Raw genomic sequence first — 66668 nt, 5'->3', positions numbered from 1 at the left:
TGGAGTCTGGAGATGGAGGGTCTCGTGTGAGGAAGAGCATGGGAGTCCTCATCCTCACCCGTCAAAATCATTTCCTCCGTCATTCAGAATGTTTGTAGCTATTCCAGCAAGCTTCTTACATCTACAAGTTGGATAAACAGGCCATTTGTTCCTTTATCCAAGTCATTGATAAAAAATCTTAAGCACTAGAGCAGGAGTTCTTAATCTTTTAAAAAATGTGTCCTAGACTATTTGACAGTTTGGTAAAGCCTATAGACTCCTTCTGAGAATAATGTTTTTAAATGCACAAAATAAAATGCATAGAATCACAAAGAAGTCAATTCTTTTACAATAGAATTATCAAAATATATTTTTAAAAAACCAAGTCCATGTACCCCCAGATAAGAACCCTAGCACCAGAGGAACAAACACAGACCCTTGCAGTGATCCCCTGGAGACCTCCTTCCAGGATGACACTGAATCGTTGATAGCCATACTTTGCATCTGACCATTCAACCAGTTCCAACTTCACTAAACTATATTATTGTCTAACCTATAGGTTTCCAACCTGTCCACAAGAATAACATGAGAAACTGTCAGATGCTCTTCTAAGTTCTTAAATTTAAGCTAAAACAAATTTAAGTAAAATGAAAAGGTAAACAATATCTATAGCATTCCACTGACCTAGTGTAGAGACGTCAAAAAGGAAACAAGTTGAATCTGAAATAACCTGTGCTTGCTACAATCAGGCTGACTTTTTGTGATCACTTTCTCTCTTTCTAGATGTTCTCTAACCATTCTTTAAATAATAGATTTGCGATTCAGTCCAGGTTTTGAAATCAAGCTCACTGCTCTATAATTTGCAGATTCCATTCACTTTCCTTTTTTGTAAATCAGGACAATTGCCTTTCTCCTGTCCTGTGGCAGCACTTTGAACACTGGCAAGTGTGGCTATTTAACTCCCAACCTATAGGTCCAGCCAGATGCCTCTAGGACCAATCTTGACTCTAAGCAGTGTGGATAGATGAAGTTCTATTGGACGGTATTGTTAGCCTTGTCTCTAATCTCACTCCAGCCTTGAAAAGTCCCTCACTCTCCAACAGCTATATGAGAACCTTGCAAAGCAGCTTCCCAGGGCCCCGATCTAGATCACCGGCTCTCCCTTAGTGATCCAGGCTCACTTCCTATTTCCTTTCTGTATCTAGTAGATCCTTCCAGCTTTGCTGGGCTTTCTCTAATCCTTATTTAAGTGATTTTAGACATCTGGTCATGACTTGCATACTTGGATTTTGTCCTTTCTGTGTATTTCTATTTAAATGAGCAAACTCTGTCCAACTACATAAGAATAGCTGGATAACCTGGTCCTGGTTATTACTGGTCTGGACCATCCCAATGGAGCCTGGATGCTAGGTCAGAGAGCACAACAGGAACCAATCCCATTGGGTTCTGCTGTATGGGGCATCGTGGTACCTGACAGTCACTTTCTTATCACCTAGGGTTGCTGTGGATACTCTAACAGTCATTATTTCTATAGTAGAGTGTTACAGGAATTGTCACGGGGCTGCGCCCTGCCTATTGGAGTCCTGGCTTCCTAAGCAGGAACCTGAGGGTCACAGTCTGTTGTGTGAAAGCAAGGAAGTCTTAACTGACCTCTCCTCTGTGGACACGTAGCAATCATGGCTGGTTCGGCTCTCTTCTGAATGGCTAAACGTTCCCATGCACATCCTGTGCACGTCCCTGACACGAGGCCTGCATGCAATGATGGGATCTACTGACTGGCTGACGGGCTCTGATCACGCGATCCCAAGGTGCCTTGAGGGCTATACAGGCCACACCCAGCTAACAATAAACAGGAGCTTCTGCCATCTTGTTGTCTCCCGCCTCATCCATGCATCTCCGGGTCACTGAGCACTGAGCTGGTCTCATGCTCACCACTGCAGCGGCCGCGACAGTAGAGATGGTGTTATAGAACTTGCTGCTCTTTGGGTTGTTGGCCATACCAACACCCTTCTAGGAAGGAGGCAGAGATGAGTCCCATCAGCAGTAAATGCTGGTCAAGAACCAAGATCTCACCGAGTCTGAATGCACGGACCAATCCTAGGGCTCAGAGCGTAAAGAATTACCTAGGCTTAAGGATGAGCAAGGTAGGAAAGGTGAAAATTCAGGCAGCTGATGAAAGTCAAGTCTTTCTTTGTATCCTCCAGGCTTAGACTAGTGTCTGACACATAATAAGTGCTACCTGAGTGACTCACCGTTAAGGGAGTGTAGGATGGTAGTGAGCATCCTAGTTGGCCAAGTATTCAAAGCTAGTTGTTGTTCAGTTATTTCAGTTGTGACTGACTCTTTGTGACCATATTTGGGTTTTTTTTTTTTTTTGGTAGATACTAGTTTGGTTTGCCATTTCCTTCTCCAGCTCATTTTACAGATGAGGATACTGAGGCAAACAGGGTTAAGTGACTTGCCCAGGGTCATACAACTAGTAAGTTTCTGATGCTGGATTTGAACTCAGATCTTCCTGACTCCAGGTCCTGCATTCCATCCACTGTGCCACTGAGCTGCCCCTATTTGAGGCCAGATTAGGAGGCAAATGAGAAAATAAAGGGTTTGATGGACTAGTATAGGTTCTTCACAGTGGGGACAAAGAGCAGGTTCAGTAGAGATGAGTTTTTTTTTGTTTGTTTAAATGGAAAATAACTTCAGAGTTTAAGATTATGGGTCAGTCAACAAACACTTATTGCCATGCACTGTCCTAGGTCCTGACGATACAAAGACAGAAACAAAACCTGACTATCAAGGAGCATATATTTGGGATGGAATGGGCATTGCAGAGGGAGCATAACGAGTCCACGTGATATTGTGGCACATTAAAAAAAAACATTGGAGGAGGGACGGCTAGGTGGTGCAGTGGATAGAGCACCGGCCTTGGAGTCAGGAGGACCTGAGTTCAAATCTGGCCTCAGACACATAACACTTACTAGCTGTGTGACCCTGGGCAAGTCACTTAACCCCGTTGCACAGCAAAACAAAACAAAAAACAAACAAAAAAAGCATTGGATTTGAAACCAGAGGTCCTAGGTTCAGATCCTAATTTGGCTACTTATTTACCTGTGTGATCTTGGGCAACTCACAAAATTGTGCCTCAGTTTCCTCATCTGTAAAATGGTGGGGGAGGGGGAAGCATTGGACTAGATGGCTTCCAAAGACTTTTCCAACTCTAGGTTTACGATGCTATAAGTATAAACAAAATAAATGCATGACTCCCACAATATGGCCATGTCTCCCCTGTCTCCAGTGCTTAGCACAGTGGGTGGCACATAGTAGGCACTAAATATTCATTGACTGTTAACTGAAGACCCAGAGGACTTCCCCATTAAACAATTGAAGCTAAAGTGTCCTATTATAAGGATGTAATTGAGAGAAGTGCATCCTGGGACCCCTAAGGACCTGATCCTCGACCACGCCTTTGATCTCACGTTCTGTCCCTTCCACTGTTGCTCTTCTCGCTGGTGAACAGTAGAGCAACATGTTAGAAGACCATACCTGAGAACGGCCTACTCTGTCCTGCTCTTGTATTCTGTGACAGTATGTGCCTCAGCCCAACTGCCCATAATTCAGTCCTTCATTTTGTTGTGCACTCCTGCCAGAAATAACAGTAAGTTGAAGCCCATTTGGCTGTAAGAGGAAACTCTGTGTTTCAGCCAATGCTTCTACAGTATACAGTGATATAGGGGGTGGAGATCTGCTCTCATTGACCTCAACATGAAATCTCTCCTAACCTCTTCTCCCTCCGATTGTTGGTTCTTTCTGAACATTGTCTCTATAGGTTGGACACAAGCTCCTTAAAACCAGGGATTGCTTCATGCCCTGCATGGTGCCTGGTGCATGACAGATGTTTGACAAATAGTCAAGGGCTTATTGATTGATTGATTCATAACCTCGACAGAAAAGTTCACTTGCTCATCTTGGGGTGTTCTTTCCTCTAGAATCTTTGGCTTAGTTCATTCTTTGCCAGACACAAGCCCTGGGTTCCTTTCCTCCTCCTCTACTCCTATTCTTAAGCCGTTGAACATCACTAGAGGAAGTCTTGCAACTCTTCCATCTGGGTCCACTACAAATTCTTTCAGTATTGAAACCAAGTGCGGAAATAAATGGAACCAGCCCTTTGAATTGCTGTATCAGAAAACTTTAAGCCAAGATTTTTAAAAAAAATGAAGCATATTCAACCACATTCCCCTCCCTAAAATTATTATTGATAAAATATAAATAACTGAAAACATAAATATTAATAACAAGATGGAAGAACAAGAAGTTTTACTTACTGTCAAGTAAAATTCTTTTAATAGTATTTATTCCATCTTTATCTCATTACTTCTCATTTTCTATTTTTGGTGTATGACTTTACAATATAGATTATATTTTATAGTGGTACTATCTTAGTACTCAAGGTGGGAGATTACAAAAGTTTGAAAACCACTGATGAAGAGAATAGTACAGTGACCTGAAACCTGTAGTCTCAGAGAATTGCCTAGAGCACTGAGAGGTTGGGTGTCTCACACCACAGGATGGATCAGAGCCAGGACAATTTTCCGACCCAGGTCTTCTTGGCTTCAAGGCCAGTTCTCTCTTCAATATTCCACATGGTGCTTCTCTTCTTGATTTGGTATAAATTTAGATACAGGAGTGTGCTGGTAAATATTTAACAACCAGCTCTTCAAAGCAGAACACACTTTTAAGTGTAGTCTGCATTATTAACATTTTCTCTATTGCTTTCTTAAGTCTAGATAATCAACAAAATAGTAAATCAAGCCTCGATTTGTAGCATTTGCTGCTTTCCAAAGTGTAAATGCTTATACCGAACAATCAGCTCTCTTGAGCCAGGAGGAGCTGGCCCAAGCACACTCCTGCTCACCTACCTAAATGTTGTCTCCACCAACAGAATATAAGCCCCTTGAGGACAGGGAGCATTCCATTTTTATCTTTCTAATCCTCAGCACCCAGCGCACAAATGGAGCTTAACAGATGCTTGCTGATTGATAATGGCAGAATAACGGGCAGGGAGCCTGGGGAAAGCAATTTTCTTACCAGGTCTCTGGGTACCCTGGAGGGACCAGTTCTGGTAAAAAAGAAATAAAAGCCTTGCCCTATTCTAACCAATTATTTAACCTTCTCTCCAGCCTGCAAAATGACAGGGCAACGATTTTTCCCTTTCAATTTAATTCTAAACACTTCCGCACGGAGGAAAGGCACAGCGAAGTGAAACGTGCAATAAATTTAAATACTTCATCTCCATGGAAACCCACATCCTCCTCCTCAGCCCAGTGTTCTTCCTGGTGAGTGTGTTACATCAAAAGAAGGCCCCAAACTGAGCCTCTGCCCCTGACTCTGGGCAGCAGCCACAGGACTGCTCAACCCTGGTCACCGTGGGAACCCCTTGGCAGCACGGAGGGAAACTGCCAACCCCTTTGGTAGAGGAATGTCATACGGGCACGTCCACAACCAGGGCAGGAATTTACTGCTGGGCCCCTAGAACTCTTAACTCCTGCAAACGACCAGTCTCTTTAAAATTCACAAATGGCAAATGTAAACAATCCTTAAATGCTCAAGTGTTGGCACAAGAACTTCTTAGAAATGCTCAACCCTCACAACAGCTCAAATATGAATTACGCGTTTTAAATACACCTTCTAGTAGGTGGATCAGCACTACAGCGACTTCTCTAATACATACCTGAGCAAACTGTAGAAGATAGGAAACATCATTTCTAATGTAAAACAGAAAGAAAATGATTTCCAGTAGCTGTCCAATTCACCTAATGGAAGCCCACGGCTGTTTGCAGGCATACAGTAGGCATACAACAAACAGTTGATCTCCGGGTGTGACCTGAGCCTTATTTTGGAATTTCCAGAGTCTACTCAGGAACTTCAAACCCATTTCTAAATTAGCTCACCTGAAGTGGGTGTGGAACATGAATTGCCATCATTCTCTAGGGTGTTGGTTTCCTTCATTCTTCTGACAAGGAAAAAATCCAAATGGTTCATAAACATAAAAGAGGAAAAAAGGGCAGACCAAGGGCAAATAGGGAAGACAGCTGTATTACTAAAACAAGAGACAAGAGACGAGAAAAAGTAACAACCAAATGTATTTAAAAACAGACCTCTCCACTTGACACTTTGAGTGAAACAGCTAACCACCACCCCATGTCCTGAACATGCTTTTCCGTTGCTTGGGAAGTTGCCGCCTGCCATCACTGTTTCAGTCTCCAGAACTCTGCAGAGAGCACCAGGCATTGGCTCCTCAAAAGGAGAGGTAAGGGTTAATCTTTTGGTCAATCAGTCTCCATACACCTTTTCTGATTGTAAAGGGACAAATTCAACCTTTCTCATTCACTCCGAGAAGGTCATTAGAAAACAAAATCTTGTATGTCTTTTACAAAAAGCACACCTGCAGATAATAAATATCTCTGATCCATGTATCATGTTAAACAAAGTCCAATTTTATCTACTCAATATCCTTGCAGTCCATTGTAGATCTTTTGCACTGATTCTTGCTCCAGCAACTGTTTGATACCTGAGAGCAAGAAAAAGGAATGATCTGATTAGTGCAAAATGTGCACTCTTGTGTGAGCTTGCACTCACTAGCCGGAGGGGTGACAAACAGGGATAGCTCAGTGCCATTTACGTGTCCCCATCACTTACTGGACCACCCCCAACACATTTCAAACCCTTGAAAAGAGAAAGGCCCAAGAACCATTCAGAATGGGCAGTGAGAGCACCCGGTTTAACAGAGCCAAGACAAGCCCAGCTCCCCTTCCCTGGGGAAGTGACACAGGGGCCGACAAGCGGCCGCTATGGGTAACACACCCGAGGGAGAAGGGAGGTGGAGAAAGAGAGACAGAGACAGGGGCCTGGTCACTTACTGCCATCCCTTCTCCTGCCCTCCACTGTTCTCCACTCTTCCCTTTGTCGCCTTTCCTTCTCATCTGAATAGTTTCTGTGCGATTGGCCACCAATGACCTTCCAAGGCACTGACCTCTTTAAAGTGACTCCTTGTCACACACAGGCACAAAGGATGGGTCATGAATTTTCCTCTCCCTGGCTCTGGCCCCTTCCCTAGCTCTACAGCTTTATTAATACGTAAGAAGTGGGGCTGTTGGTGGCAGAGTAGATAGAGCACCGGCCCTGGAGCCAGTAAGACTTGATTTCAAATTTGGCCTCAGACACTTAACTAGCTGTGTGACCCTGGGTAAGTCACTTAACCCTGAATGCGCCACCCCCCCCCCCAAAAAAAATGTAAGAAGAGCTCATCTTTCTACAGATCTTTAGGGTTCACGAAGCATTTCCCTCACAATATGCCCTGGTGTAAACACTATCCTTATTTTACAGAAGAACAGACCAACAGGGAAAGTGAATTCCTCACGAGAATGTGGCTGAATAGCAAACAAGCTGAGACCTAGCGCCACGAGGCCCCCATCTGAGGGCTCGTGCCCTCCTATGGGGTCAGTAGCTGCTGTTGGTCGACGTGGCCGAGATTTGTCTTTTCTGCTCAAGACACTGACTGAGTCTGGGGAGCACACACCTTCTCTCTGTCGCTCTGTAAACTGCTCCTTTGGAAATTCAACATCAAAGGTGATTATGAGAGAGCCCCTGATGTTGTTGTTGTCAAAGCTAGGCAGCCCTTCTCCTTTCTTCCACAGCTTAGCCCCTGGCCTGGTGATCTTGTCCCGGGCAACGTGAACCTAGGAAACAAGAAGGGCCGTGAGAAGTCAGAGCTATCGTCCGCGAAGACCCATCCTACAGCTGCCGGCAGACCCTGGCCAACTCCTTCTCAAGTCCCACATTCAGGACGAGGGAAAGTGAAAAAGCAGGAAAAATCACCACGTGGAGGGAAATCAAAAGGAGAATGTCTCCAAATTGAAGAGAAAAATCTAAGCTCTCAGCAGCTGCCACCTCTGACCATGCATTATATCAAGAAGCACCAGACAATGCCACCAGATGACGACTTTTCAACGGTTTGCTCTTTGTCAGTGGTGAATTCAGGCGTGTAAAGGCTAAGGGAGGAGGCAGACCCCAAAGCTGGTGGCGGCTGGCGGCCTTACCTTGTGGCCGTCCAGGTGCTGGATGTCCATCTCAAAGCCTATGAGCGACTCCACCAGGGAGATTGTCACATTTGTGTATAGATCATCCCCACGCCTCTCAAACACAGGATGTCTGCGGAGCAAAGGAGATCAGAGACGTGGTTTCTGAGACCCGTGGCTTCTGAGACCCGTGCAGCCTGTGGCCTGAGCCACAATCCCTGCCTCAGAACACCAAGACGGAGGCAGGAAGCTTCTCCCACTGAGGTGAGGAACGACTCCACTTCCAGAGGCCCTTCAACCCAGGCTTCTCTTTGCCTTGATTAGATCAGTTTTTCTGTGGAATCCCCTTCGCCTCAGTTAAATGTTGTACTGGGAACTTCCCAGTGGACACCAGCCACCTACATGTGCCGAGCTGGTGCCGCTCCCTCATTTCCAATGTGATCCTAGTTACCATGGCCTCCATTCTTTCAGCTCTGCTTTAACTCCATTTCCATCATTTCCTAAAGATATCTCCAGAGCTGTTCCTGTCTTCAGCTCCGCTAGTCTTCACTGCCTCACAGTATCCCATTATATTAATGTCTCCTATAGTGCTCTGCGCTGTCCCCCTTCTAATTTCTCATATACAGACTGTAATGTCTAAACTAGACTACACACACAAACACACACACACACACACGCACGCAAGCACGCACACACACACAAACACGTGCCCCCACTGCCAAGACCAAAGAACAGTGATTGATTTCTCTGGTTCATTCCTCATTTATTTACTAAATTCTGAAATGTTTGAACAAGGTACAGCATTTATAGGTTAAGCCCTACTTTAAGTATTAGCAATGAGGCTCGAGATGATAATGTCATGAAATTGGTGCACTGAGCTCTCAGGAAAGGCAGCGGGCAGGGCTTCCACGTCCTGAATCTGTTCTGGAGGAAAGAAAGCTTTAATCTGCTCTCTATTAAAGACATTTTGACATGACTGAGACCAGGCCACTTACTTGAGAACTTTGATCCGGAAACGCAAATCTCCCGGCTCCCCATCCACATGTGGCTCACCTAGGTCAGAAAGTTACAAATGAAAGTATGTCATAATCTAAGCAACTGCCACGTACTTAGCAGAAGACAGCTTCTATATAAGTGCTAATTAGCGTCTATGAAGTATAGCTGAGAAGCTAGCTGTATCCATCTGGGTACATCAAGCTCGAAACTTTTGAATGTGTATAACGGATGCTCCAAGCAAAGTACTGAATAAGTTTTTCAATTTTCCAAGGAATTTGAAAAGTAATTCGCTGACATGACAAAATATAAATGTTATCACAAACATTTAGGGTTTTTAATTTACCATCAACTCGACAAGCGTGATCCGAAAACACAGTTGTATCGATCTCAACTGTGGTTATGTGTCTTTTAAAAATACTCTAATTAGAATTCATGTTTTCCAAGCCCTAAATCTGAAAATTCTATGATGATACACAACTGTTCATCATACTAAAGGACAAACACCTAGACTATTGCTTAGACTGACTATGACTGTCTGGGTTGAAGTGAGTAAGGCGTTCTATAAGTACCACCATGCAGCCATTTGGATAAAGATCTGGAGAAACTGCCAATAATGAGAGAGAGGAGAGCCCCAAGAAAACAGGACATTAATGCGTTACCTTCTCCAATGAAGGGATACTCCATGCTATCTCTCACCCCTGGCTCTATTTCCACCTCCAGGGTACGTTCTTCATTCACCAACCTGAAATGGAAAAGAATGAAAAAGTTACAAAGATGAGTGCTCCAACAGGGAAGCACTGGGTAGTTCTTAAGCACACTAGCTAGAGCTTCTCTACTAGAGAAACACTATTTCTGACCCTTGCTCAGCAAACCTGGGCACACATGCCCTATAGACACATGCCTATGCACACATGCCCAGGGAGAGAGCTCCCCAATACACGCCACGATGCCAGCCTTCCAAGAAGCCACCCATCATCTTTATCTTCTTCTGTGATGACACCACCTTGACTCCCACTCTCTCAAAGAACTGCACCTAGTTGGCCCAAAACTGCTCCATGTCACCCATTCAAACCATTACAGAAATTAATTTTCCTGAAACCTCCACTGAGGCACAAATGGATACTATCCCTGAAACAGATTTTTCTACATTTCTAGAATAATCACTTTTGCTCACTGGTGCCAGTGGAGCCTCTCAATTCAAGCACACGCTTCAATCCCTAATCTGCCACCACACAAGGACATGGCAATTACCATTTATGTGCTGCTTTCAGATTTACAACGTGCTTTACAAACATTATCTCAGTTGTCTCATGACAACCCAAGAGAGGAAATGAGACTAAAGAAGATGATATCAGAAAGACGTGTTTAACCAGACCAAGTACCCACCAGGGAAATCTGTGCTAGAGAAGACACAATCTTAATAGCCCTATGGGGTCATTTTATAAGATGTCTTAGGGAGATGAAAACACAAAAAGAATGTAAAAAACCATCAGAACATTGTTACTCTGAAAAAGTGACAGAGGACCTCAATAAGTACCAATGCATATGCTTTTTTCCTCTTCACACTTTTTTATGAGAATGACCTAAACACCTCCAAGTTATCCTTGATAAAAATAGGAGAAGAAAAGAGATGGGCTTTTGTAAATGATTTCCTATAGCAGATTGCATCTCTGTAGTCACACAATAAATAATTATTGACTGACTGAAGGGAATGGATATTAAGATCCTAACTATCCTTCCTGATTGTTGATTACCAAAAGAAAGGGCATTTGAAAAGAGACAGTCTTGGGTGATTTCCTCTATCAAGGAGTCTTTCATGTGTGTATTAAAATCTCATGCTATTCCATAATGAATGCAACCACAGAGAAAACTGCTGAATGATACTCTAATTACTATGTCAAACACCCCATAACAAGGATATGTACGCTTGCCAAATGTGTTTGCCAATTTCATGGAGAATGTCCTCTGCTGAGTCTAATGGAAGAGGTGTCCTCAAAAGACAGGGAAGGCCTAGAGCATGTCCTGGTTACGGGTCACGTACTGACAGTATTGTTCATTTTTCAGTCATGTCTAACTCTTCATGATCCTTTTTTTCAGGCAAAGACACTGGAGTAGTTTGCCCTTTCCTTCTCCAACTCACAGATGAAGAAAGTGAGGCAAACAGGGTTAAGTGACTTGCCCAGGGTCACACAGTGAAGTGTCTTAGGCAAGATTTGAACTCACGAAGATGAATTTTCCACTTTTGAGAGTGGACAGGGTAAAAGGAGAGAGAGTAGGATAAATGGGGTGAACAGGATTGAGGGAAATAGTAATCATTACTATGGGAAAAAAATTTACAGCAAATTTCTCTGCTGAAGACTTCTTTTCTCAAATATATAGAAAACTGAGTCAAATTTATAGAAATAAGAGCCATTCCGCAATTGATAAATGGTCAAAAAATATGAACAGGCAGTTTTTAGACAAAGTAACCAAAACTATCTATAGTTACATGAAAAAATTCTCTAAATCATTGATTAGAGAAATGCAAATTAAAACAACCCTGAGCAATCATCACACACCTAATTGGCTAATATGACAGAAAATGAAAATGACAAACGTTGGAAGGGATGTGGGAAAATGAAAACATTAATGCATTGTTGGTGAAGTTGTATACTGATTCAACTATTCTGGAGAGTAATTTGGAACTATGCCCAAAGGGCTATAAAATCATGCATACCTTTTGACCAAGCAATACCACTATTAGATATCCCAAATAGATAAAAAACAAAAAGGAAAAGGACCTATATGTACAAAAATATTTACAGCAGTTCTTTGTGTCATGGCAAAGAATTGGAAATGGAGGGAATGTCCATCAATTGGGAAATGGCTGAACGAGTTGTATATGATTGTGATGTAAGAAATTGTGTTATAAGAAATGATGAGCAGGATGCTCTCAAAAAAAAAAAACCCAACTAGAAAGACTTATATGAACTGATGCAAAGTGAAATGAGCAGAACCAGGAAAACATAGTATACAGTTGCAGCAATATTGTATGATGATCAACCATGCATGACCTGGCTCTTCTCAGTGATATAATAATTCAAGACAATTCTGAAGAACTTACGATGAAAGGTGCTATCTCCAGAGAAATAAATGCTGGAGCCTGAATGCAGATCAAGGATAGTTTTTCTTTATTTTTCTTGTTTTTTTTCGGTCTGTTTTCTTTCACAGCATGACTTACATGGAAATGTGTTTTGCATGACTACACATATATAACCTATGTCAAATTACTTGCCTTCTCAATGGAGAAGGGGGAGGGAGGAAGGGAGAGAATTTAGAACTCAAAATTTGGAAAAAAAAAAAGAATATTGAAATTGTCTTTATATGTAATTGGGGGGGGGAATAATAAAATAAAAGAAAAAAACAAAGCTGAGTTGTCCTGCCTTCAGGTCTGGCACTCTATCTTCTGTGTCACCTAGCTGCCCTCATTGATACCATTAAGCCCAGAAAACTACAGGAACTCCTTAATGAGATACAGTATTACTCAGGAAGTCAGCTTAACAATCCATGCAGAGAAAACTAGCTGAATTTAAAACTGCCTATGGTATAGATGATCACATTCAACTAAATGACCAGTCCCAAAAATTAGCACACACAATGGAGACAGACTCACAAGATGGACACCATGAATTGTATCCAAAATTGAGCAAGAAGAGAGTGAGTTGGACTGCATTAGGGAAACCACACGCAGAGCTTTAAATGATCCCAAAGTGCTCCTCAGCACAAAGACCTACCTCTTAATACAAATGTTCTTCTTGTTATAGAGTTGCAAAAATTAGGCACTGCCACCTTTCTTTTTAAATCTGATGTTTTTATATCACCAGAACATATATCTCTCTTCCTTCCCCACATGGCCAAAACAAACCTTATGACCAAGATTAAAAAAAAAAAAATTACTAGCAGTCCCACAAAACCAAACCTAATATCACGTCAGACAGTATATGCACTAACCACACCCAGATTTTCCCCAACCTCTGTCAAGAGATGATGTATGTTATCTTCAGTCATATCTTGCACAACACTGGTTATTACCCAGCATTCCATTTCTTCTTTTCCTGTTTACATTACTGTCATTGTGGGTACTGGTTTCTAGGTTTTTATTTCATTCTTGCTCCAGTTCATAGACTGAAGACTTCTTGGGCTCCTTAAAATTTTTTACTCACTGTTTCTTTCAGGGCAATAATATGCCATGACATTCATATAAACCAATTTGTTTAGCCATTCCCCAGTAGAACGAGGAACACTAAGATGCAGTTAACCCAATGGGCTCAAGCAGGATGCTGTGAATTTTCAATGGTGAAGTTATGTAAGGAAATTTATGATAGGAAAAGAAACCGAGTTAGTCCCTTAAGAGGGGAAATAGATAACAGCCTGAATGCTGCATTGCTACCCACAAAATATAAGACTTAAGAGGAAATCCTCCAGTATGCATTGGGCAGATCCTCTGGGAAAGATCTATTGAAGAATATGGGCAAGAACCAAAGAGGATGAGAAGATCTATACTGATGGAAGCAATATTCACATGACTGAGATCAGAGAGCCACTTAAGTTTTTGGTGCAAGTAGTAATGGACAGACCAAACATTCTGTTTTCAAGAATTGTGATGGAGAGCTGAACTGATATAGGATTACCAGTCTAAATAACTGCTACTAAGTCAAACTGCAAACAAGATCAACAAGGTTCCTTCAAACACTAATGAAAGATAAAAAAATAGTCTATAACACAAAATTGAGCATTTCCAGTCCATACTTCTTGGTTAAAGCAAATTCGTGCTGTAAATGTAATCCAGCAAACCAAGCAGAAATTAAGTTACATTATCAAAATCCGTCACTTGACATTTCTGGGTTACAGACCCAACAAGCTGGAGGACCAGACACTTTCTCTGATCCTTATGACCTCTCAAACCTCTCCAAAATAGGAATTATGTTCAAGAGATAAAGCAATTTCAATTGTCTCTGTGCTCTAAGATACAAAGATTCAGAGCAAGGTAAAAATCTGATGAATTAACAGTTGAGGAGGCAAATCCCCAATGTGCTCATTCAGCATTCCCTCACTCCCAGCGAGCCACTCTGGCAGGGATGCACAAACTAACCCACATGCTTGCTCTGGCTAGGACGACAGTGCAGCAGCACTCTGGGCTGCAATCCTACTCAGAAAATTGAGGAGCAGAAGGAACCGGAGTGCATAGCAGCCTGAGGGAAAGGGGACTGGTATCCAGCTGGGGCCAGTTTTGTCTCCTCAAAAGTCACCTGGAACAGCAATCAAGGCCAGTGAAATGTAAATTGCACTGCAGGGAGTTGAGAGAGGTTTGAGGCCCAGCTCCCAAAGAAACCACCATCAAGGGGGAAGGAGTCAGAGAGGGAAGAGGGGAATGCAAGGAGAAAAAAGGCTGAATTTATTAAAGACCTCAAGTGGAAAAAAAAACTGTTCTTTAGCATAAAGCAACAAGGAAAGTATAACAGAAAGTGCTCTGACCCACAGATGTGCAAAACAAATCCAGACATCTCTGATTAAATATTGTAAGAGAAAGGAAAACGACTCAACCACTGAGGAGGCAGAGGACTCCGTGGATTCCCAAGAAAGGATGTTTTAAAAAAGAAAAAAGAATTGTGAAAGTAGAATCTACAGCCTGTATAGCAGAAATAATTGGCAGAATAGAAAATTTTGAATCTATGGTGGCAAGTTTCACTAAAGAAATAAAAGAGTGACTAAGTGATTGGGAATGCAAATACAGAGGTAAAGGACAATCTGGGAGAAGAGAAGGGAAAAAAAAGCAATAATGTTAGAAGACAACATGCTCTTCACACAAGCAAAACATATTAATCTTGAAGATAAGATGTGTAGAGATAACTTAAGAATTATAGGTCTCCTAGAGGAACATGAGAAGTCAAAAAAACCTCAACACCATAACATAATAAATAATACAAGAAAATTGCCCAGAACTTCTAAACACAGAAAACAAAAGTGCCAACTGAAAGAATTCATAGTTCTCTCCAGGGGGAAATCTATACTGCAAACTCCAAGACACACAGTGGTTAGATTTAACAATTCCAATTACAAACTAATTCTGAAAATGACCAGGAAAAAGACCTTCAAATATAAAGGAAAGGAAATTCTAATAACACAAGTCTATTCTATACCCCACCAGAAACTGCAGGAGGAAATGGAATGCATTCAGAAAGGCAAAGGAACTCAATACACAACTCATGGTGACATATCCTGCAAAACTAAGCCTGACCATAAATGATAAAAGACAGCTGTTTTCAATGAAAAAGAGGGGTTCAAAGCATTCCTACAAAGAAAACTGGCACTGAAAAACACTATCTGCTTTTCAAACAGAAATACAAGAAAGCTAAATAAATACAGCGACTAAGAACGATAGAGGGACCAATAAAAGATTTCTTTCTAAAATTACACAAAGAAACAGGTGAAAGCACAAGCGAAATACAAGAGATGGTGGAGGAACATACCTGAACAACATGGACTAAACTCACAATGCCACGCCTACAGGTGAAGCAATGCTTTTTGTGGGACAAAATTGCAGAATACAAGGGCAAGAGGATTTTAGAAGACAGAGGGAAATATGTAATGCACCTTGATCACTTCAAAAGTTAGCAATGAAGGGAAAAATGACTCCTGTAGTCTCTTGAGAAGAAGAGGACCTACAAGAGAATGGGTGAGGAAGCAAATGGAGGACTGAAATGAGAGGAAAATCTTGTTTCAGTGGTGGGAGGGCTTCCCACTGAAAAACGCCTCTATGAGGGAAAAGAAATATTCTGTAATGGCAGATGGGGATCGTAAAGTGCATATAATCTGCAGGGATTCAGAGCTTAGAGACCATTCCCACTGTCTCAGAAGAAGAGGAATCAGAGTTCCTGGGAGCAAATGGCAGCCAGAGGAGGAGGAGGGCACGGGCAGAGAGATTTCATGGCAAATGGGAAAAGAGAAGAACACGAAGAGGGCAAGGGCAAAGGGTAGGGATGAATAATACAATTATGAACACACTGGGCAACGCTGCCATCTTCTCCAGCACCTGCAGTAACTGGCTCTTCTAAGAGTGAAGCACAACAGAAAAAGGGGATCTGGGGCAAGACCTACAAGGCAAGAACAGAGAAACTCTGTATGACAGAACACAAAGCGAACATTCTATGAGGAGTACAGAGCTAAAAAAAGGAATAAATACGTATAAGGGCCATGAACCAAATAACAGAAGTCTAGAATAGGCAAGGAAGAGAAATACTGAAGACAATGAGGCAAAGAAATTCTTTTTAGAAAAAGGCACAGAAAATGAAATTTAAAATAAACAAAACAAGCTGAAGTAGCGGAGAGGAAAAGAGAGCTTATTTGACTGCTTAACTGAGAGGATATGAAAAGAGGGGAAGAACGAGATAACTAGATAAAAGGAAGAAAGAAAAAGGAACCAATAAGTGAAACAAAACTCCAAAACGAGGCAAAAGGGTAATAAGCAGAAGGGGGAAAGGGCTTGTAGATGAAAGGAAAAAAGCCACTGATAAGAGGGTTATCTTAAAGTAGATTAAGCTAAAGTAAGTGAACAAAGAACCGTCTTTACGGGAGGGGGGCAGGAAGAATGCGCAATATTAGAGACATATAGAGGAAAATATAAGCCTAACTCATAACTTTAAATGTAAACGGACTAAACAGTCCAATAATATGAAAAAGAGTTAACAGATTAGATAAGAAAACAAAATCTGACAATCTTTTGCTTACACTTAAAAAAGACATATACAGAACAAAAATGAGGATGTAGAACAAAACTTACTGTACAAGTGAATTTTTAAAAGTATGAGTTACAGTCATGTTATCAACAAAGCAAAACCAAAAATTCACCTTTGTCAACTGACCTCAGTTTGAATTCTGGCAGACTGTGTGTGTGTGTGTGTGTGTGTGTGTGTGTGTGTGTGCGCGCATCCTGGGTAACTTACCTATTCAGTACTCTCCTCTGATCCTTCAGTCCCCGTTACCTATAATCTTATAACCCTCTTCCTCTTCTTGGATAAATTCCTGGGGAAAGCTGTCTACAATCTATGCCTTTACATCCTTTCCTCTTGCTCCATTCTAAACTATGCAATCTGGCTTCCTGCCTCATCATTTACTGAAACTACCTCCCCAAGGTTACCAATGATCTTTTAATTGCCAAATCCAGTGGTCTTTTCTCAATCCTCACCCTTCTTAACCTCTAGGCAGCCTCTAACACTGTCAATCACCTTTTTTTCTCTCCTCTTTAGGTGTTCAGGACATTGCTGTCTCCTGGTTCTCCTACTTGACTGATGGCTTTTTCAACTTCTTTTATTGATTTTCCCCCTCCACTTCTTGCCCACTAACTGGGGTGTCACCCAAGGCTCTCTTCTTCCTTTACACTCTCTTTCTTGATGATCTCATCAGGTCCCAAGGGTTTTTAATCTATGCAGGTAATTCCTAAATCCATATTTCCAGCTCTCACCTCTTTCCTGACCTCCAGTCTCACACTAATTGACTAAACAGACATTTCAAACTAGATATCCTATAGGCATCTTAAACTTTACATGTTCAAAACAGAACTTGCTATCTTTCCCCCCAAAATCCTTCTTCTCCCCAACTTCCCTATTACTGATAAGGCACTTCCATCTTCCCAGTCACCAAAGTTTCACAGTCTAGGTCTCATCCCTTCATCCTCTCTTCCTCTCATTCCACAAATTCAATCTGTTGCCAAGCCCTGTCGCTCCCCACTTCACACTTCTTGTCTATGTTCCCTTTGTCCCTCTCTGGTGCAGGTTCTCCTCAACTCACGCCTTCTGCCTCAAGTCCCTCCCTCACCCCAGTCTATTATTGCACGCTCAGCTGTCAATGTGACCTTCCTAAAACACAAATCTGACCATGTCAATCCCTTATTCAGTAAATTCCAGCGGCTCCCCATTACCTATAGGATCAAAGACAGACACATCGGCTTGTCCTTCACAGCCTTTCACGACCTGGCCTCTTCCTACACACTTTACTACCCTTGATCTAGTCTATGATCCAACACCACTGACCTTCCTGCAGTCCTCTTACACGACATTCCAGCTCCAAACTCAATGCACTGCCACTGGTGCTCCCCTATTCCTGGAGTGTTCTCCCTCCTCACTTCTGCCTCGAGACTCAGCTCAAATCCTCTCTTCTGAGAAAGGCCTTTCCCAGTTTCCTCATCTCCCCCAAAGACAGTGCCTTCTATTTACAAGCTACATATCCTGCACGTAGATAGCTGTCTGCCCGGTACATCCACTTGAATGTGAACTCCTTAAGGACAGAGACTGTGGCTTTGCCTTTTGTGGGATTCCCAGCACTTAGCACAGTGCCTGGCACATAGTATGCACTTAACCAATGTTTGGCGATCGATAATGATCAAGTCTAGTCCCAAAGAAGAGATGTGAGAATACGCATCCCTCCCTTCTTTGGAGTCACTGGGGACTATTGGTGAAGAATACTGCCTTCACTGTCAGACTTGGGTGATAAATGTTGGTTGGCTGGTTCTGTTTTTAATCTGTTACAAGGAATGATTCTTAGTGAGCAGGGATTGATTCTGAGATGAAGATGGAGTAAAAACCAAAAGTCTCAATAACCGAAATTCAAAGTGAAATCAATGGCTAAGCCCCCGAGCTCTTACTTGACATTGGGACATTCGTCGCAGACCACTTCCTGGGTCATCTGGAAGCGCCCCGGGCCCAGCTGTGTTGTCCTCATTTCCTGGCGGCAATTGCATTTCCGTTTGCCAGGTGCCTGTCGGGCCACAGGTTTATTTCTAACCACCTACAAAAGGAAGACAAAGGAGGAGTCAGGCAGATCTTCAGACTCTTTGTTTCAGCCCACTGCTCCTGGGTTTCATGCACCAAATACAAGAATAGTTAGTGGCCTCAGCGATTTATCCAAGAAGGAAGGAAATAAACTTTTGTTAAACACCTACTATGTGCCAGGCCAAGGTTATCTCATTTGATCCTCACAATAACCCTGGAAGGGAGGTGCTTTGTTATTCCCATTTCACAGCTGAGGAACTGAGGCAAGCAAAGGTTACCTGACTTGCTCAAGGTCATACAGTTAGAAGTTAACTGTCTGAGGGTGGATTTGAACTTAGGTCTTTCTGACTCCAAGCCCAGCACTACATCCATTGTACCACCTAATCCTAACCCCAATTCCTACCATGATAGTCTTCTACAAAACACAAAGGCCTCAGAATTTTATCTATTATCTTGAATCGGAAATGAAACAAACAGAGACTCAAATATCACAACTTTAAGGAGGCACAAAGCAAAGGAAAGAGGCTCAGTTTGAAAGACAATTTGAAAAATGTTGTAACTGCACAAGTATCTATAATTGTAAGCTGCAGAGATAAATTCTCTGAGTTAATGTTAGCAAAGGAATTAGTGTGGGACAGTCAAAACAACATGGAGTAAAAGTCAGAAGTCTTGATTTCCAGGGGCACCTAGGCGGCACAGTGGAAAGAGCCTTGGCCCTGCATCCAAGAGGACTCGAGTTCAAATCTGGACTCAGACACATAACACTTACAAGCTGTGTGACCCTGGGCAAGTCACTTAACCCCACTGCTTACCAAAAAAAAAAGTCTTCACTTCCAGTGGTGGCTCTGCCCTGGCTAGATAAATAGCCTTAGTAAGTGGAACAATTTCTCAGAGCCTCAGTTTCCTCATCTATAAAACTGGGCTGCTTATCCAACAGGATTAGGAGGCCATAATTAGATAATGGATATGAAAGCCCTTTAAAATCTGTATTACTATGAAAAGACCTCAGCAAGAGGATATATAGGCTCCCATCTTGGACAGCACTAACAACAGTCACAAAGTTAACGCAGTCACAGTTGCGACCTAACCTTAAGGTTATTCTCATGAAATGACTTCCTTGTTTCAGACCTCTGGGCACGGAATTCTCTCCTCCTCACAGTCTCCAGACACAAACTTTTAATTTTTAAGAAGAAATAAAAGGTCCATTTCTTTGAAGAGGAAGTATAACCAAACATTCAAAACCTTTCACGGATGTGGTCACAAGTTCATATGAAGAACTTTGTTCTCATTAAGTTAAAAAAAATACTCAACTGAAAGGCAAAGGCTCAGGCAGAATAGTGACATAAATGCCTGGAGAAACTGACTGTTTGCAGGTAGCCCCAACATGTGAAAACCGAGGTTTATGAAAAAGTATAATTGTTCGGAGGGAATTATTATTTTTCCAAAATGACTGAGAATATGACCTCATTTAAGTCACACATGCCCCTGGAGTATTCAGAATAGGATTTGATTCCTCCATTTTGGCAAGGTCCCCCTAAGAGGTGTCATGGTGCCTTCTGTTTCTCAAGGCTGCCACAACAAGAGATTCTTGCCACCCAGTTAGTTACCTATGACACAGCTGTCCATCCTTATGACCAGAATGACAATCCTAACAACTCTCTCCCCTCACGGACACAACTGCTATACTCTGTGCCAATCAAGATTTTTCTTAACCCACCAAGCTTTTTTTCTTAAGAAAGATGCGAGGATGAGAAAATCCCATTAGCAAATTCTGAGGCCTGTATGGGTAGCCATTCTTTTCAACTCACTTCGACAAAATTTCCTGAATATACTTCTTCTAAAGTGACTTCCAGGTCCACAACAATGTCGTTTCCTCTTGGAATGTTCCTGTCCTGCTGCCGTGGGCTTCCTCCAAACATGAAGCCAAAATCTCCAAAGAAACTGTAAGGAATTATGGAATCATTAAGATGGAAGGAAAATCCAAGTCCAGACCAACTACAGTCAGTCAATAAGCACTTTTTATATGCCAGGTACCACACAATTGCTGGAGATACAAAGATAGGCAAAACACAGTTCCTGATCTGTTCACAGTCCAATGGGAGAGACAACATGCAAACAATTCTATATAAATAAAATCTATATGCAGGATAAACTGCAGATAATCTCAAAGACGAAGCAATGAAATTACGGAGGACTAGCAAAGGTTTCTTACAGACAAAGGTCAGATACGTAATTCCCGATAAGGACACAGTGTCTTTACGATGGTAACCACCTTTTTTATCCTTTATGCTGCTCACATGCTCTGAGGTGACTGAATTTTGTGAATGTCACATTTTCCCCTTCTGTGTTATTACATGAGCCAAAATCTAAAGATAATGTCTCCACTGAAATGGAAGCTTTTTTATAAGGCAAATCTATAAGCATAAGGAACATACATCCAACAAGGGCATCACATTGGATTAAACAGACGCACAAACACACGCACACCCCTTATAAATCTCAGTGTTATCTTTCAAAATTAAAGGCCCCAGAGGTAGCTGTGGTCGCTTTTGGGACCCAGAGTCACTGCAGTTTTTAAAAAGCTCTCAATCCGAGGGCAGCTAGGTAGCGCAGTAGATACAGCACCAGCCCTGGAATCATGAGGACTTGAGTTCAAGTCTGGCCTCAGACACGTAACACTCACTAGCTGTGTGACTATGGGCAAGTCACTTAACCCCAATTGCCTCACCAAACACCCCCCCCAAGAAAAACCTCTCAATCCGACAATTTGTCTCCCCCAGACAGGCAGGTCTGGAGCTCCACGTGAAGAAGCATCTCTCCAGCCTCACTAGGTGATGTTGGCATATATTGCAGTTTTCAGAGATTAAGAAGGTGACACTATTATCTTGTCACGGAATGTGACAGTTCTACTGCTCAACAGGAATGGTGTGTTGCTCAGCCCTTCACATACCCAGGACACTGAGAATGCAGTAAATGCTGGCATACAAGGGTCTCTACTTCCCCCTACTGGTCATAATCACTGCCCTCACACCTGTGACAGCAATGGCATGGGATTAGAGTAGGGGTGGAAGAAGGGATCGGTATATGTAGGCGGAATTTCCTTCTTTATTTTATATGACTGATTTTTTAGAGAGAGAGAAAACATATTCTAGAAACTAACAGTGAAAATAATTTCCCAGTGTCATGAATTAGCAAATAATTCCTACAGGCAGGATGGCTTGTAGACAGGTAAATTTCTTACTGTGAAAAGATATCCCCATGGGAGCTCTGGTGACCATCCTTCAATCCCTCTTCGCCATAAGCATCATACTGCTTTCGTTTTTCCTCATCTGATAGCACCTAAGGATAAAAGACACGTGACAAGGAGTTTGAAATAGCTGGCCTTAGTTATACCCACAGTGATATTTATCTGACCTGACACCGGTCTCAAGACTTCTGATGAAAAGTAACCTTCATCTAAGCTTTTTACATACATCCCAGGATAAATTCACTCATCTAACCTCTAGGGAGACCCCAGTTGGTTGCAGGGTTGACATATATTTTAAAAGACAGTAGAATGGGTTGTCTTGGGGCTCACTGTTTCTTTCTAGGTCCTGCCAGCAGTGGAGCACACATTTACTCAGCTCCCTTGGCAGTAAGGCTCCCACGAAGCCAGTTTCTTCTCAGAGTAAAGGTTAACAAAGCCAAATTTACTAGAAAATGGAGGGCTGGTGGAGAACTTCCACCTGCAAACAGAGGAAGGACTATTCTACAAATCGTTTTAAGTTTCTGCTGACAAGAGTAATGAGTTTAAATGGCAACAAGAATGGCAAATTTAGACAAAGGATCTAGCAACAGGATGGAGTGTCGAGAAAGCTGGACCAGAAGGCACCTTCCTTCTGTCTTGGGCATTTCAACTCACAAATCGCGTGGCTGTGGTCAAGTCAGTCTCCTCATAAGCCTCAGTTTCCTCATATATAAAATGATCGAGTTGGACTAAAAACCTCCAAGTTCGTGTCTACCTGTTTGGTTCTGTGACTTTTTGATTCTAAGTTCTGAGTTATACAAAGTCTCTGAGAACACGATTGTGAATGGAAACTGTGGTGTCTTTTTTATTCCCCTGACAATTTTAAAGAATGAGTAAGGAGTTATCTTTTCAGATGACTTTGAAGACTTTCTAATGATTAACAATGATTCATATTTTAAATAATGGTATGTTTCATCAGAAACAGATTAAGAACTGCTCAAATGCTGGGCCTTTCTCCTGCACTCCAATCTCTCATCAACTGCCAGTTGAACACCTCCGCCGAGATAGGCAGGCATGTCCCAAACCCAGCCCACTTCCTAACGTCCCTATTTCTGTCATGGGTACCAGCATCTTTGCAACTTCAAGGACAAGGAATCCTACTTTCCACTTCCTCCTTTACCATAAACTAAATAACCATCAAGTTTTATTGCCAGCTGGATGGCACAGTGGGTAGAGCCCTGGATCTGGAGTCTGGACGATCAGAGTTTAAATATGGCCTCAGACATTTCCTGCCTGTGTGAGTCACTTAACCTCTGTCTGTTTCATCTTCCTCATCTGTAAAATGGGGGGTAATATTTATAAAGTGCCTTGACAACCTTAAATACTTTATAAATGCTAGATACTATTGATTCTACCCCCAGAGTTTGATTCAGGGCCTTATCAACTCTCTCTTGGATGACTAATAGCCTTCTAATTAGTCTCTGCCTCTACCATTTCTCCTCTCCAATTTATCCTTCACCCAGCTGTCAAACTGATGTCCCTAAAGCATAATTCTGAACACATCATTCCCATCCTTATTGTTACCAGGATAAAATACAACCACCTTGGACATTTAAAGCCTTTCAAAATCTGCCTCCAGCTTAGATTTCTAGCCTGGTTTGTTTCACTTGGCCTCTCATGCACCATGTTCTTGCTAAAGTGGCATCCTCACAGCTCCCTGTCTACGCCTCTGCATCTCCCACCTATGTGCCTTTGCACAGGGTTTCCTGTTTGGAGAGCGCTTCATTCTCCTTACTGCTTCCTGGAACCCTAACTTCTCTCAAGGCTCAGCTCAAGTGCCCCCTCCCAAGTGAAGCGGCACCTTCCTGGTCCTCCTCCAGGTGTTCGTGTGCTCTCATTCTCCCACCAAAGTATTTTCATGTAGCATACTATCAGCTCCCTGGGGTCAGGGCCATTTTCTTTTTATATCTGTATGCTCAGCTCCTAGCACAGTGCCTGGAACACAGCGAACATTTAAGAAATGCTACCTGAATTGAACTGGGGGCCTTCAAACAAAAAGAGAACATCAGGATCTCAAGCTCTTCGAGTATAATAAAATAGAGCAGATGAATAAAAATCATCCCTCCAGCTATTTAGTGAGGTGCTTGTTGTTTGGACGGCAGTTTCAGACATGTCAGAGAAGACAGAAATCCAACAGAAAAAGATCAAGCTCCTAGAGACTAGAAAGAATGGCAAGAGTTGACAGCAAAAACTTCAACCAGAAGGGCAGAGGCTGAGAAAAGGGCCCTTTGAAGCAGGCAGGGGAAACGGCTGATATGTAATTCCTCCCAGACTCTCTCTGTTAATACTTGCAAAGCTAGCTCAAGCGAACTGAGGAACCCAAGACCCTTTTTGATTTCTATCCAACGTACACCGTTTAGATCCCAATCTGAAATGACCACACGCAATGGCCTACCCTGGACAGGACTTATGGGATACAGGAGATACTTCCAAAGAAGCAGAGAAAGCGTGGAATGACTTTAATCTTTGGAAATGTCTTTGAAAGAAAAAAAAGACCTTTCTCCCTTTGAATTCCTAGGTGGTGGCAATGAAAAGTTAATCTAAGATTTAAGAAAAATAATTTAGAGCAAATATGCTATATGGATATCAGTCATGTAACAAGAGTCTCCATCAAAATTAAAACTAGTATCACTCAAAGCATAATGGAGATGTGCATGGTGGGCTTAAGAAGGCTGCAATATAGAACAAATAAGGAACTAGGAAGAACTGGAGGAAGGTACATCATCAAAGAAATGTGTGATTGAAAAATAAAATGGGTTGGTCACATGATGAGACTGAAGCATAATTGATGGACAGCCCACGTGCTCTCCTATTACGATTACAATATCAGAAAAAAAGCCAGCAAGGCCTTTAGGCTTTAACATATTGAGTGAACTGCTGTGGTGAGCTTATGGGAGGCCACAGGAAAGAGATGCACAGGACGGACAGGCATGAATGGGGTGTAATTTGTGTTGCCGGAGGCAGTGTCCAGATCACTCAGATCATAGATATAATGACGTATTCTAAATATGACCAAAAAACAAGTCCAAAATTTGTAAGGAACTGTGATGATTCCCAGACCACAATGGACAAATGGTTGATGGCTATAAACAAGGAATTATCAAAACAGGAAACATAAATTATTAATAGTCACTCAAAAAATGCCAAACTCACTAATATTTAAAGAGATTTCAACGATAACTTTGAGGTACCACTTCCCACTCAAATTGGCAAAAGTATTTAATAACAACGAAACTCAATGTTGGCGAGGCTGTGGAGCCACGGTGGAATCACCGAGAGAATCTTGCTGGACAGCAGTTTGTGGGATGAAGCAGCAGTGTGTCAACAAGCATTTAGTAAATGCCAACACTGAGCAGGCACTGTGATAAGCTCTAGGGACGCAAAAAAAGGTGGGCAGTTCCAGGTCCCCAGGAAATCACAGTCTAATGGCGGAGATAATGTGCAAACAACGATATATGAAAAAGACATAGACAAAATAAATAGGAGATAAGAGAGGGAAGGCATTAGAACTACGGGGAATCAGGGGAAAGGCTTCTTGCTGAAGGTGAGATTTTAGCTGGGATTTGAATGAAAACAGATAAGTTAGGAGGCTGAAGTGAGGGGGAGAGAGTTCCAAATATGGGGGACAGCAAATGAAGTGTCTAGTGTGAGGAACAGCATCAGAGTCACTTGATTGCAGAATACATCGAGAGAAAGAAGACTGGAAAGGAAGGCAAGAAGAGGCAAGGTCGTGGAGGGCTTTGAAAACCAAAGAGAAGATTTTATATTTGAACCTGGGGATAAGAGGGAATCACTGGATTTCAATAAATGGAGGGAAGGGGAGTGACAAAGTCAGATCTGCATTTTGGGAAGATCAGTTTGCCAGTTTAACGGAAGATGGACTAGAATAAGGAGACACTTGAAGGCGGAAGGCCAACCAGCAGGCTACTGCAACAGTCCAGGCGTGAGGTGATGAAAGCCTGGGCCAGGTGGTGGTGGCGTCACAGAAAAGAAGGAGGCATACATCAAAAATGCTGGCAATTCAGAAATGTTGGGCCTTGACAAGTCATTGGATATGGGGAGAGTGAGGAGTAGAGGATGAAAGCTGCCTCAATAATTCAATTTTTGGGAATATCCTTGACAGTGTTTTGGTTTTTTTTACACCCATCTATTCAAAAATTTTCATAATAGCAGTACTATATGTAATTGCAAAAAAACCTAAAAGTAACTTAAATGATCAACAGTAGGGAAATGGTTAAACAAACTGAGAATTTTTTTTGGGGGTGAGGCAATTGGGGTTAAGTGACTTGCCCAGGGTCACACAGCTAGTAAGTGTCAAGTGTCTGGTCTGAGACTGGATTTGAACTCAGGTCCTCCTGATTCCAGGACCAGTGCTCTATAAACTATGCCACCTAGCTGCCCTGAGAAATATTAATGTAATGGAACAGAATAATCTAATTAAAATAGCCAAGTATGAGGACTACAAAGTGACAAACCTTTGTCAAAGAATGAGAAGTTTAAAAAAAGCAAAACCAGAAGAATGGAGCATACACTGCCTATGATCATATGAGGAAAAGTGAATCAGAATCAATGGTCAAAGAAGCCTGATGGAGAATTAGAGAGACAGAAAGTGTTAGATGGTACTTTTCCCCCCAACTGAATTCTTGAGCCAAAGAGTAAGGTTATTTTTGTGCCTCCCCCCCAAACCCTCCCATTTTCCTAATTACCCTATCACTGTGGAGGTCACCAGGGTTTACCACCCAGGTGTCATTCTCTACTCACTCCTTCACTCATCGGAGGTAGGCTCCTCGCTCCCCTTCTGGACATCACTGTGCTTTCTTGCTGGGATCCTGAGCCCAACTCTCTTTGCAGGTGCTCTCATCAGCGCGACTCTGCCCTCTACAGCCTGAACAATTGCTGCTCTCTCACTCTGGAGGATGGCACTCCAAGGCCCTCCAAAGACATTCCTCCTACAATGAGGTCTTCCCCTAATTCTTTTAGTACCAATGTGGCACCATCTACTTATATTTCCTTAAATGAGATAATGGACACGAAGCATCTTGAAACCTTGGAGTTTTACAAATGTTAGCTAGAATTAATCCCTTGATGGTTCCATAAACTCTTGAACATTTTTCCTATTCCTAACAAGTATTTGCTTTTTATTACAGATGTCTCTGAAAGTAATGTATTAAGTAATCTTCTCATTTTAATGTGATTCCCACTAAATAGCAGACTGAAGGGGAAAACTAGACCCAATCTTTTCTTTCAATGGCCCGAGAAGAAAGGGGGAAAGCTGCATCAGCAGAAGTGAAGGAAGATACAAACGGTGCCTTGTGTTGTGCATCTGAAAGAGGTGGTGCAAGATGGGAAAGAGAGGAACCATGGCAACAACTGTAAATACTGCACACGCATTCAGAGGGATAAACGAGGTCCATAAGTATGCTGAGAGAGGAAAAGCAGGCCTGCATCATAAGACAGATGCCAGCCCAAACCACCAGGAGCAAAAGGAAATCTGCTGGCAGCTGATCTTGGGAAAAGCGTAGCACTCAGCATTGTTTCTAATCATCAATCTGCTGGACAATCTCCACTAAAATCCTACTCCAATGCCTTACCACAGGGTGCAGGTAGTCGTTGGTTTTCAAAGGCGAAGGAGAAGAAAAAGAAACAAGTGGTCCTTACCATGCCAGAAGGCCCTGGAGTCGAGGCACAGAACAGCCATATTATTGTCTGCCATCCTAAGGTCAGAGAGGCTCATCACCACCAGGTGGGGGGGGGGCACCCACATAGTATTCTGGCCCCAGCAGCTAATGAAGGCACAGCCAGGCTGTGATCTGTAACTGCAGAGTCTATTCTGGCACGAGTAAAGTCCCAAACCCTCTGAGAACTGATACAACCTGCTTTTATTAACATTTTTGCCTTCAAGTCTACATTCTGTGGTCTTGTTTATGACAATGTAGTGAATTTGGTATCAGCGTCTCTCTTTCCACAGGTTGGCAGGGCCAGAACAATCACCCTCAGTTGATAGGGGAAGAGGTGAAGGGACCTGATTACTCAGTTTTATTATAGCTAGAACTGGACGAACACTACAACTTACTATTATTATCAGCAAATTATTATTGTTGTATTAGTGATGACAACTTGATGAAATAACAGGAAATAGACGACTCTACGCTTGCTTCTTCACTTTTTGCGGATTAACAGTAAGCTTTTTGGGGTCTGAACCTGTGATTTAAGAGGGAATAAGGAAATTCCAGAGCGGAAAGTATTTCTACCAATGTAGACTGCTAAGCAGTCTGCAACTTTCAATCCTAGAGTGGCCTGGGAGTACTGAGTTAGAAGTGAATTGGTCTATTAAGGGTCACACTGCCAGGATGAATCAGAGGCAGGACTTGAACCCAGGCCTTCCTGACTCTTTGGCCAGCTGACTATCTAAGTTTTCCTAATTCTAAGGTCATGCTACTTCTCAACAGTGAGTCTTACAAACTCTTTATTACTATTAATATGGAAAGGGTTTCTTCATAGAACCACAACCAAACCACAAATACTCAACTTAGTAAAATGTTATCACTGATTCCACCTCAATAAACAAAAGGAGTTTGTATTAAAGTACATTTTGGTTTTTGTCTTTCCTTTCGGTTCTGTAACAGAATCAAAGCATTTCTAAGCCGGGCCTAGACCTGGAGGGCAGGCTCTGCTGCCACCCTGCCACCTGGCTGGCGACACTTCCACCCCCAAGCCTTACTTTCCCTGTCTGTAAAATGAAGACCACCTCAGCTGTCATAGTCATCTTCCTATTCTGACTACTAGGGAATCTGTGCCTACAGACATTCATTTCCTTTCCTTTCCTTCTGGGGTTTTTTTTTTTTTATTCCTCTGTTATGATTCTAACTTGGGGGATGGGCTAGCCCATGCAGACATCGAAAGACATGCTGGTGACCTGGTAACCAATGTTTTCGTGTTACCTGCTCAAGCCCTAGGTGTCCCCAATTTCCCTTAACATATCCCTCAGAGTTTTGTGTCTGTTTTCCTGAATCCATCAAGACATTGTCTAAAATTAAGGGGCCTAAAGACATATGGAGAAAGGGTGAGATGTTTCCAACGTGTTAATCTTAGAGTCAAGAACACCTGGATTTCAATCCTACCACTGACACTTATTAGCTGTGTGATGCCAGGTCAGGTGCTACACCTCTCTGGGCTCAGTTTCCACATGCTAAAATGAGGGGATTTCACTCGAGGGGCTCTGAGGGCCATCTATCTCTAAAAACTCAGGACATAACAAAGCTGTAAGGAAAGTGCTTTGAAACTGTACACTACTAAAAAGAGAAGTATTTTTTAGGCTAAGTTCCTCACTTCACAAATGAATGAGTACACACCTGGCTTGTGAATACTAGAGGCAAATGAGTCACTAGGACAGCAATTGTTGTATCTCTGTACCATCAACAATAAAACTGAATAAAAGTGACCATTATGGACTTCCTTATCTAAAGTAACAGACATCTTCTTAAGGAAAAAACTACTATTGCTTGTGGTATTCTGAGGGTTGGTGGGGATGTGCTCAAGTGTCAAACACTCAATTACTTGGATTCTGTAATATTCCTGTCCTGTAAACTTTCTAAGAATGAATGAGAATCATGACTGAATAAAATCTAATAGAGAAAGAATAGACAAGTTTTTCTGTAGAATTTCAAAAACTAGATGCTACTAGTGCAAGATGGTGTATCTAGTCCAGAAGATTCTAGTTAAAGAATACGGGTATTCACTTTGGGAGCAGACGGTTTAAGGATCAAGAAGGTCTTGAAGAGAAAAAATGTCTAACAGTTTTAATGAGTAGAGAGTCAAACATGTGGGCCCTGAGATTATTAAGAAAATAATAATAGGACAGAGCTCTGGCCAGAGGAAGAGCATCATATAAAATTGATTCAATTTAGGCAATGAGGACACAGAATTCAACTGGATCAAAGCTTAGATCTGATGACACCAAGGGTACTCACTTAATATTTCAATATGTTTTCTTACTTGTAAAAGGAGAGGATTGAAGTAAAAGATCCCTAAGGTCTCTGCCAGCTCTAAAATCCTATGGTTCAATGAAAGGTCTGCTTATAGGGAATCCCTCTGCCTAGGGACCAGAGAGCTGCACCATCCTAAAGCTGCTGATCACTTAGCAGCACCTTCTTATACAGGACCCTCTCCATTTTCATAAGAAACAATGAAGTCATACACTGAACTGGGAGAAATGTGGTATAAATGATGGAATTACGTGTATTGGTAATATAAGTAACTTAATAGGACTGGAAGAAAAGGTGTAAACTGCATAAATGTAGACTGTCATCATGAGAAGAGCTTAAACTTAGCTTCTTTGGAATTTTTGCAAAAAGATACTCATCCAACTGATTTCTAGTCTTGAGGTAAGGTAAGTATGATTACAGAGAAGGACAAAAGTGCTTGTTTTGACAGATAACTCATATAATTTCCTTGAACTATGCGTACAAGGCAGATTACAGGATTTCAAGAGGCAGAAGAGATCTCAGGAACCACTTGTCCAACACTTTCATTATACAAATTTTAAACCTGAGGCCCAAAAGTGACTTGCCCAAGGTCACACACAGCTGGTATAGGACAGGGCCAGGATTTGAATCCTCAAATATAACCGGTGCCATTCATTCCAGATATTTTTATACAGTTCCACTTGCACCTGGGTTATAGAGTTAAAGGAGGCAACATTAAAAGAACCAGATCTGCCCTGAGTTTCATTGAGCTGGGGAGTGCTTCTACAACCTAGAAGATGATATAAGAACCCTGTCTTAAGCTAGAAAGAAGCATAAGCATCAAAAAGACTAGTGGCTACCAACACCTTCCCCTTTTGAACATTTTCTACCACCGTTAGTTTTCATGTTTCTTTTCCATTCCTTCCTTTCTAGCAAAAAGAAGAGAGAAGCAAGAATTCAAGAATTCTAACTCCACCACTCGGGCAATTCATTTACCTTCCACCTGCGTCATATGGCTAGAAGAGAAAAAGGATCCCTGAGGGTAGTGACCACACAGCAAGGCGACATGTTTGACCAGCATTATAACTTCATTAGAGGAAAAGTAAGTCAGGGATGTTGTCATTCTTTCTAGTTCCAGCTCCCCCAAGATGTGTACCTAGGCCCCATTCATTTCTTCACCTTCATTTTCCTGAAGGAAATGAAGGAAAAGAAAGCCTGAGTAAGTTAGGTAGGAAGATGAGTATGGTGGCCACATATGATTTAGCATTAAGTCTTCCTCATGTTTCCATCTGACCCATTTAAAAGGGAAGCTCCCTAAACAAAGAGAGTGAGTCTTTCTCGGTGCCAGATGGACTTCGGCATAGCTGTGTGGGCCTACTCACAACTGTGACATGTGCATTTTCTTACTGACCTCATAGGCAGCCCCAAGATCTTGGAACTTCTCTTGTGCTCGTGGGTCATCGGGGTTCCGGTCAGGATGAAGCTGCAGAGCCAGTTTCCGATAGGCCTTTTTAATATCTTTTACAGATGCACTGCGAGGTACCCCTAGGATCTTATAGAAATCTCGCCTGGGGAGAAGAAATCACTTGGTTATAAAAGTTTTAGGCTGTTTTATGGAAAATACCCCCAAAGCTTTTTCTCAGGCTTATGCCTGAGTAATGGAGAGGAACACAACTTAGAAAAATCAAAGAAGTGTGACTATGAGATTTAATTTTTAACAAACTAGAACTTACACATACAAATAAATGTTGTCCCCTTCAACACAGTGACCTTGGGAGGCTATACATTTGGAAAGGCAGCCGTAGGTAGTGGAAAGAATACTGGGAATAGAATCAGAAGTCCTGGGTCTGAGTCCCAGCTCTGCCACTTACTAGCTATATGTCACTTCACCTTTCTGACCCTCAGTTTCCTCATCTGTAAAATGAGGATAATAAGAGCTGTACTATCTACCTTTGATGGTTGTTGGGAGATCAAATAAAAATGTAAAATAAAATACTATATAAATATAAAACACTTTTCATTAGCGCTATTTCCAACACTACGAATGATCCCCAGAATTCTGCTTTTGCTCTAATGCTATTTAGAAATCCTCTTTGAGAACCACCTTCATAGGAAGCTACGTGAGAAAATCAATTATTTCACAACGAAACTTCATTTTTTTTTCAAATCCAAATCCAGTATTAGCCAGAATGATTACCCACCTTATCCACCACATTTGGCCCAGAACGACTTTTGGCTATTTTCAAAAATCAAATCCTTTCTCCAGGGATGACAATTTAGCCCCCACTAATGGAACTCCAAAGAATGTATAGCAGCCTCTGAAAGTGATTCCTACAGAGAAGGTCCCAAATCGCTTTGAGCATTAGAATCCACATGCAGCTTCCCAAGGCGACTTGACTACTCTGAAGGGAACCACATTCATTTATTTGAATTTATGATTTCTGATGTTCTTGTTTAAGTGGAAAAAAACCAACACAACAGCCTCACTATCACATCTCTTGAGTAGTACAACAGAAAGGAATATGACTGATTGTTGGCATGCCCAGTTTACAACAAGGTGATTCAGTAAATGTTCTAGATTCAGAGTGAGAACTCTGGGTTCAATAGCTCTGATACCGATTAGTTGTATGATCTTGGGCGAGTCATCTAAACCAGAAGTGTCACTGTAAGCACTCCACAAAACTCCCCAATGATGGCCAGAACCAGATTAAAATGTAACTGGGAAATGTTTGAGAAAATAAATAATACAATACAGCATAGATAACATTAATCGTGGTTTTCTAAGTCAATATGCGGCCTGCAGGGGACTTGGCCCATCTAAGCTTCATCCATAAAATGAGACTAACACAGTTCCTGCCTCATGAGAAAAGGGTTATGCAAGCTTAAAACTTTATAAAAAGCTACGCATTAACTTACTTTTAGTAGACAAAGGCAATTCACAAGAACTGGTAAAAGTTCACCAATAGTCTAGTGCTTCAGGAAAGAGTGGTTCCTAAAGTCATAGTGACCTCACTGATGGGGAGGATAGATACTTTGGGACCAAGTTCTTGAAAAAGGTTCCTCCTTCTAGAATCATTTCCTTTCCTTGTACAAGTTATTCTGAATAAATTATAAGCACCACTCATCCTCATCTTTCAGGGGAAAGTCAGGTCATTCTTGACAAATGTAGGTAACAATGATACTAGCAAAACAGAAACGAAGCAGTAAAGGTAGGTAGAAGTGCTCTACTCCAGGACATATCCCAGTTCTGTACAGAACACCTGGAACCTAGGAGTTCTGTCAAAGGCTCTCTTTCCCATCAGACTCTAGTTAAAAGAACTGAATCAGTCTCAGGTTATCAAATATCCACAAAGGTGTTTAAAATATTGAGTACCTATCTGAAAATCTGTAAAACTATTTTAACATTTTCAACTACAGGAAATGGTCTCTTGCAACATTAACTTACAAATTTGCTTATTGAGTTTTTTCTTGAAGACCTACTGGATGCAATCCATTACATCCTGAGGCAGTCCATACTACTTCTGGATAGCTCTACTTATTAGCAGGATTTTATTCTTGTTTTTTTTCCCCTTTCCTCAGGGCTAAAATTGCCATTTTGCCACTTGTACCTGCTGACTCCTAATTCAGTCCTCTGGGGCCAAGCAAAACAAATGTACTTCTACTCCCACCTGACAGATAATGACCATGTCTCCCATAAGTCTATCCCTAATCAGCTTTTTCCAGACACTCCCTGGCATTGCACCTGCCACTGACCCCTTCTCAGAAGAGCTCTGCTCCCCTCACTACTCAGCTTCCCCAACATTACCCCTAGCCAAGCCCTGCTCTCTCACCTCCTCATCCCCCCATGGCGTCCTACCCTTCACCTCTCTCCTGTACTGCCCCCAGCAGACACTGCTTTCCTCCCCTCCTGCCCCATCCATTCAACCTGCCCAACCCTGCCCTCCCAGCACAAAGATGTGCCCCCCATCCCCATCTCCTCACTTTCTCAGACAGCCTTGTCCCTCCCTCACCGTCTCCATCACAGACATTGCTCCCCACCCCCAGCACCCTCCCTCCATCACTCTCTTCCCAGGACAGAGGCCCCCCCCATCACAGGCAGCCCTGCCCTCCAGTCCTCGGCCTCCCCTGACATTGTCCCCCCTCACCCCTCCCCTAACAAGGCAGCCCTGCCCCCTGAGGCCCCAGCACCCCCACCCAACACAGCCCCCTGCCTCTCATCCCCTCCTCCATCACACACAGCCCCGACCCCTCAGTATTCGGCCCCATCCCCTTCATCCCCTCCCCCACCACAGGAAGCCCTGCCCACCCCCCCAACCTCAGCCTCCCTTGACGCTGCCCCCCATCCCCTCCCCTACCACCGACAGCCCCGACCTCTCAGTCCTCAGCCCCCCCAACAAAGCTCCGTGTCCCTCATCCCCTCCCCCATTAGCCCCCCGGTCAGACAGTCCTATCCCCTCACTCCTCAGGCTCCCCTCACGCTGCCCCCGTCTCGTCCCCCAGCATAGCCCGGTCCCCCTCGTCCCCGCCCCCTCCCAGACAGCTCTGCCCCCCTCAGTCTTCAGCCCCCTTCATCCCCTCCCCCATCGCCCCCCATCACCGGCAGCGCTTCCCTCCCTCAGCCTCCCCGATCCTTCCTCCCCTGCCTCCTGACGCCCTCCACGCCGAGGCCCCGCTCTCCTCACCCCGCCATCACGGCTCCGAGCATGTAGAGCAGCAGTAGGCACAGGCCGCCCAGCCTGTGCGGGGCCATGGTCAGTCTCCTCAGCGACAGCCCGCACCTTCTTCCCCTATCCCGGGAGTCCCCGCTCCCCGCGGGAGGCGGGGCCGATGCAGAGTCAGGCCAATCAGCGCCTAGGGCATCAGCGCGTGCCGGCGCTGTGGCCAATCACCGACGGACACTTCAACGCCTAGATCGCGTTCCCGTGAGGGACGGACCAGGAGAGCGGCATCCTAGGGCTGACCAATCACAGGCGGCAGCGTCACCGGCGTCGCCACGCCCCCTCTTTTTCCCATAGTAATACGCGGCTCTCGGATTGGAGCAAAATGACGGACTGCTGGCCAACTGCGAGCAGTAGCGCTTTTTGTGAGCCCCGCCTCCTGTCTCCCTTTGCCAATCCCTAAAAGCGGTAGCCCCTCTTACCTAATCTCGAGCCAATCATCGGGAGTTTTACGGCAGTCCTTGTCTGGGGAACTGGAGGGTTAGGTTTTTTCAAAGTCTGGGGTCAACTGCAACTGAATCTTTACTGAGCCCTCACCATGGATATTAGCCGAGAGAAATTCAGTGTTATACTTCCGAGGCGGGGGCTGTCAACGTGAGAGCCGAGAAGCGCCACGTGATCTCGCGTCCGCCCGGTCCGAATCTCGGCCAGCCGCTGGAAGAGGCCGCTCTAGGCCTCCCGGCGGACTGGAGTCTCGCCTGCTGTGCTTCCGCGCCTGCGCCGTGGCTCCCCTCAGCCTCCGCAGAGGAAGACTCTGCGCAGGCGCAGGCGGGTGTCAGGACAGTCCCTCGCGTCCCGCCCCCTGCTCTGCTTGGGCGCTCACTGCAGGTAACGTCCAGGGCCGGTGGTCTGTGGGGGTGGGGCGTCCCGGGTTGACCTATGACACCCTTCCCATTTAAGAGAGGAGGGCTCCAGGACTCCCCATTTGAGAGGGGTCTCGGGTTCTCCCCCTTTGGAGGGGAGTCGTCCCATGCCCTCCACTTTAAGGGAGGAGGTCCTCCGGCCTCCCCATTTGAGGGGGAGGGTACCAGATTGTCCCCAGTTGGGGAGGGGGCCCTATGGCCTCATTTGCTTCTCCCCGTGTAAAGCGGCGGGTCATGCAGCCTCCCCAGTGGGAAAGGTCTGGGGGGCCGTAGAGCACGGCCTCCTTTTGCGGGGGAGGGGGCTCAGTGCTCACGGCTTCCCTTCTGGAGGAGGGTCTGACAACTTCCCTGTTGGGGGGGGTCGTCATATGGCCCTTCCGAGTGGGGAGGGTCTGGGGTAAGCTCCCTGCAGGTCAGTGAGTGCCCCCCCCTAACACTTAACCCAAATCTGTCTCCCTGTCCCCTGTCCTGGGGTTGTGCCCCTGGGCTTGACCCGGGTGGGAATCCCAGGGGTCTGGAGGGTACAGCAGATGCTGGATCCCAAAGGCACTAGGCAATGGGGGAGTGATGGGAAGCTGGGGGGTCTCTGGGAGGGTGCTTTAGTGGTCCAGCTTGCCCCTTCTGCCTTAAAACCCACCATCTTTTCACTTTTGAGGATGATTTCAAAACAAAACAAAAGGAGAAAAGTTAGGACAGCTTTGGGGACCTCAGATTTCATCCTGTCTAACCTCTCATTCAGGGAGCCTGTGCTTGAAGCCAGGGGAAACTAATCAGGAAACTTTTCTTATATTGAACCTGACATCTACTTCTGCTTTCTCCCATTTGTCGGAATTGTACCCTCAGCAACTAAACACAAGTTCCATCCCTTTTCCTCACAGCAGCCTTTCAAGTGTATGCAGACAATTGTCATGTTCCCTCTATGTTTTTTTCTTCTCCAAAATAAACATCTCTGGTTCCCTCAATCCATCCTCATGTGACAGACATAGTTTTCAGTTCTTTTAACCGCCTTGTTGTTAAGTTGGCTTGTCTTCCAAGGATTCCAGAGGGGAAAGATTTCAGCACAATAGCCTAGTTGATGTGCTTCAGAGGCAGAATTTATTCCAACCTTATTTCATTTTATTAACAGTTTGGGAAATTATTCAGTGAAGAAGAATAGATAACTTTTCCAAAATAGCACTAGAGCCTTTAAAAAAAAATCTTTAGTCTTTAGTTTTTCCCACAGGGAAGGAAAGAAAGGTACATAACATTCCATTGATGGTTTTTGAAATGTTTCTGCCCCTCGGTTTCCTCAGAATGACCAATATAGCCCTGTGACATTTTCCTCATCCAGGAGATTCAGTAGCAAGGAGGAATACTCTTATGGACAGCAGGGATGTAGGTGAATACTAGCATGTATCTGACTGTGTGGAGGTTGAGGAGAAGGCAAGATAAAACAGGGCTGGAAAATGGAGAAACAAGCAAGATAAAACAGGGCTGGAAAATGGAGAAACAAGCAAGATAAAACAGGGCTGGAAAATGGAGAAACAAACTCCCCTGTCCCTTAAATTCTTAGAAGAAACCTATGGAACTGAGGAAGTTTTCCCTCTGGATCACCTTAGCCCTAGGCAGCATCAGCAGACCTGCCATGGAACATCTTCAGGCCATTTCCATTTTGTAGATATGCTGATGGTCTCAGAAATTTCTCTCTGTCATCAGTGACTTGGCTTCCCCTGGCATCACTGCCATTCGATGTCCTCAGCGAGCCCATCCAGGGTAAGATTTCTGTTGGAGATCCCTCATGCCCCTTCCACGTTACTTTCCGGTACCTTCATAGTCCTGGTAATGCACTTCAGGTGATTTGCCATGATCTTGGAACAAGGTCGTGAATCTCCAAACAGTCAGGTGAGTCTGTATCACAACCAGAAAAGGTCACTGATTGCCTTTTTCTAAATTTATGGCAGCTTTTCAGTGTTCCTTTTAAAATGGGACATGATAAATAGTCTGACCGTGGTAGAGCACAGCTGGCCTATAGACGTCTGTGTTCTGGACTTGATAAGGCAGGCTAAGGGCCTGTTCCGTCCAGACTTAACTTAGGTGTCATTGATGTGTGAAGCTTTTCTGGATCACCTCTGCTGTTAATGATCTCTTTTTGAATTATCCTATTTTCAAATTAGCTTATCCCCATCTGTATCTGTTATATCCCTCTCAGTAGAGTATAAGCTCACTGAGGGTAAGAACCGGCCTCCCCAGTGTTTAGTGTGTAGAAGGCTCTGTATAAAAGGTCTCTTGAATGACTTGCCTTGTTTTTTTTGTCTGATACTTTCACACTTGTATTACATTGAGATCATGATAATCTCAAGTCCTCCAGTCTCATCTGCTTTTTCTCTCAGATCTGTGATCTCATGGATCCAGGCAATCTCACTGGCATTGCGGATTGCCACCCATCCATCCCTTTCCTGTATGACTCTTTTCCGTGTCCTTCCATAAATTTGCTAGCAGAGGTCCATTTAATCTGTTGGCAGTCTCCTTTACTTTCTCCTGACATCTGAGGACATCATTGGAGCCCTCGGGCTGTCTATCTGTCATTCCTCACCATGTAACTGATCCGTCTTCCATTTCTATCACAATTTCCCTGATGGTATCCTAACTCCTATTCATCCGAGTTCTTCATTGGTTTGTGTCGTATGTTGCAACCTGCCCCCAACCACCCTTATGACAACCACTCTGTGTGTCATTTTTAATTCTTCAGGGATTATTGTGCACTATGTCTCACAACCACACAAATGGACATTAACAACTGTTGTTAATAAGATGGACTTTTGTTTCTGGGATAAGTTTGTGAACTTTGTAATTTCCTGGAGGCAACCCAGCTGACTCTTCTACTATTTAATTGTGGCCCCAACTGCTTTATTTGTATTATTTCTCCCAGATACACATACTGATGGACGGGAGTTAGGATTTGTCCATTTAACTGCATGTCATAATCTGAGTAATAAATATTCTTCATCCATTTGGTTTTTGTCGTGTGCATAGTCAGGCCAACCTCTCATAAGCAGTTAGGGAGCTTTTCCATCACAGTGGCCAATACTACTGGCAAGCGTGCATCGTCCTGTTGCGTGCCTCACTTGATGTTTTTGATCACAGGGTCGCTGGTCATGATTATCTCTTATGTCTTTTGCCTCTTTTTGTATCTCCAGCACTTGGCACAGTGCCTGGCATTTAGTAGATCCTGGAAATGTGCTTATTGACCGGCTGACTGACTGATTGGGTGGGAGACACCTTCTAGGAAAGAGCCGTGCTCAAGGTGGCATTTTTCTCTGCCAAATCACATGCTTTTAAAAAGCCAACAAATAAGCACCATATATTCTGTCTTTTGTGTAATGGTACAGATGTGGTCCACTGGGAAATAGTGCTTGCCAAAGGCTGCTGGTTTGCCGCTAACGCCCTTAATTCTGAGGATGCCGACAGTGCCTGTGGAGGCGATTCTCAGGGAAGTTGTAAAGTTGGCACGTGGGTGGGTGGGCAGCAGCAGCAGCCGCCATTGTTCTCTTGCTCACCTGTGTTTGGTATTGATGGGGCCGAGATTTTGTTTCTCACCATTGGTATTTTCCCCCTTTGAGAATCGATCCCTCATCGCCCTCCTAATGGTGCTTGCTTTGGTGTGGACCTCCTCTTGGCACTCTTACCTGCATCTAGCCTTCTTCTACCCCTTAAAAGTCCATCCAGGGTCACTGTCAGAGGCCAAGTACACTGACTCCACTGTTGTTGATGGAGAAAAAACTGGATTGCGAAAGTCTTGGCAGCTTTTCCGTTTGTCTTCTGGGTTTTGTTTTCACCCTTCAATGTCCTGGAGATGATAACTCTGCCTCCTCTGGTCTCGGCAGGCTCTCCTCAGGCTGGCTTTTCCGCTCATGGTCGTCCATTCTTTGTGAGATTGTCTTACGACATAGAAGACTCCCAGGGCTGTTGCACACGAACTCCTTTTAAACCATTTCCATGATCTGCTGTCTTTCCCTAACCCTGCAGGACTTTATAATGCCTGAGAGACGATAGGTGTATCATTGAACTCTTGACCTCAGTTTCCTCACTTGTCAGATGAAGGGAGTAGACTCCGCCACTGAGTTCCTTTCTGTAATCTTACAAAATCATTGCATTAATTTCAGCCAAACACACTAGGCTTCTTATGGGCTAGCACCTGGTGACAGAGAATGAGCCTAACCCCATAGGCACAAATTCCCGCTTCTTGCACTTCCTTCGTCTGAAACAGCTAGCACGAACCGTGCAGGTAGGAATTGTTTGGGTTAAGTAGTACCGGCTGGCTGTGATTCGATGTTGCCAAAACTCTGCTGGCCTCTCTGCGCTGCTTCCGTCTGTTGTTCACTTGAAAATAGTTAAATATGTTGTCAGCGTCTCGCTGGTAAATGTATGCATGTTTTTGTTTCCAGTTGATTTACACAGAAACTTTGTTTCCTAGATTTGCAAAGGAGCCTCTTAAGACACAGATGGTGTCTGGATTAAAATGGAGCACTCAGCTGTCCACCTGTGGGTGAGAACAGAACCGTTTATAGTGGGCACTTTGCCCCTGCCTCCTCCAGCCAAATTCAGCCTTCACTATCTTAGAAAGATATCCACTTATGTTCGAACCCGAGCCAGAGAGGGAGGTTTCCCACGCCTCTTCTGGCCCACGTGGAGGCACATCGCCTGTGGGAAGCTACAGTTGGCCAGGGACATTGCTTGGCTTTACTTTGAAATCTTTGATAGTCTGGTGCCGAGGACCCCAGAGGAGCATCTGGAGTGGGCCGAATTGGTATCCAGCTGCACGTGTGAGGAGGATGTGGAGAAGCAGAGGAGTAAGGTAGGTATTTGTCCCAATATTTTTGTGGTTCAAACAGTGTAGAAACCACAGTTTGTACAATTGCAGCGTGTAGGTTGGGGAGGCCAACTGTGGCCTCAGAGCAGTTGGCGACTTTGGTTCTGAATTAATCTTAGCCGGTCCAGCATCATGACAGTCACCGTATCCAGCAGCAGAGCAGGGATCGCATGGAGGAGGGAAGCAGTTTGGGGGTGGCAGCTTCTTAGCCCAGAAGGGAAGACTAATTATTTTTTCTGTGTAGTGAGTAGGTTGAAGAGCTAGTTAATTTTTCAAATGAAACTACTCTAAATTCAGAATCCTTGGAAGCAGGGCCAGCCCCAGGCTGTGGTCTCATTGATGGAAGAAGCTCTTTGTCTTCAGGAGCTTCCTGGGGCACCAAGAGGTGGATTTCCCTGTAGGAATAAATAATCGTCAGAAGCTTCAACCCACAGATCAGGTCTGGTCAGCTCTTTCTGACTCTGAGGCAGGCTCTGTCCTCTCAGTCTGTAGCATATCACACAATCGTGCGAATAAACCTAAAAACAACAAAAGGCAGAAAATGTTTAGTTCTGGTGATGGAGTGATCGAGAAAAAAGATCAGCCAGGAAAAGTAACTGTTTCCTAACTTCCAGCTTAGTATGCCCTATTTTTTCATTTTCAATGTGCTGTATGTGAAATAACTCACATTGGATAGTCAGCTAAAGAACCATTGCTACCTTGTGGTGAGCTAGAAAAAAAGAACAGGATGCCAGCTTAGAATTTTGACCAGGAAACTGAAATGAAGAAAACTCTTGAGGGGAAAATGAGAATGCCCCAGAGTCAAGTAGCAGCCTGGTCCCAGACGTCGTGGATGGTGTATATGGATTTCTGTCCTTTATTTGCTATTCCACATACCATGTGAGGTTAGATATACTCACATTTTTTGAAAATCGCATTTCCCAAATACCTCTTGACTTTTCAGGATTACCCCATGTGTAACATAATTGGGTTGGTCTCTTGGCAAGAAGTGCTCCATTCTCTCCTGTTTAGAATCAACTCTTTGTTCCCTTTAAATTTCAGTAAGGGACTGTGTTCTCGACAAGTATCAGCCTTTGGTGTCTAGAGGGGTTCAGGTACATTTGTGAATGACTTAGTGTGAACCTGTTACCATTCTGGAAAAACAAATCTAAAGGGATGCTCTGGAAGACAGACCAGGGGACGTGAAATTGTTCCTACATTGTCCAGGACACCTAATTACCCAAATGATGGCCAGAGTATTAAATACTAAAGCAAATTTGGCTCACCATCTGACTAACAAGTTTGAATGGATCATAAGAAATAGGGCATTTTGACCATCTTCTACTTGTGCAAACGTACTCATCTTTTTGAAATGCTTTGTTCTTTTGTTTTTGTCTCTGTTCTACCAGAATCATGACATGCTCAGGAAGGAGGGCTTCTCAGAAATTTCAGACTTCCTTGTATTTTTTCAGTTTCGTTTAGATTTAACTGTTAGTGGGGCCTGTGAATTATACATAATATAGAATTTGATTTTAAGATGATAATCAGGTTTTGTTAGAATGATTTTTGACTTTATAACTTTTAAAACAAAGAACTTGAAAAAATTTTACTAAATAGAACATTTTGTTGTCATTTTTGGGAGGGACATTGGAAGCCCCTCAGCTGTGTATCTGCATGCTTTTTAGGTAATTGGTTCAATTTTTGAAAGCTCTGCAGCTTTTTAACTAAAACACATATGAATACATGTGAATGATTCTCACACTTCGGCTGTTTATCTTCTGGTGAAATGAATACAGCCGTGCTCTATTTTGATGTAGCCTGGTGGTTGTTTTTGTCGATAGACAGGTTGACGGTTTCTTATTTCTTTCTTGGCCAGCTCTCAGTGGACACCCTCCAGTTCCTGCTATTTTTGTATATACAGCAGTTAAATAAAGTTTCCTTAAGAACGTCTTTGATTGGAGAAGAGTGGCCAAGTCCTAGAAACAGGTCTGCGTCCCCTGACTTGACGGGGAAATCCATCTGTCATAATAAGGTATTTACTGTGGTTCCGACATTGTGATTGCCTTGTGAACAGACCCCACGTCGACCAGACTAGCTGTGTGATCCATTAGTCTGAGATTCATTTTTGAGTCAGTAATCTGCTGGTGAGAGAGGAGAGGGGCCCCCAGCTTTCCTGTACTGACTGGTGGAGAAGCCGCCCACATTTCCGTGTGGTTCACTTTTCCATCCTTTAAAAATACGTGAGCCCTTGCCATTTGCATATTTGATAAGATTATTGTTATCTTTGCAAAATGCTTTTGAACTCCCATTAATACATTTATTATCGACCAGTCAATCAAAAAAAGTATTTATTCAGCACCTACTCTATGCCAGGCGCTGGGATCAAATGGGTAGTGTCAGTCTTCAGGTGATTTTGCAGTCCAAAGCTAAATTTAACAATGTCCTGTGAACATGGAACATTTAAAATTGATATATGGTGACTTTTTTGAAAGATGGTTCACCTGTGTCTCTAAAAGGATTTTGGAAAGTTTGAAGTGCTATAGGAAAAGCCATATGAGCTGCGGCTCTTTTCATCCAAATGTCATTATCTCTTTTCATGTTGGGAATGTTTATTTTTGCTTTGTCTGACACATGATTGATAGAACAGTTTTGTCCTCACCCCTCATTTGGAGTCTCTGAATGGTTTTGTTTTTCAGGTGTGCTCCTTATAAGCAGCGCATTGTGGGGTGCTACAGTGTCACTCTCTTGTTTTGTTGGATGGCCCCCAAAGGGGCAGACTTGAGTTCTGTGGCAAGCCTGTGGGCTGGGTGAGGCAGCCCTGCCATAGCATGTGAGCTGAGTTGTTACATGCCGTGGTTCTTAGTGTCAGGCCGTGGAGACCGATGAAATTGTACCATCTTGTGCATAATTCCTATTTTGTAGATGTTTGAGAGGTCGTGAGGATCAAAAAAGTATCTAATCCTTCATTCCGTGATCCCAGGAGAAGCAGCACGATGCCAGCTTTGGAGTCAGGAAGACCTCGCTTTCAGTCCTGGTTCTGACACTTACTAGCTGTGTGACTCTGGACAAATCACTTCCTCTCTCACTGCCATAAACGGCTCTCTCAGAATATGGCTTCTCTATGAAGTCCTGACCCGTATCGCATGGATGAAATTAGTGGGTTAGATCCCCCTGAAAGAAGGGCCGGGATGTGCCGGGGAAATTGTTGTGGTATTTGGAAATGATGTTCTTAGGACCTGGACCCCTACTGAGATGCCTGTTGTGTTGTGACTTCGTCTGGTCCGGTGGGGGTCCTTGCCCCTCTTGAAGCTACACACTGCATGGATTCTACCAAAGGGTGGTGAAGTAACTGTTCTTTGACGATTAAGGAATGTGTTTCCTAAGCCAGCCAAATGTCTGTTTTGAGTAATTGTTTGCATTTGTAGTGTGTTTGATCTGCGACTTTAAGGGTGCTTTGGTGAAAATCCGTCTTCGGATGCCTTTTTCTCCCCATCTTGCAGACACTCTTCAGAAAGAATTTATTTGATCCTATGTTTTGTTGTTGTGGCTGTTGAGTCACCCGTGGACTGTAATGCCCATGGGGTTTTCTTGGCAAAGATACTACAGTGGTTTGCCATTTCCTTCTCCAGTTCATTTTACAGATGAGGAAACTGAGGCAAACAGCTTATGTGACTTGCCCAGGGTCACACAGCTAGTAAGTGTCTGAGGCTGGATTTGAAGTCAGGTCTTCTTGACTCCAGGACCGGCATTCTATCCACGGAGTCACCTAGTTGCCTCCAGTCCAGGGGTGGGGAACCTTTGGCCTTGAGGCCACATGTGGCCCTCTAGGTCCTCAGGTATGTCCCTTTGACTGAAAGAAGTTGGATTTAAAGTTTGGATTCAGTCAAAGGGCTTCACTTGAGGACCTGGAGGGCCACAGGTTCCCCACCCCTGCTCCAGTCCAGTGTTTATGTCTTATGAAAGCTCTTCCCTTCACTAAGGCTGCTTTCTTGTGATTTTTTTAGACCTGGAATGATTGCAGCCACCAGGCCTTTGTCTATAATCACCTGTCCAACCTCCTGGAGCTCCTTTTGGACCCAGAGCAGCTCACCGATGCCTCCCACTCCACCCACAAAAGCCTGGTCTCTCCCGAAGCTGTGCAGGCTCTCAGCTTTCTCATTGAAGGCACAGTCAGCAAAGCCAGAAAGGTCTATCCGCTCCACGAGCTTGCACTGTGGCAGCCCCTGCATTCAGAAAGCGGCTTCTCCAAGACTTCCAAAACCTTCTCTTTCTCCAAGCTGGAAGCCTGGCTTAAGTGCTGTTTGACCACAAACCCGTTTGGCACATCTGCCTGCCTCAAGACTGGGAAGAAGTTGGCTTGGGCCCAGCAAGGTAGGTTCTAAGGCCTCGTGCGTCTCCAGTGGAATGGCTTGTTGTTCCTGGGGTCTACGTGGCCCTGTGTCTTCCGTGTCTAACCTCAAAAAAGAAAGATACCCAGGAGGGGCAAAGTCCCTCTTTTGCTTGGAGACTTTTGTCGTAAAGTACACCAATCTCAAGGAGATGGTCTAAGATATTTAAACAAATGTCTGTTATTCTGCTCTTCCTATTTTCGTTCGTTCAAGGCCGTTTCTGTTGCGTCTAGAGACTTATCTGGGACTGTGATGCTGAAGTTCCAGTGTGATACATTCTGCTTTGCCCTTGATGCTGAAATGAATTAGTTAAAAACATTTTTTAATTGATCTTTTCCAGTCTCATCTTTCAATGACGACCTGGGGAAGCCTTTGCTGGTTCTCTCATCGGCCTTTATTTCAGCTAATTCTTCCCTCTTCTCCCTTGTTTCTTCCTCCTTTTGAAGCCACGTTGCTCATCAAATCCAACTGCTTCCTCTTATTTATGAAGCAATCATGTTCAATCATCCTTCTCTGAGATTTTGCTAATAAATTTCTGTTCTAAACTGGTGTCATTGGAGGCTATATTTCTTGACCCGGCTGGTAGTTCATGGTTTTTGTTAACGGAAGCCGTTTTTAGGCTCTTTGGGGCTCCCTGTTAAGGCATTTGATTTATATTGGTTAAACTTTTGCTTGAAACTTGTAATTCGTGTCTTTGTCCTTTCTTTCATCCGTTTCCCATTTTTCAGTGTCAGTGACCTGTTTAAATAGGTCAGGCTGCAGTTGCCTTCATTACACTGTATTCTCCTCATTTTTATGCCTCTCGTTTCACTATTAATTTTGATCTTTTCTCTAACAAGTCAGTAGTCTGACTCTACGCAGCTGATTTGAGAACAACTCCCACTGGAGTAATGAGTCGTTTCAGGTAATCAGTATTGTTTTTTGGTAGTGTTACTGGTGCTTGCCAAGTGTAGCACCTTCCGAAGCTCTTTTTAAAGAAAGTGTTCGTAGTGTCTAGACTGGACACTCACATACAGTGGCCTCTCGCCTGCCTTACTCGTGACTAAGATTTTCCAGCTGGCTATTTCTCAGTCATTACTTTTATCCACTTTTATTTGTATTTGATGTTACTCAGGTAGGTTGATTTGATTTGGTTGTTCTTTTTGGATTCTTTGCAGAATCCTCTGCTTTTTCATCTGTGTATGTAATCAATTAATAAACATTTATTAAGCACCTACTGTATGCCAGGCACTGTGGTAAGTACTGGGGATATAGAAGGAAGCAAAAGACAGTCCCTAACCTCAAGGAGCTCACATTCTAATGAGGGAGAGAACATGCAAACAAATAGAGACAGAAGAGGCTATATCCTGGATAAGTAAGGGAAATCACTAGAATTAAGAGGGGTTGAGAAGGCTTTCTGTAGAATGGATTTAGGAGGCCAGGGAGGTCAGTAATCATAGCAGAGGAGGGAGAGCGTTCCAGGCATTGGGGGCAGCACTTAAAAGGCCCAGAGCCAAGAGATGGTGAATCTCATTGGTGGACCAGCCAGGAGGCTAGGAGCACTGCATCCAGGGGCATATGTTGGGGTGTCCTGTGTGAAAAGAATGGAAAGGCAGCAGGGAGCCAGGTTGCGAAGGGCTTTGAATGGCAAGCAAAAGGTTTTCTCTTTGTTCCTGGAGGCCGCAGGGAGCCCCTGGAGTTTGTGGGGAAATTCTTTTCGTGGCTGAATGGAGGATGGGCTGGAGTGGGGAGAGACCCTGGAGGCAAGCACCCCAACAGCTAGTGCAGTAATCCAGGCAGTTGTTTTCACGGTGGAGTCTTTGCAGCACTTACCCGGCATGCTGCAATACAAAGGGATCCAAAAATCCCAGGAAATTAATGTTTCTTGTTGCCCTTGGGCAATTCAGCTCCTTGATTTGCCCCTGCAAACAGAACCTGTGGGCCTTCCTCCCTTTTAGTTACAGCTCACTGTTGTCTTCCGGTCTCGGTTGTAGCAAGCGTGTCAAAGTTGATCCAGTTCATTTCCTATAACAGTATGTTCACGTGATGACTGTTGAGCCAGGATCTCATGCTTAAAGGACCAGCAGCTCAGTAAAGCTGGAGGTGAGAGTGAGGAAGGTGAGGGTAGGATTGGGGGCTTTAGGAATATGGAAGGTATTTGGAACAGGGCACAGGATGAATTCAGCAGATATTAAAAAGCTCTGCTTGGAAGCAGTGAAGGCCCATTTCAGTTTAGGAGCATGAATTTGTTGTGCCAAATCCACGTGATTCTGCAGCTTTTTCCAGCAATGCTCAGCAGCTTAGCAACAAGGAAAGCAGATGGTGGGTTTGACCCCAGCTGTTGGATTGGCCTTGGGGAGATCGGATCTCCGGAACTGGAGACTTTTGGACTCTAAGAAGAGACTGTCTGGCTCAGTTGGGAAATGAAACATGGTTTCTGGTGGGCCCTGGGTCACATTTTGTGACCTTGTTTCGCCTCATTGTAAAGCGTGCTTGTTGCATGTACATGAATATCTCTTGACACTAATGCTCCATTGTAAACTGTTTCATTAAACTGTATCGTATGTGTGTGTGTGTGTGTGTGTGTGTTTGTTTGCAGTTGAAGGAACTACCAAGAGAGCCAAGATTGCGTGTAACACACACGTGGCCCCCAAGATACACCGCATTGTGGTAATGACCCAGGTGTACAAGCAGACATTGGCCAAGAGCTCAGAGACCTTAGTCGGGGCCCACGTGAAGATTCACCGTTGCAATGAATCTTTTATATACCTTCTGTCCCCCTTACGGTAAGCAAGCTCGTCTGAGCGCTCTTGCGTTTCTTTTGATCCGGGAGTGGTATGCTCTTTGTTTTGTGACATTTCCCATTGGTCCAGGTGCTCTACTTTCATAAAGTGAGGGGCCTCTGGTTGACGCTTGCTGCTGTTCTGTTTCTCAGATCTGTGACCGTGGAGAAGTGCAGGAGCAGCACTTTGGTCCTGGGGCCTGTGCAAACCACTCTTCACCTCCACAGCTGTGACAACGTGAAGGTCATCGCTGTTTGCCATCGTCTGTCCATCTCTTCCACCACGGGCTGCACCTTTCACGTCTTGACACCCACACGCCCTCTTCTCCTGTCTGGTAATCAGATGGTAACATTCGGACCTTTCCATACTCATTACCCAATGCTTGAAGACCACATGGCTAAGACCGGACTTGCCACCGTGCCCAACTACTGGGACAAGCCGATGGTTGTGTGCAGGGAGCATGACGATGCCAGGATCTTCCGACTCTTGTCCCCCTGTGAGTTCTATGTGTTTGTGATTCCGTTTGAGATGGAAGGGGACACAACAGAGATTCCCGGGGGTCTCCCACCAGCCTATCAGAAGGCACTGAGCCAACGAGAACAGAAGATACACATCTGGCAGAAGACGGTGAAGGAGGCAGGTTTGACAAAGTGAGTGAGTCCTTCCTAGTAGCAAAAATACGTTTGTTGCATAAAATAACCAGCTTCTTTGCAAATCATCGACACTGCAATCTTCCTGTTAAGAGGACCCAAGTCTTCCCTCAAAGTCTTGGAGTACAGACTTGTTTGTGTCCATTTGTTTCAGCAGAGCGCGTCTCCTGAATGCTGTACGCCCGCTCTTCTTAAACTTGGGTCAAGACTCCCAAGTTTAAGGAGCCCTGCTGTACACCACGTATACCGTGGCAGCTCGGGGCAAACATCCTACCTGTGAGTAGTTGATAATGCAGGTGGGGAAATAAGGTTGACGCACAAGAAGCAACCAAAGAATTTTACCAGACAATAGAAAATTAAGTGCTGGGTTGTATGGTACAGACAGTAACGGTGGATGAAATTCAGCAAAAGAAATTAGCCTTATCATCAGAGATGTGTTAGGGCAGAGACAGAGCTTGAATTAGATCTTGAGCTGTAAAATTTGAGTGCGTGACTGAAAAAGCATTTATTAATCACTTACTGCTCTGTGCCAGGCACTGTGTTGAATGCTAGGGATACAGATACAAGCAGGCGAGACAGCGCATACTGCCTTCAAAGAGCTTACGTTCCAATGAAAAAAGACATGGCCAGGGAGAGCTGTTTTGGAACAGCATTCCCAAGTAGGCACAGGAGCACAAGCAAAGGTGTGAAAGCTCAAGAGAGCGTGGGGAGGTCAGAGGTGGTGAGGAGAACAGGGGAGGCACAAGAACTGAAATAAGGTTGGTGGGGCAAGTTGTCAGAGGACTGAGTAGTTTGCACTTGATACCTAATCCTCCTAATAATGAACCTCTCATCTTTGTATTGATTTCCATGAGTTTGTGATTGGTTATCTTGGGAAGTTTGGATGACATTGGATAGCTGCTGGCAGTCGTTCAGTAAGTATCTGTTCCTTTTTGCTGAATTCAGCGACCTGAAGTTGTCACTGGTCAGTCGTCGGTCAACAGGCATTTACTGAAAGCTTGCCCCATGCCAGGCACCGGGAATTCAGAGAAAGGCCAAGAAAGGCCAAGAAAAGGGACATGGTGGCACAGTCCAAGGAATGAAGGAGGGCCGGTCTGGACCCTTCTCACAGCAGAGGTTTGGGCAGGAACTCATCAATGGAAAAAGTCAGTCAGTCAGTAAACATTTATTAAGCGCTTGCTGTATGCTGGGCTCTGTGCTAAGTGCTGGGGATACCAAAAGAGTCAAAAAGCATTCCTTGCCCTCGAGGAGCTTACAGTCTAACAGGAGAGACAAGAAACAAACAAATACATACAAAGTAAGCTCTATGCAGAATAAATTGGAAATAATTAACAGAGGGAAGGCATTGGAATTTAGAAGAGTTGGGGGAAGCTTCCAATAAAAGGAAGGATTTTCTTAGGGACTTAAAGGAAGTGAGCAAGATCAGTAATTGGAGCAGAGGAGAGAGCCAGAGAGAAGGCCCAGAACTGAGGGTGGATCAAGGATTATGGATCGGAGGGTAAGGGAGGAGGGGGCTAGGCTACGAAGGGCTTTAGATGCCAAACAGGGTTTTGTGCTTGCTTCTAGAGGCCATAGGGAGCCACTGGTGTTTATTGAGTAGGGGAGTGACATAATCAGACCTGAGTTTTAGTGGCTGAATGGAGGATGGACTGGAATGGGGAAAGACTTGAGGCAGGCAGACCCTCCCCCCGCCCAGGAAGTATTGCAGTAGTCCAGGCATGAGGTGATGAGGGCAGTGTCAGAGGAGAGAAGGGGGCATATTCAGGAGATTCTGTAGAGGTGAAATTGGCGGACCTTGACACCATATTGGATATGGGGGGTGAGAGACAGTGAGGAATCCAGGCTGACACCTGGGTAGGGAGCCTGAGGTCCTGGGCTGATGGTGATGCCCCTACAGTAATAGGGAAGGTAGGAGGGGGGAGGATTTGGGGAGAAGGTAATCTGTTTTGGACATGTTGAGTTTGAGGTGTCTCCTGGACATCCTGTTGAGGAGGGGGCTACAGGGGCGGAGGGAGAAGGCTGCTGGGGCACAGTAGTAAAGTCCGGAGTAAGTTCAGAAAGGGCTATGTCGATGTATTTTGTTGGACAGGACTTTTCTGTCCTGATCGGTCTCAGGTGAGACTGGCAGTGAGAAGGCAAAGACTGCTTTGTCTGGAGAGTTACTGGAGCACGATCTTCCTATAGAAGGATAGCAGGACAAAGAACTTTGGGTGGCACCCGGGTCTCTTGGTAAAGAGAATCCTCTGTGCCCAGGCCATTTCCTTTTTGTAGCAAAGTAATGAGCCTCATGCACTAGGAGGAAGAAATGGCTGTGCTTGATTGGAATTTTATGGAAGTCTTGGGTTTTTGGGTTGGTTTTTGTTTTGGTAGTCTAGATGTCCCCAGGATGGGGGCTGTTTAGTGGGAGAGAAAATGGAAATTTGAGAACGGCTCAGCCAATAGAGATATTCATGTGACTTGTGATGATGTGGGGTAAAAAATGTTATTATCCTTGGAGCTAATAATTCCCTGATTGTTTTTTTCCTTCCCCATCCCTATTTTCTCCATCCCCATCTTCCACATTTTAGGGATCAAAGGAAGCAATTCCAGGTGCTGGTTGAGAACAAGTTTTATGAATGGTTGATTAACACAGGACAAAGCCAGCAGCTGGACAGTCTGGTGCCTCCTGCAGCAGGTTCCAAACAGGCCGCGGGATGAGACATCCCACAAAGCCGTGGTAGGTCTTTATTTTCATAATGGGACATTTTGAAACACTTTCTATATTTTAGCAAGGAATAAATCAACAAAAAATGCTCAAGCGAAGCTGGCGGTATTAGGGCCGGCCATCCTGGCAGGATTGTCTTCTTTAAACTTCCGTCTTCAGGCTGCTTTTCTTGTCCCCGTCGTCTCTCCCACCCCCTTTAGGTCCTATTTATCCTTTATGAATCTTTTTCCAACCCTCTTCTCCTTAGTTGCTCCAGAGAGATGGCTGATTTTTCTCAGGAACACACATGTGCCTAGTACATTTCCAAACTTAACCCAAAAGAACGTTTGATTTCTGCTCCCTGGTAGCCTGTGAGCAAAATGAAAGACCACGCTGGTGGAGACAGAAACCAGGCGGACATTTCATGCTAACACGTAGGGGAAGGGGGTTATTTATCACACCGTTTTGTCTTATTCTGTTAGGTATCAAGAGAGGAATATCTGATGGGAACAGACAAGGCAGCACGGGAGATTGGAGGAACCCAGCAGGAAAAGGAATTGCACGTGAGCCCCATCTCTTTCTCCACAAAATAGATGAACATGTATTGTGAATTTTAACACAGAAAACCAATTTTAATGATTCTGGTGTGTTCCCGTCCTTTCTGAGGAAATATGAGCCAAGTGGCTGATATTAAAATGTTGATCTGTTCTGTTCCAAGCGGGGTACAGGGGACAGGACAACACATTGAAGAATTCTAGCATTTCAAGGCTAAGTTAAGAAATGAGCTGTCGGGGCAGCCATTGGCACTGGAATCCATTGGGTTTTATTGTCCTAGGGGAGACTTTTGCTTGATTTAGTCTCTTACTCTCTTCTTACAGTATAAGAGGAATTGGAAACAAACTGGCCATATACATGAGGGTCTCACAAACCAAAGAATGCCAGTTTTTATCATTTTGAAGATGGCAAAGTGGTGACAACAGTCCCATGTTATTTTTGTAGTAAAGTGTCGGGCTATAGGGTTACAAATGAACAGCCTTCATTTGGAGGCAAAGCGGTTCTGCCCCTTGTAGAGCTAATGAAAGATATTTTTTATTTGTTTACCGCAGTTTGGTATGTCTTTAAAACTTTTTTGATGGAAATATGCATATATATGTATATATATGTTATTATTTCTTGGTGTATAAAAGTTAGAAGAAATATTTTTATATGGGGATTGTTCTAATCTAGCCTTTAATCTGTGAAACAATGAAATTTTTAAAAAATAATGTTCATTTCTTATTCTCTGTTGAAAATTGTAATTAATTGTAAAAAGTATTTTTGCTTTCTCTGTGACAATATAGAGCGTCTATCTTTATGCTTGACATTTTCAAGTAGAGATATTCTGTGATGTTAAAATAAAGTTTACATTTTGTTAAGAGAAGGTTCTTTCCTTTATTTAAGGAAGAGGGGGAAATGCTTAAAGTAGTGAATTTTTTAAAAATTATTTTTATTTTTAGTTCCAAATTTTCTCCCTCCTTCTATCCCTCCCTCACCTGTTGAGAAGGGAAGAAATACATATGAAGTCATGCATAATGTATTTCCACGTTAGCCATGCGGTGAAATTAAAAAGCAAGAAAAGTAAAGAAAAAAAATATGCCTCAGTTTTCACTCTGAATCCATCAGTTCTCCCTCTGGAGGTGGATAGCATTTTTTTTATCACGAGTCCTTTGAAATCGTCACGGATCATTACATTGATCAAAGTAGCAAAGTCTCTTGCCATTGGTTATTCTGAGAGTATCGCTCTTCCTGTGTGCGGTGTTCTGGTTTTGCTCACTTCAGTTTGCATCAATTTGGATGAGTCTTTCCAGGTTTTCAGAGAGCATCCTGCTCATCATTTCTTATAGCACAATAGCGTTCCGTCACAATCACATACCACAACTTGTTCAGTCATTCCCCAAATGATAGGCATCCCCTCGATTTCTAATTCTTTGCCACTACAAAAAGAGCTGCTCTAACTATTTTTGTACTTGTGGGTCCTTTTCCCTTTCTTTGATTTCTTTGGGATACAGACCTAGTAGTGGTTTTGTTTGATCAAAGGGTATGCACAGTTTTATAGCCTTTGGGCATAGTTCCAAATTGCTCTCCAGAATGGTTGGATCAGCTTACAACTCCACCAACAATTTTTCCACGTTCCCTCTAGTATTTGTCATTTTTCTTTTCTGTCATCTTAGCCAATCTGATGGATGTGTGGTCATACCTCAGAGATGCTTTAGTTTGCATTTTTCTAATCAATAATGATTTAGAACATCTTTTCCATATGATTATTGATAGCTTTTCTTCTTTTGAAAACTGCCTGTTCATATCTTTTGACCTTTTATCAGTTGGAGAGTGGTTTTAATTTTTATAATTTTAGGCTCAATTCCCTACATATTTTGAGAAATGAGACCTTTATCAGGGAAACTTGCCATAAAAATTTTTCCCCAGTCTTCTGCTTTCCTTCTAAATTTGGCAGCATTGCTTTTGTTTGTGAAACAGCATTTTATCTAATGTAATCCAAATTATCCATTTTACCTCTGATGATCCTCTGTATCTCTTATTTGGTCATAAACTCTTCCCTTCTCTATAGATCTGACAGGTAATTCTTTTTTTCCCCATGCTTTCCTAATTTGCTTATATCCCCCTTTATGTCTAAATCATGTATCCATTCTGAGCTCATCTTGGGATATGGTGTGAAGTGTTGGTCTGTTCCCAGTTTCTGCCAGACTGCTTTCCAGTTGTCCCAGAAGTTCTGGCCAAATAGTGAGTTCTTGCCCCCAGTTCCTTGGATCTTTGTTTGTCAAACCGTAGGCTGCCATGCTTATTTGCTTCTGTCCACTGTATACTTAATCTGTTACATTGATCAACCTTTCTGTTTTTTACCCAGTACCGAAATGTCTGGATGATTACCGCTTTGTCATATAGTTTGAAACCTAGTGCTGCTAGACCTCCTTCTCTCACATTTTTTCATGGATTTCCTTGATATTCTTGACCTTTTGTTCCTCCAGATGAATTTTGTTATTATTTTTCTAGCTCTACAAAGTAATTCTTTGGTAGTTTGGTTGGTGTGGCATTGAATAAGTAAATTAATTTAGGTGGTATTACCCATAAGCAATTAATATTTCTCTAATTGTTTAGCTCTGTTTTTATTATTTGTGTGAGAAGTGTTTTGTAATTGTGTTCATATGGTTCCTGTCTGTGCCTTGGCAGGTAGATTTCAAAGTATTTTATATTATCTGCAGTTAAATTTAAGTGGAATTTCTCTTTCTATCTCTTCCTCTGGGTTTTCTTGGTAGCATATAGAAATGCTGATGATTTGCATGGGTTTATTCTATAGCCTGCAACTTTGCTAAAGTTATTAATTGTTTTGGTTTTTTAGTTAATTCTCTCTACCTCTCTGAGTACATCCCATCTTATCATCCGCAAAATAACAGTTTTGTTTCCTCATCATCTGTTTTTATTCCTTTGATTTCTCTTTCTTGTTTCATTGCTATAGCTAGCATTTCTTTTCTTTTTTCAGTGTTCTTTTTTCATTTATATTTATTTTTAACATTCATTTAAAAATTTTTTTGAGTTCCAAATTCTCTCCCTGTCTCCTACCCCTCCCCTCCCGTTTGAGAAGGCAAGAGATTGTGATATCAATTATACGTGTGAAATCAGGCAAAACATATTTCCATATTAGCCATATTGCAAAAAAAAAAAAATAAGAAACAAGAACATAAAGAAAGTGAAAAAATTATACTTCCATCATCACTCAGAGTTTCTCAAGTCTTTCTCTGGAGGTGGGTAGCATTTATCATTATGGGTCCTTTGGCATTGTCTTGGAACATTGTATTGATCAGAGTTATAGCTAGCATTTCCAGTACAGTATTGAATAATAGCGATGGTCAATAGACATCCTTATTTTCACCCTTGATCTTATTGGGAAGGCTTCTGGCTTATCCCCATTACAGATAATGCTTTCTCTTGGTTTTAGATAGATACTACTTGTCATTTTAAGAAAGCTTCCATTGATTCCTGTGCTTTCTCTTGTTTTTAATTGGAATGTGTGTTGCATTTTGTCTAGAGCTTTTCTACATCTATTGATATAATCACATGATTTTTGTTATTTTTGTTATGGATATGGTCAGTTATGCTGACAGTTTTCCTAATACTGAACCAGCCCTGTATTCCTGGTATAAATCCCACCCGGTCGTAGCGTGTGATCTTTGTGATATGTTGTTGCAATCTCCTCAAGGTAGTGGGGTTTAGAGTTAGACACAAATGCCCTGAACTGTCTGGTAAAGCTCAGCTTTGGGTGATTACATAGACAGGCCTGATGTTTGTGCCATAGGGAATAAAAGGAGCGTCAGAATGTGGACTCATCACTCGTAGGTGAGGTTTTTAACAAGGCGAGATTGCACATCGGCTGGGGGCTGGGATTGGAGACCGTTTCCAACCAGCTGGTCATGAGTGCGGAGCTATGGGAATAATTCTGGTGTGTGGTTCAGAGAGTTCACCTTCTGTGCGGCCACCTCCTGACAGAGAGGTGCCAGACTCAGGTTGGAGGGGAACGTTGTTGGTCAGTCATTCAGTCGTGTCCAACCCGTCATGATCGCGTGGACCACAGCACACCAGGCCTTTTTGTCCTTCTCTCTTTTTTTTTTTAAAGGCAATTGGGGTTAAGTGACTTGCCCAGGGTCACACAGCTAGTGTCAAGTGTTGGTCTGAGGCCAGATTTGAACTCAGGCCCTCCTGACTTCAGGGCCGGTGCTCTATCCACTGCGCCACCTAGCTGCCCCTCCACTATCTCTTAAAGTCTGTCCAACCTCATGTTTGTTGCTTCCATGGCACTATCTATCCATCTCATCCTCTGCCCATTCCCTTCTCCTTTTGCCTTCTATCTTTCGCAGTCCGATCATCTCATTACATGGAACCCTTGATACTTACAAAATGCAGCCAATGTTGAAATTTAGTTCTTAGAGCATAGGGAGAGCTAAGTAGCCTGGTGCAGTTGATTAGATGTTCCATTGGAATCAGGAAAACCTGGGTTCAAATTCCATCCTGGTCACTAGCTGCATGATTCAGGGAGTCCCAATCTCTCTGTGTCTCAGCTTCTTTATCTGTAAAATGAGAAGGTTCTCAGGCCCTTATGGAACCTATGATAGCTTCACTTTTGTCTTTCTGTCTTCAAGGCCTCCATGGGCCAGCCACACAGGACCCAGTAAGCACTCCATAAATGCTTGTCACTGCTGTATTCTAATAAAAATGCTTTTAGGGGGTGGGCTGTTTGTGTTGGTGAAAGGAAGAGGGGATTTGGTTTTTTAAAAAAAATACATTTGGCTATGAAAATGGTGATGCCCAGGGAGAATGGAGAATATTTCATGTTCTATCCCAAATATGTGGATAGCCTAGCTTGCCAACAGCCCAAATTGGGATCTTCAAATCAAATAATCTGAGCTGGGCCCTATGTGGGAATGAAGGCACACAAGGGCATTGGATATGTGTGTTGGTCAAGGCAAGAGGGGCTGTAGAAAAGGACCTAAGTGAGAAAAGTCTGGGCAGCAGTTAAGTAACTGAGTGACGTGTGTTTGAATCGGATAAGAGACCAGCTCAGACTTAGGTTTGCTTGCTTCTTTCTATAAGCTGTAGGGAAGGGGCCGAGGCCGGTAAAAGGCACAACTGGGGCATGAAGATCCTAAGGGTCTGTTCATTTTCTTTGTACAAAAATGTGAACAGGAGAATATTTTCTTTAAGTCTCAGGGCAGTGGCTGAGCAGGTGGAGAGCCGGGGCTGGAGTCAGGCGGACTGTGGACAAGTCACTCTGAGGATCAGTGCTCCAAGGCGACTCAGGCCCTGGCAGGGCGGGAGCTGGTCTGCATTCATTCCCAAGGGGTCTTTCCTCCCCCAGAGCTCCTGCCATCCCTCCTCTGTTGGTGTGTACTAAGTAGTTCATGCATCACATTTAGGCAAGTAATAAATGCTTGATGACAAGTAGAAGTTTTCCTTTTCGTTTGGGTTTTTGTTTTAATGAGACAAAGTGCACCAGGTTGAAGAACCTGGGTTCACCTCTCAGCCTCAGTTTCCTCAACTGCAAAACGAGGGGTTTTACTAGATGACCTCAAAGGTCCCTTCCATCTCTGAGTCTGTTATTCAAAGCCTTCTGTTAATAACATAGTCCTCATTCACGTTGTGTGGTTGCTGGGGACCAAGGTCAGCTCTTTTCTTTGCCTCAATTCTTCCATCTAAATAGTGAGTGTTACATAACCACTGATTTCCACCAGGACTTTTCATTCCCCACATCAAGGTCACATCTGAGAGAAAGACTAACCAGGCAGCCACAATGTCTGTGTGAACTGGTGAGTCTGCCTTCCCTCCCAGCCAAAAGAGAGAGAACAAAGGTAGACCCAGTCTCCGTGGCTGCTAAATGCAGCCCTGCTCTTCTGTGTCCTAAATATCAGCAGCCTTCTGCATCTGACCCTAGTGGTCCAAATAGGGCCGGGCCCCCACATAGACACTCTTCAAGTGCAGTCCCTTTGAAAGGAAAGAAGTGTGGACAAATGCACATTGAAAATGATGAAAATTAAAAACTATACTCAAATTTTATACAGATTAGATTTAGGTTATGGTACTCCGTGTGTGTGTGCATGTATATGTGTGTGGCTGTGTATGCATGTGCATGAATGGGTATGCATTTGTATATGTAGCTATGTATATAAGTGCATGTATATAAGTGTGGGTGTGCATGTATGTGTGTGTTGCTATGTATGCATGTGCATGGGTGTGTATGCATGTGTATATGTAGGTATGTATGTAGGTGTGTGTGTGTGTGTGTGAGAGAGAGAGAGAGATAAGGGATAGGGTGGGTGGGGAGAGCAGGCAGGATATCTAGCCTGAATACAAACCCAAACAGTTCATCAGGAAACAGAAATGTTCGAGATGCATTTTACGAAGGGACGTTTTCCTGCATTTTTCATGACTGATATTCAAAGACAGCTAACTCTGGACATTTTCAGGAGGGAAAATCTGAAGATGCCAGAAAGAGACGTCAATGCCATCCTATAGTCCGACACTTTTGCATGTCGGTTGCACTAAGTGGCCAGTGATGCCCTCTGTCAGCCCCCATGTGCCATGATTCCGTGGCTCCTCGGCTTCGTCTAGGTGGATTCATTCCTCTCTCCATTGACGCAGATCCAATCCCTTTCTCACTTAGCTAAAGGTCTTTGAGGCTGCTGTGGTCCCCCAAAACACCCTTCAACCATCCCGGAAATGAGTATCTCTGCACTTACTTGGACCTGGGGTCTTTAAATGACAGGCGTTCTGCAGTCCTGGAGCATCGCAAGAAGCCTGTGTGGCATGGAAGGGACTGCTAGATCTTGTCTCGTATGTTGTCTGAGAACCCAGGGTCACTCACCCAGTGTGATGGGGCACCAGGGGAGAGCTTTGTGGAGTTTGCCATTCTAGGAGTTCAAGAGACCTTCCTCAGGAGAGACGCACAGTGCGGCCCAGTGGAAAGAGCTCTGGCTCTGGTGCCCCCTAATCTCTCTAGGCCTCCGTTTCCTCATCTCTAAAGTTAGGGGTTGATGTTTCTGTGATCCCCCTCCGATGCCAGGAGAGAGAGGCATCTCACTTTTTTCGGTTTTCATTTTGGGGGGAGATGGCTTTAGGTGCCCTGACTCAGCACAGCCCATGATGCAGCAGGCCTTAGTAAGCAATAAAGCGGGTACTGAAGCCTTCCTTTATTTCATAATCCCAGGCGTTTTTCTGGAAAGCATCGGTAACCTCCAAACAACGCCTGACTCAATATTTGCATCCCATTCTCATGACCAAGCAAATGTTTGGTTTGAATCCAGCCCAGTATAAAACATTTCGGTGGCCCTGGCCAACTGTAGCTGTTCCTGAAGTTCTGTCCGTACTGGGGAAAATCAGCCAGGGCCACAACTATGTCTAAAAGTGTAGCCAAGGTAAGTGAACAGGCAGATCTGCCCTCCGACTCACCCGCTTCTCCTCCCTGGTGGCGCTCAGACAGATAGATTAGATACCGGTTACTCTTGTTTATTTATCCCTGCTCTCCTGACCCACTTGACTTGGCATGAACGGTCCTCTGTGGTGAGAATGGGCATAAATAAGGCTGATTTTATTCATGGCCAGCCTTGCCTCCTTATCCTGTTCAGTTCTCAGAAAAAGAGACATCGATGGCTGCTGCTTCTGCCCTCTTTTTTCTGGGTCCAGCTCAGGTATTCTAACTTGGGTATTTCCCAAGGGGAGAAGATAAGCTAGTTAAAATTTGTATGGACTGGTCAATTTGGAATATTACTTTTTGAATGACTTCTTGACTGTGACCATGAACTTTCCAAGATGATTGGGCAAAGAGATTGGTCAGATGGATTGGTCAGACACCCTGAGCTCCTGCCCCCTGCCTTCACCCTCTTCAACTTAAGAAAAGTTATTTTTGTGATATCCTAAGATTTAGAATCAGCAGGAACTTTGGAGAGAATGTGGTAGAGCCTTCTCATTTTACAGAAGCAGAAACTGAGGCACAGGGAGGTAAAGGAGCTTCACGGGAACACAGATTCTGAACTAGAGAGAGACCATCTAGTCTGCCAACCCGGGAAGTGACTTTGTGATCTGGGTTCACTGGCGTCCTCTGACCCTCTGCTCCGCATGGTCTCTTAGCTGGCCGTCAGCGTGTCCTGTTGAACTGGTGGTGGGAGGGGCTGGGGAGGGGCAGGCAAAGCTGCCAACATGGAGCACTTAGTTGTGGCCGTCTGTAGTATGAAGACAATCCCCCAGGTATAACCCCATTTACAGGCAGTGGGAAGGAGAAGATGAGTGTTTAGAGGCACCCTCTTAACTCCTAGAAGAAAGATTCTGTAAGAACCTTAGTCCCAGAGAATGTGGGGTCATAGCCTTAGACTGAAGCAAAGGTCCCCATCACCTTCCTTATGTCATAGTTCTCTTCAAGAACGAAGGACAGATGGCAGCCTCTGTGAGTAGAAAAGGAGCCGACCACTGGGGACCAGACTTCCATTTGGGCAACACGGTTTGCTTGCTTTCTGTCTGGCTTTCTGTCTGTCTGTCTTTCCTTCCTTCCTTCCTTTCTTTTTCTTTCCTTTTTTGTCTTTCTTGTCTTCTTTCTTTCTTTCCTTCCTTTTCTTTCCTCCTTTTTCTTCCTTCCTTTTTCTTTCTTTCTGTCTTCCTTTCCTTCCTTCCTTTTTCTTTCCTTTCTTCCTTCCTTCCTTGCTTCCTTCCATCCTTCCTTTCTTTTTCTCTTTCTTTCTTTCTTTGTCTTTCTTTCTTTCTTTCTTTGTCTTCCTTCCTTCCTTCCTTCTTTCCTTCCTTTTTCTTTCTTTCCTTCCCTTCTTTCTTTCTTTCTCTTCTTCTTTCTTCCTTTTTCTTCTTTTCCCTCTGTCCACATACGGTATCATACCAGCCCTGAGAGCCTTCTCCTCCCATATCTATTTTTTTTTTAAAGAGCTCATTTTTTGCCTCTTGAAGAGAGCCATTTCTTGTAACAAAAACACAAAAGATAAAAGAAACCTTTTAAGCAAAAAATTGCCCAAGCCTGTACTGGGTCTGATAGTCTATGCAAAGTTCCACACCCATAGACCCCCACCTCTGCTAAGAAGGGAAGGATGTATAATTTCCTCATCTCTTCTTGGGGGCAAACTCAGTCCTTCTAATTAGTGCATCCTTTTATTAGGAACTCTGAGAGGTGGTAAAGAAGGATCAGGAACTCTTGGGCATCAGTGAGCTGAAAATCAAAAGCCAAATTCCCCTGTTTCTCCCTGCTCCCCTTTCGAGGCTTTTGTCCTGGATTCTCCTTTTTCTCAGGACCATTCTTTTCTCCTCAGGCTTATTATCCTAAACTCTTGAATTTAGCTGCTTTTCCCAAGTTCTGATAAACAAACCAAGGCTTTAATTCTGATCGTCCATGGGCCTTGCTAGATGGGGCATCTCAAGAGTCAGAGTGCAGCTTTCAGCTTTGAAAGCTCTCCTGTATTCCTGCAGGGCCTATAGCGCCTGAAGTCAGGAAGGCCTGAGTTCAAATGCAGCCCCAGAGCTTACCAGATGTCTGACCCCGGGCAAGTCGTTTGACCTCTCAAGGCCTCAGTTTCCTCATCTGTAAAATGGGAATCATTTGAGAGTTGTGAGAATCAAATGAGATAATATTTGGTGAGTGCTTTTCAGATCTCAGTGCATAAATGCTCACTATCATCATCGTTGTTGTTATTTAAATAGTATCGTGTTATTCCATCACACTGTTTTGTTAGTGTGGGGAGCTCCTGGTTTAGAAACTAACTTCACCAGCGTAGTCTTCATGAGTCACTTGAGGCACTGAGAGGTTAAACTGCTCACCCAAAGCCACATCCAGGATGTGCCAGAGCAAGACTTGAACCCAGATCTCGCTGTCTTCAAGGCCAGCTTCTGACCTTAAGCCATGCTGCCTCTCTCATTCAGTTGGAATGATTAAATAGAACTTTTGGACTGAATTTATAATAATAATTATTATTATATTATATTATAATTATAATATTATTATTAAGGACCAGGCTTGTGATTTCATTGTACAGGTTCCTTCCAGTGAGTGAACTCCATCTACCAATTTAGAGGATCACCTGCTTTGCAAAATAGTCTCAGAGGGTAACTTGGGCTCATAACTAATAGCTAACATTTCTATAGCACCTCCGATGTGCCAGGCTCTGTGCCCCACACTTTGCCATTATTAGCTCATTTGATCCTCACATCATCCTGGGAGAAATAGATGCTATTATTATCCCATTTTATAGATGAGGAAACCAAGCCAAACAGAGGTTAAGTGACTTGCCCAGGCTCACACAGCAAGCATGAGTGACTTAGAGATAGAACCCCATTCTTCTTCTTCTCCATCTCCTCCTCCTCCTTCTCCTCCTCTTCCTTCATTATTATTTTGTTCCCAGGCACGTCAGTTGTCAGGTCAGGCTCTCAAGGTTATCATCTCCTTTCCTTGTTTCCGTGTCACTGACTTTTTGCATTGGGCCCAATGTGGGGGACGGGAAGATTTAGATTTAGAGCTGGCTCCAAACAGGGAAGCCGCTTTACTGGGGTCACACAGAGTATAGATCCATGGGGTCCTAGGTCTCAAAAGAGCCTCAGAGGCTAGTTCATCTAATCTCTTCATTTTCGAGATGAGGAAACTGAAGCCCAGAGAGGTAAAGTGATTTACCCAATGTCACACAGGCAATAACAAGTGGCCAAGCAAGAGTTTGAACTCAAGACCCCGGATCCAAATCCAGCCTTCCTTTCCCTGTGCCATGTCCTCTTCTAAGTCGAGTGCCTTGTGCCAATTAAAAAGAAACTGGCCTTCAAAGTGAGGCTATTCTCGTTTTCTCTCTGCTTTGAGCTCACAGCCCCTCCCCAGTTTTGTACTCTGGTTTCCCCAGCCCCTTTCCTGGTGCTTGGAATCCCTGAGCCCGGCTTTGTCCCCAGTGGATAATAGCCTTATTTTGAAGCTACGGATGAATGTAAATGATCAGGGTCGACTATCGCTGCTTTCGATGAAGCAAAGCCTACCACCAGGTGGGGTGATAGTATTTGAAATGGAAATTGGCAGTTTGAGCTGAACTTTGAATTCACAGATCAGGAAACTGAGGCGGAGAGGAATTACTTAGGCTCACAGACCTAAAGCTGGAAGAGAACTTGGTCGGGGCGGGGGCGGGGGAGCGGTGTCACAGGATTGCACGTATTCTTTTTCCATAAAGGTTCTCCCTGACTCCAGATGCTCTGATTTCAAATCTAGAGTATTTCTCAATGTGCCACATTGTTTTCCTAGCTCTGTCCAGGGCCCTCTTCTCTTCTTATCTACTGGTTCCCTTGGTGATCTCTTCAACTCCCAAGGAACCATCTCTTTGCAGGTGACTTATCCAGCCCTAACCTCTCTCTTGACCTCCAGGCTCCCATCTCCAGCTTCCTATTAGGCGTCTCACACTGGATGTCACTCAGCATGTCCAGACCAGAGCTCATGGTCTTTCTCCCCACTTTCCCTTCTCCCAGACTTGCCGATCACTGTCAAGGGTACCACCATCCTCCCCGTCATCCAGGCTCCCAACCTGGGTGCCATCCCCCACCCCATCGTCGTCATTCTCTTTCCAGGTCCTGTGCTTTCTCCCTTTGTAACATCTCTCATATACATCCCCTTTTCCCTGCTGACATGGCCCATTGCCTTGGCACAGGTCTTCATCACCTGCCATGTTCTCTCTGTTTCCATTCTCTCCTCACTCTAGTTCCTTCTCTGTTCAGCTGCCAAAACCATGTTCTTGGGGTTTTTTGTGTTTGTTTAGGCAGTTGGGATTAAGTAACTTGTCCAGGGTCACACAACTAATAATGTCTGAGGCTAGATTTGAACTCAGGTCCTTCTGACTCTAGGGCTGGTACACTGCTCACCTAGCTGCCCCCAAACCATCTTTCTCAAATTCAGTTCTAACCAGGACACTGGCTCCCTATCACCTGCAGGATCAAATATACAACTCTCTGTTTAAAATTTAAAGTCCGTCACATTTTACCCCTCTCCATGTACTCAAAAATCCAGTGATTCCGGCCTCTCTGCTGACCCCTATGTGAGGTACCCCACCCTTTCTCACCTCTCCCTTCCCATCCCTCCGCCCTGCTCCATGCGTTTCCCCAGATTGCGGCCCACACCCTGAATGCCCTGCCTCCTGGATTCCCTGGCTTCTTCAAATCTGAGAGGCCTTTCCTGGCTCCCTCCAATGCTGGTATCTGCCCTCTGAGATTACCTCCAATTTACCCTGTTTTTCTCTGGTGTGTATGGAGCTGTTTGCCACCTTTGTCTCCCCCATGAGAATGTAAGCTCATGAAGGCAAGGACTGTTTGGGCCTTTCCTCCTAGAGGCAGCTAGATGGTGAAGCAGAGAGAGTCCTAGAGTCAGGAAGACCCAAGTTCATATCCATGCTCAGACATTTACCAGCTGTGTGACCTTGGCCAAGTCAATTAACCTCTGCTTCAGTTTTCTCACCTGTAAAAGAGGGATAATAAAACCATCTACCTCACAGGGCTGTCGTGAGGACTAAATGGGATGATATTTGTAAAGTGCTTAGAGCAGTGCCCGACACACAGTGGGTACTTAATAAATCCTTATTCCCTTCCCTTTTATAGATCCTTTGAGTTTGGTATAAGGTCAAAAATATTGACCCAGAAGTCAGGGGACCTGGATTCAAATCTTTCATCTGACATTAGGGGTTTGACACAGATGACCTCTGAAGTCTTTTCCCACTCTGGATGTATGATTCATTTGTGTATTCTCACAACCTAGTTATAGAGCTCTGCATGTAGGGGGCATTCAGGAAATGTTGGTCAGTGTTTAAGCAGCCGAGCCCAGGGGCCGTGACAAGATCCATGGAGGGCCCAGATGGGCTGTGCTGTGTAAATGATGATGGCACGTGCAACACAGAAGTCATTATCAAGGATGAGTCTAAGCAGAAAAGGAGGTGAGCCAGCCGGGTGGACGAGGCATCACATATTTGATGCTGAATGGGTACTCTTGCTTAAAATGCATCCAAAGCATAAGAAGATTGAAAAGATGTGGGCCTCCAACAATTCCCAATGGAGAAGGAAGAGGAGGCCCGGATGGGTCGAGAACTAGGGAGCCGGACTCCCTCCCTCCTTACTTCCACCTCAGGTCATCTTTCACTTCCACCTGTGTGTCATTGGACAAATCACTTCATCTTTACCAGACTCAGTTTCCTCGTCTCTAACACGAGGAAGTTGAATTACATGACATCTGACTAAGGTCCCTTCCAGTTCTAAAACCATGTTCTTCTGGTCCTGCAGCCTGTGTCCTAGGCCTCTCTAGGTCTCAGTTCCCTCGTTTGTACGATGAGGAAATTGGGCTGAACGGCTTCCAGGGACCCTTCCAGCCCTAGATCCCTGAGCCTATGAGGTCTGGCATCTCCTCCAAGAAGCCTTTCCTCTTTCCCTCCTCCCTCTTCCCCAAATCATCAGGTATCTACTTATTTGTGTACAGGCAGCATCCCTTCCACAAAGACAGCCTGGCATTATGGATAGCAAACTGGCCTTGCACTCAGATAGAGCCAGGTTTGAGTCCTACCTTAGACTCCTCCTGGCTGTGTGGCCCTGGGCAAGTCACTTCACCCCTGAGTGCCCCCAGGTTGCCCTAAGCCCGTAAGTTGCAGAGAAGATGCTCATCTGTGGTGTCTGAGGAAGTTCCTCACAGGTAGCTAGCTCCTTGCCCCAGCGAAGTCACAGATTTGGTTTTTTAAACATCCTTTGAGTAAAATGGAAACTCTTTTAGGGCTGGTACTGTCTTTTTATGCCTGATGCTTGGTAAATTTTTGTTGTTGTTGCCAGACCTGTGCTACTCCTATCCAGTCCTCCTTAATCTTAGCGCTTCCCCTCGAAGAACCCCAATTTCTCTTGTTTGTATATAACCTTTTGCGTGTTGTGCCCCCTTCCCCAACTAAATTAAGTTCTTTGAGATCAGGGATTTCTTGCTTTCTTTTTGCTTTTCTTTGTATCCCAAGCACAGTGCCTGGCACAGAATCGGTGATTAATAAATGCTTATTGTCTGACTGATGGTGATTATACACAGTGCCCTCTAAGAGAGTTTAGAGAGCCTTCTGAGACATTCAGGGCTTAAGTGACTTTCCCATGGTCACAAAACCAGTAGAGTCAGAGGGATGACTTGAACGCTGGTCTTCTGACTCTGAGCCTGGGTTTCTGGCCGTGGGCTTTGTATACCGAATGGTTTTCTCTGCTCCTTTCTCAGGTGCATCACAAATGATTCCTTTCAGCTCTAGACCTGCCATCGATTTCCTGTGCCCAGTGCTACAGACCTTCATTTTTGTGTCCTGGACCCCTTGGGCAGTATCTGGTGAAGCCTGGGGATCCCTTCTCAGAATCATGTTTTTAAATCATTGAAGGAAATGATCAATTTCAGTTAGAGGTTAATGAAAATAAAGATGTCTTTTTTTTCAGTTCAGCTTCACAGAACCCCTTGAAACCCATCCATGGACCCCAGATTTGGATTCCCTGTTCCCAGTTCACCCTAGTACCCTTCCTTGCTTTTATTTTCCACTTGGGCTATTCTGGGTCGGCCTCCAGGAGAACTTTTGATGTCGTTGACAGACCAGGCAGCTGCTTTGGCAAGGAAATAACGTGGAGAAGCAATTTGTATCTTTTTCTTCTTAACCGTTAACTGTAGCTATCATTTAAATGAGTCAAGGCTTTGCAAACTACATAAAGTGCTTTGTACTTTGATAATATTTGTAAAACATTATCTCATTTGATTCTCACAACAACTCTGGGAGGTAAATACCCCCCTTTTACAAATAAGGAAACTGAGGCTGAGAAAGACACAGGGAGTGAGTGTCTAAGGCAGTATTTGAAGTTAGGTCTTTCTGGCCCCAAATCCAGCTCTCCACCCACTGTGTTACCTGGCTACCTTTTAGGGAAAGGAATTTGCAAGAGAGAGGAAGAAATATGGGATTAAGGGGAACACTTCATTACTTTTTTGTGTTGTAGTAGACTAAAGTCCAGTCCCTTACTTCTTGGCCTGGGGGGCCTTGTGTTTCAGATTACTTTCTATGATGATAAGAACTTCCAAGGTCACCACTATGAGTGTGACAGTGACTGTGCCGATTTCCACACCTATTTGAGTTGCTGC

At 43.9% G+C, this 66668-nt stretch overlaps 3 protein-coding genes across 3 annotated transcripts in view; 2 read left to right on the top strand and 1 right to left on the bottom strand.

The window, feature by feature from the left end:
- Positions 1-6098: 6098 nt before the first annotated feature.
- On the bottom strand, positions 6099-34913 carry DNAJB11 (DnaJ heat shock protein family (Hsp40) member B11). Its single transcript, XM_027861986.1, has 10 exons — positions 34786-34913; positions 31515-31671; positions 22095-22192; positions 20662-20794; positions 18727-18869; positions 9707-9789; positions 9047-9104; positions 8073-8184; positions 7553-7712; positions 6099-6544 (listed from the first exon to the last, which is right to left on the bottom strand). The coding sequence occupies exons 1-10, from the start codon at positions 34851-34853 to the stop codon at positions 6480-6482; spliced, it is 1077 nt and encodes a 358-aa protein (XP_027717787.1). The 5' UTR covers positions 34854-34913; the 3' UTR covers positions 6099-6479.
- Positions 34914-35544: 631 nt separating this feature from the next.
- On the top strand, positions 35545-52322 carry TBCCD1 (TBCC domain containing 1). Its single transcript, XM_027861985.1, has 8 exons — positions 35545-35649; positions 40138-40518; positions 42389-42544; positions 44517-44883; positions 47479-47665; positions 47815-48312; positions 50880-51028; positions 51478-52322. Exons 2-7 carry the CDS (start codon positions 40183-40185, stop codon positions 51007-51009), a joined length of 1674 nt encoding a protein of 557 aa, XP_027717786.1. The 5' UTR covers positions 35545-35649; positions 40138-40182; the 3' UTR covers positions 51010-51028; positions 51478-52322.
- Positions 52323-62487: 10165 nt separating this feature from the next.
- CRYGS (crystallin gamma S) overlaps positions 62488-66668 on the top strand; it is a 6885-nt gene continuing 2704 nt past the window's right edge. The window contains exons 1-3 of the mRNA XM_027861475.1: positions 62488-62548; positions 63023-63121; positions 66496-66668. The exon at positions 66496-66668 is cut by the window's right edge and continues 153 nt beyond it. Coding sequence (XP_027717276.1) covers positions 62488-62548; positions 63023-63121; positions 66496-66668 — 333 coding nt within the window. The remainder of the gene's footprint in view (positions 62549-63022; positions 63122-66495) is intronic.

The sequence above is a fragment of the Vombatus ursinus genome, unplaced genomic scaffold (assembly GCF_900497805.2).
Source record: "Vombatus ursinus unplaced genomic scaffold, bare-nosed wombat genome assembly UNPS02014768.1, whole genome shotgun sequence".
NCBI classification, from domain to species: domain Eukaryota; kingdom Metazoa; phylum Chordata; class Mammalia; order Diprotodontia; family Vombatidae; genus Vombatus; species Vombatus ursinus.
This window is presented reverse-complemented; position numbering and strand designations above follow the sequence as displayed.

What these genes read in the sequence shown, in the direction of transcription:
- DNAJB11 (XM_027861986.1), bottom strand. Translation starts at nt 34,853, where the DNA reads ATGGCCCCGCACAGGCTGGGCGGCCTGTGCCTACTGCTGCTCTACATG. An exon ending in CATGGGGATATCTTTTCACA is followed by an intron (nt 20,795 to 22,094) that starts GTAAGAAATTTA and finishes AATTCCTTACAG; the next exon opens with TTTCTTTGGAGATTTTGGCT. An exon ending in AGCACCTGGACGGCCACAAG is followed by an intron (nt 7,713 to 8,072) that starts GTAAGGCCGCCA and finishes CTTGTTTCCTAG; the next exon opens with GTTCACGTTGCCCGGGACAA.
- TBCCD1 (XM_027861985.1), top strand. Translation starts at nt 40,183, where the DNA reads ATGGAGCACTCAGCTGTCCACCTGTGGGTGAGAACAGAACCGTTTATA. An exon ending in TGGAGAAGCAGAGGAGTAAG is followed by an intron (nt 40,519 to 42,388) that starts GTAGGTATTTGT and finishes TTTCTTGGCCAG; the next exon opens with CTCTCAGTGGACACCCTCCA. An exon ending in AATCCATCTGTCATAATAAG is followed by an intron (nt 42,545 to 44,516) that starts GTATTTACTGTG and finishes TGATTTTTTTAG; the next exon opens with ACCTGGAATGATTGCAGCCA.